This window comes from Brienomyrus brachyistius, chromosome 22, assembly GCF_023856365.1.
Source record: "Brienomyrus brachyistius isolate T26 chromosome 22, BBRACH_0.4, whole genome shotgun sequence".
NCBI lineage: Eukaryota > Metazoa > Chordata > Actinopteri > Osteoglossiformes > Mormyridae > Brienomyrus > Brienomyrus brachyistius.
This window is the reverse complement of record NC_064554.1, coordinates 14,049,762-14,121,850: the sequence shown is the minus strand read 5'-3', so window position 1 is coordinate 14,121,850 and position 72,089 is coordinate 14,049,762. Positions and strand designations below refer to the sequence as shown.

The following is a 72,089-nucleotide window of genomic DNA, read 5'->3' as shown; positions in this document are numbered from 1 at the left end:
CCAGGTCATCTGTCGCAGTGTTCCATCTCTCTCCTTGAGTTAAAATAATAAAAGGTTAAGTTATTCTTAAGTTAAAATGTCTTTATTATAACGACATGTCCTGACTGGACTGTTAAAAGTGCCCATGCATAGCAGTTTGTGTCTCTTTAGGGTATAATACTGTATGTGCAGCATGCGTGACTATGCCTGGGCACTTGTAGCAGGGTATGTCATTATAATGAAGACATTTTAACTTAAGGAGTACCTTGGTGTGGAGATTTTTTTCTCTCTTGTTTCATGTAATATTGTTCTGCCTTTAATCAATTCGGCATCAATTCGGTTTGATTCAGTTTATTTTTATATAGCGCCTTTCATAATAAAGTCATCCCAAGGCGCTTGACATAGGCGTGCTGCGATGCAGTCCTGAGTCATGTATATGGAATCATTCAAAAAACAGGGAAAAGGGAAGACAAATAAAGAAAGAAAGAAAGAAAGAAAGAAAGAAAGAAAGAAAGAAAGAAAGAAAGAAAGAAAGAAAACCATGGAGAATAAGAACCAAAAACTCGGAAACAGGGAGAGAACCCTAGAGAACATATAGAAGCATATAGAAATTGGATGTAAAAAGAGCTTGCAAAGGACGAAATGAGAAGAAAACTGAATCCAGGAGAGAAAAAAGGAAATAGTGATGTATGAATTCTGAATGCCACTGGAAAAATGCCAAGGAACAGAACGTGTGGAAGAGAACGTCAGTGACTCTGTTTGTCAAAAAGAATCTCAAGATATCCTGTAACTTCTGCAGCCCAGAACCAACTGGCTGCTGCGTAAGACATCCTGACATGGCTGGGTATTAAATCCAATGCGATAGACCACAGTAGACGGATCTTTTTCTTTGCAGATAAAGATGAAACTCAGTAGCATTTTGTTCGGTAAGGCAAGCCGTTTGCATGTCTACATTACCCACAGTGAGGGGGTTCGCTGCATTCGGCCTGCTGTGAACGCATTTCCTGGAGGAATATTCAGCGACAGCGGAAAGGCTGCAGAAAGACTGCAGAATGCAGAATGATTTATTTTTGCACATGCAATTAAACAGAAACACAATGTTGCTGTTGATCACGCGTTACATGTGACAGTATATGGTTATAAATGCAGTCAACCCTCCATATCCAGAGGTTCCCCCTCGGCAGATTCAACCAACCAAATATCAAAAATATCTGGGAAAAAAAGAAAACATCCACAAAGTTCTAAAAAGCGAACGCGTCGAACACTATGCTGAAAATGCAATTTTCAGTCATATTTCTGGGAATTTGCTTCATTTATGGCTTCACCAGCGCTTTCCTGCCCTAATCGTTCTGGTTCAGCGAATCGTGAGGCCGGGTGCCAAGGATTCTCTCTTTTCTCGTTAACCCACATCGCTTTATTCGGCTGATAACGAAGGACGCTGCTTAGAATTCGGTATATGATCCTGAGCCTATAGAGGCAGGCAGAATAAATGATTTTATTTTACATTATCAAGTCATTTATTTGACTGCTGCATTTTCTCTTATTTGCGTCGTATTAGGTTATTATAAGTAATCTGGAGATTACAGAAAGTATATGAAAGGATATGTGTAGGTAATATGGAAATAATACACCGTTTTCGTATCCGCTGGGGGTCCTTTATGACAAATGTTGTTTTTCAGCAACACAGTCCTGTCCTTTACTGGATACTGGGTCCTCCTGTGGACCAAACTCTATACAGCGTTGTGGATGAAATACTGGATTTGAATACTCCAGGTCTCTCACAAAACCCCAACATTCTAGTGAGCTGATGACTATAGAGTCTCCAAATGAAATTCCATGTTCTTATACCAGTGCAGCACGAAGGACTAGCGCCTCCTTTAGGCAGTTCCCCCACACTACGCCTTAGGCTCAAGTGCCCTACAGACATGGCTGAACTCCACAGCATAAACAGTTACTGATGATAGGCAGAAAAATGTATTATGGCCAGAAGGGCCACTTTTACTACTCATCCCAAAAGTCTACTGTCATGTTTCTATCACTTCAACCATCAGACTTTTACAGCTCTTTAAATAAAACCACACATCCGTCACAACACTAATGACGGTTATGTTGCTATGAATTTCATTTCGCTCGCTGTTCCATGTCAGTTTTGTGTCAGCAACTCCATTATAAAAATCCTTCGGGCTTGAGAGGATTAGATCCAAGGACGGTATTTGTTTGTCGTGCTAAAAATGTTTCTCTTTTCATATGATACACGTCGTTTTACTGCTACTCACCTGCGTTGATCTTTGAAACGTGCTTAATGTATCACGCGTGAGAAATCTGCTTAAAATCTGCATCACATCTGATTTAAAAAATAACACACCCTTCCTCAGATCTCCTTCTGTAACACTAATTCGAGTGAAGATCAGAGAGCTGAGGGCATTATGATTTGTGTGCCACCATATTCACTAGGTCTGGCTGAAGGGTTTATTTAAACCATGGGTTACCTTAATGATATTCTGCCTTGGAATCAGTCCATAATTAATCCCATGCCTCTTCCATCGATCTCTGGAAATGGAAAGTGGAGAATGAAAATTTTGATCAAATGAAGATGGAGCATGTGAATGTAACCTGGCACAAAAGTCAAAGTCAAGTGTATTTATATAGCACATTTTTAAATGCAAAGGACATTCATGAAATAGTGTTAAGTAAAATCACACAAATGTTTCAATTAAAAATGAAAAGTAAAGTAACATAAAACATAAAACAATGTTTAAGAACAGTGAAAAAAATGCCAGCTTTGGTGATTATGTGAAAGCAATATGATATATAGAAGAAAACAATTCTATGTGTAAACAAGGCAAAAATGTGATGGCTACACAAACGCTCAGGGTCAGATTTGTGTATTAAATAGGAGGAGGCACTGGATACGGTGTCCAGGTTTGTGTGTGATGTTTGGGTGGAATAATCCGAGGCTAAAACTGCTTTGATTCAGTCTTAGCCAACATTCCTAGCGATTATGCATTTTCTATATAGAAATGTACAACTTTAAGACTTTGCTGACGCAGCAGAATGATTGTGCTTTGAGGATTGACCGGCGAGGTTGAAGGGCATCTTTGGTAGCACATCACTCTTATTTAATTAATGCCTATTGACACGAAGACCCCGCAACCCTGACCTGGATACACGGTTGAAAAACGTGTAGATGAATGGATGGATATTGACATGAAGAAAGTTGTGGACCCTGATTTGAATGGAAAGAAATGATATATTACACATAATCAGGGAATAGGTTAAGAGTAGAAGGTCCTTTTAATTAAAGAATATAAGGAACAGTGGTTCGGCTTACTTTAAAACTCTGCAATTTTGCATTTTGTGATAAAGGTAGCTTTTAGCCAAAGGCTATGAGGGCAATAACTATGCATGGTGAATCAATTTTACTAACTATGTCCTCAATACCCCGCGACCCAGTAGGATAAGCGGTTTGGAAAATGGATGGATGGATGGATGTCCTCAATATCATATTATATCCAACGCTGATAAGGAAATCCACCAGAAAGCAGTTGTGGTAAAACTTCTGTGTGTACTGAGAAGTTCTTTTTGTCTCACCCTTTTACTTAGTTTAATTCTGCGGCGTAGCCAAAGCTGTAGACATTGGATAGGGCCACATATTTTGTTCTTTATTCAAGTCTGGCAGCACAGTTTAGGAAAACAGCACATTGACTAAATAGCCTACAGAACTGGAACTGCAGGTTGTGAACTCTGCCTTGACCCTACCCTGGCGCAACTAAACACCTTCATAGTGGGGAACTATTTACATTAAGCACAAGGAGCTGGGAGCAGGTGTTGCTTTGCATGATGGGAAATGCGAATCTGCAGCTCTGACACTGCAATACTATATGCATAATAAAAAGGAAGGCAAATATATCTATGTGTATAAGGCAAATATGTCTATGTGTATAAGGCAAATATGTCTATGCGTATAAGGCAAATATGTCTATGCGTATAAGGCAAATATGTCTATGCGTATAAGGCAAATATGTCTATGTGTATAACCATGACAAAAACGTTATTTCAGTGAGAGATTCCGAAAGGTGATTAAAGAAATACTCATTCTGCTACTCAAGCAATTAAATGATTTTTTATTGACTTATTAAGACTCTTTTTTATCCCATGTCCTTAAATGAGCAGATGCATTGTACTAAATTATAAATTAAATAACTAGATTTCAGTTAAAAAAATCTTAAGTGTAAGATTTAAATTGAAGATAAAACAGATTAAAGGTAAAATGTATAATTAGCCGCGGGGTTTGGCCTTACAGCAAAGATGTAAATTGCAGCGTTATTGTACATATTAGTGGAAAATGTGCTTCATGTTTAAACAGCCTTTATTGAAAGTTTGATGGGGTGCATTTAATCCTTTTTTTGATTCCTAGACGTACCGGCCATTTTACACATTATTCACAGTGGCGGCTCCCATCCATTCTCCATAACTGCTCGTTTGGTATAGAGCTGTGATCAGCCACAGGAAGCAGAGATCAGGACACTCACTCACAGGCATCTATCCATTATCTGTGCCCATTTGTCCTATTCGGGGTTGTGGGGGGAGCCAACCAGCACCAGCCTATTGCAGGGCACATCCTGGACTGTGTGGGGGGGGAAAACTGGACTAACTGAGGGAAAGCCCATGATGACATGGGGAGAAGATGCAAACTCCACATCTCAGAGGTGTGAGACGACAGGACTAACCACTGCGCCATCTACACTGACAGCCCGCATACATTCATAGATGCTCTTGTCTAAAGTGACACAGAAGTAAGGATCACGGAAACGGCTCTGTCAGCATCCCTGGAGCAGCAGAGGTTAGGGCCTGTACTCAAGAGCTCAATAGTGATGGGATTTGAATTCACAACCTTCCAGAGGTGGCCACAGATCTCTATCCCAACTTAAAGGGGCGGTGTGTTCTTCAAAACACATGCATTCAGACTGTGAAAAGGAAACTGCAACATCCAGATGTGCCCACAGAGAAGATGCAAAGTCACACACAGAGCCGGGGACGGGACTGGAAACTGGGAACCCAGGGGGTGTGAAGTAACAATTAAGCCATTGTATGGTCATAAATCAGCTTATTATGTTTACAAAATAAAATTCCACGGCTGATTACTTGGCTACTCGTCAACTCGTCATTTTCCTAGGAAGACGACAACATGGGCTGATGAGAAATTCTGCTCAGAGACCAGCCGGAGATCATTGGTGGCTTCAGTAAAACAGCCTTGGAAATGACATCCTTGGAAATGGTATAGAACACTTTATTTATCCGGGTCTTTTGGAACGCGTCTTCTCACATATCTTGCTTCTTCGAGAGACACACACACAGCTGACACTGATGCCTGGGATCCAAGCACGGGGTTAGACCATTTATCCACATGAGCCTTTCATGGGTTAAAGGTCCACTGAAAATGTGACTTGTACCAACAACCTTCCGATCATAGGCGGAGAGGCCTAACTCACTGAACCCCTCACTACCCTCTTCCGACTGACTATGACTTCCTCAGCAGGCATAGAACCATGCAGGGGGTATAGCTAGAGATTCTAGGCCCTGTGGCAAAATGTCACCTTGCGCCCCCTCCCCCCCCCTTCTACATTATATGATTTTACATATTCAAGGGCCCCTGTAAAGTGCTGGGCCCCCTGAATCTGGAACCATGTGGCACAGAGGGTGAAGGAAGGGATGTGACCTTTATTTGAGGGTAACGGGTTTTATACACAGAGGAAAAGGAAGAGAACGCAGGGTTGACTTGGGGACTCAGGGAACGAATACAAGATCTGGAACTTGTCATCTGACATCATCTCCCCCCAGATATCAACACCCCCCACCCAACATGGACTAAACAGAGGGATTTCTGCACGTTATTATTTCAATAAGTGCAAGTGTGATGGATCACATGAAGCTGCACGCGTTCCCTGCTAACGTTTGCAAGTTTCATATTTCCATGGTTATTTGCTATAGAGTTCTTCCATTTCATAAATACCCTGCAGCCTTCTGGATAATGGTCTGAAGATGACTCACACTAACTGCATAGAAAAATTTGAGTTATTGATTTCCTCCTTTTGTGTCTTTCCTTCAAACGTGTGAGTGCAGTGTTACTCCGCCAACAAAATCGCAAAAGCCTTTTAAAGAATTCCTGTCTCACGCCAGCTGTGTGTACCCAAGAAGATATTTAACAATGATTTATGAACAGATGAAATGAGTGAACCCTTTCCTTTTTTGTAAAAAAAATAAATAAATAAAGGTTTAGAGTTAAGGTTAGGGTTAATGTTATCTTACATGTAAAATCAGAATGTGCAGAACAAAGTTTTGGTTATTTTTAATTTAGTTATCAATTGAAAGTTGTGTAAGATGGAGTGATGTTGTGATAAATGATGCGATAAGCCATTAGTATTTTCCTCCTTTATGGATATGAATGTATTTAAAGATGCATACAGGCATGCCAGTTTCAGCACCTCGCCAGCGAACAGCTACCGGTAATAGCGGAGGACTCCGTGTGAGGAATGCCAAAAGCGCGAGGCTGTCGGACAATGAGCCAGCCTCCGGGAAGCTTTCCAGGGAGTTTAAAGACAGCGCACGCCCCCCAAATGGGGAGGGCGATGTTGTGGGAAGTGTGTGCTCCGCACGCTCTGGTATCGCAGATCCTCCTGAGGGACGGCCATCTGTAACTGCAGGCCGCCGTTTTCCTGTTCTTCTCGCCCACAGGAACCCAAAACCCCTTCTTTCGTTAGACCCCTAACCAGATCTTCTTTGGGAGTCTCCTTTGCTACTTTTACTTGCAGCTTCCTTATAATTTCTTTCCTTATTCTTTTTCAATCACTTTACCTGAGGCTTGACTTTGGCACCGTGTATAGCTGCATGGATGCAAGCATGCATTTCTGTAACCGCTTGTGCTATTCAGGGTCGCGGGGCCTGGATCCTATCCTGGAGGTTACAGGTGCAAGGCTGGGAACAACCCAGGATGGGGCACCAACCAATGCAGGGCACACTCATGCTCACACTCACGCTCACGCACACGCTCACGCTCACACTCACGCTCACACTCACACACACACTCACGCTCACGCTCACACTCATGCACACGCTCACGCACACGCTCACACTCATGCTCACACTCACACTCACGCACATCTATGGGCAATTTGGTAACTTCAGTTTAATCTCAGCATGTTTTTTCGATCATGGGGAGAAACCAGAGAGCCAGGAGGAAACCCCACCCACAATGACACAAGGAGAACATGCAAAATCCACTCACATGGGTCTGTGGCAGAGAGTTAACCACCATGTCAACCCCCCCCGGAATAGTTCAAGTTGCTAATTAAACAGAATAAAGACACTTTTCTAACCACCACAGGGGAGGTCTCCTTATCCCCAGATTCAGGGTAGGGCAAGCTTGGCGGCCACAGCGAAGGGCAGCCACCTTACGGCGGCACCCGGGGGCCCAGGGCTTAAGCGCCTTGCTCAAGGGCCCACAGACAAGGCCATGGTCAAACCAGCAGCCTTCAGATCACAACCACGAAGGCTTAACCCTCTGAGGATCCATTGTACTGAGTTCAACTTGTCTTGGTCTGGGTTTGTTCTGATCCATGACAATACATCCACCCACCTACTCATCTTTGCGTCTGATACATTGAAACATAGAGCAACCTTACACGCATACACTGTGTGTGTGTGCATATCCACACAAATACTATAATATTAAATAAATAATATTATGTGTCTGGTTTTTGTTGGTCAGGATGAAAACGAAATTCTGTAACAGATAAATCTAAATATATTTTTAGTGGGATGGCGTTTATTGTCTTTGCCCCGTGACAATATATCTCTAGTTAAAAATGAAAAAGGTCCCTTCTATTGTCAGGACAACTTCATCATTTATCTGCGTGACAACCGACTACAAATGTGCCTCGGATCACTAGGAGCTGCCCAAACTGGGCAAAGCTGAAGCCTCTGGGCCTGTCAGAAAGCCCCCGAAAAGGGCTGAGACACGGGTGGGCTGTCAGCCAAGGAAATGGATGGTGTAGCAAATACAATCAGATGTCGCCTGCGCCGGATCTGGCCAGTCTGCTCTTATCTTCTCCGTCCCTGTGGTCCATCCTGCTCTACGGCATGGTAAGCAGAGTTGGGTAATTTATGTCCAGAGAGTAACAATCCAGATCGAGATTTTGTTTCAACCACCAAACCCAAAATTAGCCCACTGATTGAACCCCACCTTACAGGCATGTCACATAAAGCAAAAAGCCAGCTGAACACCTGGGTTACCGAATAATGACATATAATAAGTTTGAGGTTTTAGATTTACGGTTAAGTGTTTTATGGTTATTATACCATGTATGTTGAAATTGCAGAGCAGCTGCCCCTTCAGATACAACAAGAAACAAACATTCAATCATTTACACAGAGGGTATAGAAAGTACTACAAATACTGTAAGTACTACTGAATAAAAAGTGTATAAATATGTGTACATAAAATGTATATTGCGCAGAAAGCAAATATTGCACTTGGCTGGAGTTATTACACAAGAGAATTATTGCACATCCAGAGAGGAGTTGGGAGGGGAAAAGAGAGAGAGGCTGAGAGAGAGAGAAAGAGAGAGAGAGAGATGCTTTGCAGCAGCAGAGAGGAACAGTGGTCAGCACTGTTGCGTCACCCTTCTCGGACCAGGGTTCAAGTCTCCGTCCCAGTCCTGTGGATGTGGAGTTTGCACATCCTGTGTCATAGAGGGGTTTCCTCCCAAATTATGAATGGTGTCAGTGTGGCCTGTGATGGGTTGGCGCCCCATCCTGGGTTGTTCCCTGCCTTGTGCCCTGCGATGGGTTGGGGCCCCATCCAGGGATGTTTCCTGCCTTGCACCCTGTGATGGGTTGGCGCCCCATCCTGGGATGTTTCCTGCCTTGCGCCCTGCGATGGGTTGGGGCCCCATCCTGGAATGTTTCCTGCCTTGCGCCCTGCAATGGGTTGGCGCCCCATCCTGGGTTGTCCCCTGCCTTGCGCCCTGCGATGGGTTGGGGCCCCATCCTCGGTTGTTCCCTGCCTTGCGCCCTGCGATGGGTTGGCGCCCCATCCTGGGATGTTTCCTGCCTTGCACCCTGTGATGGGTTGGCGCCCCATCCTGGGTTGTTCCCTGCCTTGCGCCCTGCGATGGGTTGGGGCCCCATCCTGGGATGTTTCCTGCCTTGCGCCCTGTGATGGGTTGGCGCCCCATCCTGGGTTGTTCCCTGCCTTGCGCCCTGTGATGGGTTGGCACCCCATCCTGGGTTGTTCCCTGCCTTGCGCCCTGCGATGGGTTGGGGCCCCATCCTGGGATGTTTCCTGCCTTGCGCCCTGTGATGGGTTGGCACGCCCTCCTGAGTAATTCCCTGCCTCGTGCCCATAAACACACAGCTAGGATCCATCTCTATTGAGGACAGATGGTCGAACTAAACTATGGGGCAGATTGGAGAGTCGCTGAACCCAAAGGAGGGTTGTAAAGCAAAGAATTCTGGACTTGGACTCCAGCTGTGGCACAGAAAACACGGCCCATGGGCAAATGGGCTATTGCTCTGTTTGGCAAATTCTGCTAAATGCATGTGTATTTCTCTGCAGGCATGCAAAGATAGAATCGCTATAGAAAGCTTAGAAATTGAGGTCTATGGCCAGACAGAAGAAGGGAAAGTTCCCATTTTTATGGCATCTTTGAGAACATTTATAGTCCTTGGAGTCAGTCTTAGTAATTAGAGATAATGAAAAGACCCCGTGCCCTGCTGCTGGATAAGTGTTGGGCAAATGCATGACCGGATGGCCGCTATAACAGTTAATTCTGAATGAAGCTGTGGGCAGCACCCCTGCCTTCCCATTCGAGATTAGCTCAGAGAAGCTATAAATTAGAGATATTGTATCACTATCTACAACCTATCATTGCAAGTAATACACATAGCACACATTTAATAAAACAGTCAATGTACTCACTGATGATGATGTCCAAAATAACAATTTGCGGGGTGTTGGGCGTACGAAGTGGCAGCACACAGGTCCCCTGCGTTACTCTGAAAATGGCTGGAATCCGGGTCGTTTACGTGTTGAATACGATGCTGTGGAATTTGTACAATTTTAAGCAGAAACTCTTCTTGATCCTTGATTGGTCAAAAATAACCTGTCCTTGCTACCCTCCCCACCTTAGACATCCTCTTAATCTCACTTTTACTGCCAAATCTCTTTTTTATATTAAAAAAAACTTGGCAAATGAGTATTTCACAGTTTAAACTCCAGTGTCTATTCAGTGTACCTTACTTTTAAAGCAAAGTAGTTCACAATCACAATTGACAACAACAACAATAATAATATTATATGTTTAATGGTGCTGTCTAACGATATACATTTAATTACATATAAATTTATAAATGATGGATTCCATAAATAGTCTAAAAAAGTATATGAAATTGATTAAGAGTTCATTTCATCTTAGTAAGAAGAACCAAAGCAATAACTTAACATCCTTGAACTCCTATTTGAGCCTGTGTGCCAGTGACAGTACTTCAGTGAATATGTCTCCCTTTCAGCCTCACGATCCTCTGGGGATTCTTTGCCATCTGATGATGATTCTTGATGCTCTTAACATCTTAATTTTATGACCCCTCATCACTATATTTTTGGTGAATACAGCACTACTTCCCTCGCCCCCAACCCACTCCACCTCTGACTCTCCTTCTTCAGAAACGTATTCCTAAGAGAGAGGGGGAGAAAGAGCTGAGGGAGCGCTAATCTTGCACATGCACAAAAATGGACGATCTCGGTCCAACCAAATGCACACATCCTTTGCATTTGAATGGCTGTGTGTGTGTGTGGATCTGTGTGTGTGAGACATAATGAGAGACTAAAATATTGAAACGCCGTTTGATGCTATGTTGACAATCTTTGAACTGTCACTATCTTTTGTCATTTATTATTTATCGTTACTGTTTATTACTGTCCATCTTCCTGTGTGTGTGTATGTGTGTGTTTGTATGTGTGCATTTATAGCACACAAAGGAGACAATAAGATAGAAAAGGAGAAAAAATGTCAAGAAAACTGTAAATTATCATGTTGTTTATCATGTTTTCCAGTAGTAATAAATATTTTTATATTCTAAAAATTCTACTCAGTTTCATAACTGCTGGGTTCAACATGACCAGAGGACCATCTATGTACCCTCATTGTGCTTTGTTCCTGTTTGGTCAGCAACTGTCACTGGCCATCCTGTTCCCTTTGTCCTCTAGCCCTTAATCCCTAGTGTGTTTCCCCGCTTCCCTGGCTGCTATGTATCTCAGTAGGCTAAGTGATTGAGCCTGATGCTATCATTCCTCCAGGCAGGGGTTCGGAGCTGGCATGAGACCTTCTTTACCTTTAATTACTGTTTTTATTTACTCTGCTTGTACCCTGTTTTATTTTGTGCTGCTTGTTCTTTTGTTCCTAGCCTTTCCTATTGTATTCAGTCATCAGTGTTGGCTATGTTTCCTAGTTTCTACGGCTGTGTGATTGTAATCCACCCCACCTGATCCTTATTGTCCTGTGTCCTTCCGATAGGTTAATTGTGTTATGGGTTCCACCTGCCCAGTGTCATGTCCTGTTAATTTGGTATTTAAGTGCCTGCTTTTGTTCTGTCCTTTGCTGGATCATTGTGGCTCCCAGCGTAGTTTTCTGTTTGTAGGTTCTAGTTGAGATAGTTATTCCCTATGAGTGTGTGCAGTTATGTTTCTCTTAACTTCCGTTTAAATCTGTTTTGTTCTAACCCCTCGTGGTTTCTATATTTTGCGGTTCTTCCCTTTTTGTTAAAGTCTTCTGTTGGATTTGGATTTTCACTCTTTAGCTTCTCCATGCCGTACCATAACATACTGTTACAATAAGAAATGTTCACGTTTGCCCAAAAGGACAACAGAACGGATGGAGCTGCCTGACCGGAGTGAATGCATGGTAAGTGCTGGTACATTACTTTGAAAATGAATTTGATAAGACTGATAAACCAACGAAGAATGTATACATCTGTATTATAACTGGATTTGTGATGGGATGACAGTACTGGTTGAACTACAACACTGGTTAATGGAAGTGGCCCCACTGTTTTCAGGTAATGTGGGACACATTTTTCAAGAATATAAAAATTCAAGACGGTCTCTTTACTTTTCAAAGCAATATTGTCATATTAACATGCTGTACATCCAATTCAAAGGCATTTATTACCCGGTTATTTGTGCAAAAAATAGCTCATTATATTGATACTGACTGACTGACATTAAAATCTCTGGGTTTGTCACGGTGATGTTGGAATCAAATTTCATGTGTGGACCATATAAAGACTAGTGCACCTTTTGCTGCATGTTAGAAGAGAGAGTTCATGTGTGCATATTGTGGTTTAACAGATACATCTGTCAGCAGAAGACTGGTGGCAGAAAGTAAGTCGAAGAAAAAGCTGTCCAAAAATAAAAAACCAGGAGTTCAGTGAATGTGTAGAAAAGGAGGAGGGAGGATGAATCTGAGCCTCTGACAACTGATTTTAACTGGTGTGCAGTGCTGGGCAATCGGTAGAATCGGTAGATTTGGAGGCTGGGTGTAGTGTACAAATACCAATGTGTGCCTGCATTGTGCTTTATAGACACTGTATGAAATTGACTCTGACACTGCAAAAGCACTCGTAGCGGAACACCTACACAACCAGGAACACCAACACGGGATAGTTATGCTTATTATTTTGATTGAGTACTTCTGGCATGATGCTGTAATCGCATTTTAACGCCCACCGACGAGCATTCTTATGCGAAGTTCATAACGTGGACTTTAATCACCCCATTCGCTCATTTCTGAATAAATTATGGAAACGTTAAATGAGTTCGTTTGGTGTTTACGATTAGGCGATTGGATGAGTGATGCTCTCGTTTCATATGCCCATAACATCTGAAGTCTTAAGACGACTTTACCCGAAAAGTGTGGACAATCAGCTGCGGCTGTCATGTTTAATAAGTAAATACGCGGGTGGCGACCACTGGGGGTGTCGATTAAAATATTTACGAGGCGAAATCAACGTTTATCTCAGAAGATCGTGTCTTTTGGGATCGAAACGATGAGCACAAGAAAGGGAAGCCAAACCTGCCTCCTCGCTTATGGCGAAACGAATGTGTGTAAAGCTTAGCTGAAGTGTCTGAGACTGCAGACAGGGCTGAATGTGCGCAGGACTTTACTTAAAGCACTAAAGCGACTCGCATGAAGGACACGGGTCTGTCAATGCCTGTCCTTGGAGTATAGATGTGCAGAAGTATTTTATTTATTTAAATTGTCCGGTCTTTTGTGACATTACGCGACGGGGACACTGACAGTGGCTGCTGCCTCCGAAGCCTGAGGGCTGCGCTGAGCGGATCATGCATAAGGCGTCATTTTCGCAAGCAAAGATCGAGAGAAATCGGTAAAGAAATACTTTAAAGTGGGTCAACATAAGCCGCGGGGCAAAGTACTTCTCCTTTTTCCACACTCCTTTGACAATTTTTTAAACTATTCCGGGGAGGGGGGCGATACAGGATCTACTGGTACATCTATATGCCCCGAACAACAAACCAGATTCTATCAGAAAGGCTTGGGACCGAACCGATGTAGTTTTTGCCGAACTTGGATGTATTTTGTTTATTGCTGCAAAGCAAAAGAGCACATGTACTGTAAGAAGGAAGGACTGTTTCCTTGCAGCATTAATTCGTGCCACTTGCGGATATGGTGTGTTACATATATGTACGTGTGTGCGTCTGGATATACTTCATTGCTCCTGGCAATTTAGAAAAGCCATGTAACGTTATCATGTGGGAAAAGTAACGCCTGTTTGAGCTATAATGACTTAAAGCTGGACGATATTCTCATCGATGACAGACGACGGACCTCGTACTTAAGGAAACGCTGCGATAGAAAGTTTAAAAAAAAGTCGTATATAATCTGCCTCGTGTCGAACGGACGAAACATCTTTTCAGTATAAATAAACCCCAACGGAAACAGCAGAAAGAGAAAAGAGGGCAACCGATTTGATATATATCTACAAATAAAGGTTTGGGAAAATGCACAGGATCAATCTGCAGGTGAGTACCGTATAATGAAAACTCTGTTCCACTGAAATGTGTTTCCAGTTGATCTGAGCGGTACAAATCATATTTTCCCCGTACAATGTATGTAAAAGTAAATTCTCATAAAACAGTCATTAATCAAGTAGTAATACATTGGGACTCAAAGATTGTACTTGGAAGTTTTAATGTTTTTTTTTCTCTTTTTTTTTGCGCTGCAGTTGATGCAAAAAAAAAAAACTGCCGGCTAATTAATTAATTAATACTTGGCCAGCGTGAGATTCATACTTTGCTATGTCTCAGTGCAAGACAAAATTTAAATGTTTTAGATTTTTGCAGCATTTATTTATTTATTTATTTTTTTTTGGGGGGGGGGGGGGGGGGGGTAACAGTTTCATCACATCATATAATGTTGGAGAAAAAAGAACGTTAAAGTCATGCATTAATTCACAGTGCTTCTTGACTTCAGTTTTTGTGTAGATTTTTCAGTCTTCTATATGATTAACACTCCGTCCTGTTTAGATCTTATTACTAAATTATTTATAACGGAAACTGAATATTAGTTAATGAACGATTACGTACATTTGAAATAATTATCAATAGGCAATATGACAACAATATTACAATTTTTGTTTGTTATTGGTCTATCTGTTGCTGGATTCCGAAGATATGTAGGTCTTATAATATTAATAGCGGGCGTATATTCCAATCAGTGATAATGTTATATTTGCGGAAAAAAATTAAACGAGACCGATAACTCGTGACGAATTAAACCAAGTGGGACTAATTAACCGTGAACATGTGAAGAGATGTGGAAACATTCAAAGTGCTTACATCGACTGAAAGATTTTCACGTGCGCCTGTAGACCTACTAATTAGCAGTTTGGCTAGTGGGTTTTTTCCCGCAATGGCTTTTTACGAACCATGCCGTACAACATCAATATAAGTTTTGATAAGACTTCCTTCAAATGTCAGTAACAAATCTATGTGCTAGTCAAATAATAACTATCCTCAAAGACACAAAATCAAGTAAATCGATGTTTCAAGCTGCAGCAAACCTTATGCACGTTATAATCATGGCTACACCTGTCGCCAGTTTGATGTTTCCATTTGTTTTTGGCGACACGCTATAAAATTCATTTCAATAATTTAGTTATGACTGTGGTGGGTTGACAGCCATCCCTGGCTTATCCCCTGCCTTGTACCCGTTGCTTCCGGGATAGGCTTCGCTTGCATGTGCTAATTGTGGAGTAGTTCTACTTACCCACTATTAGGGAAAACCACTAATCCATGCATGGATTAGAAGATGATCTTGCATGGAGCATTTTTACTTTTGAAGAGCAACTTTTAATACCTCTAAATGAGCTGGGATGTTAGCAGGTACTTTATAAGACCTCAGAGGTGCCGGACGTGACCTGATCCCACCCTCAGGGCCATGCAGGGCTATGACTGAAGAACCATTGAAGATACAGAAGAAGCAATTGTGTAGCAACAACAAATGAATGTGTACAATGATCATGTATACATTACTTGTATGATTAAATGGTTTATGTTATTATAAGTTAAATGGTTTTACCCATATAAGGTGTATATTACGGTCAGGTAAAACAACCAAAGACGTTCTACGTCAGGGGTCACCAACATGCTGCCCGCGGGCACCAGGACGCCCCCATGGACCACATGAGTTGCCCGCGGACCTGTTCTAAAAATAGCACAACTCACCAGTGAGCAGCGTCTAAAATTGAATTTTATCCTGTTGCTATTCTTCTTTAATCACATTTGCATGTATATAGATTTGAAAATAATATCTAAAAAAGCATTTAAAACATGTTTATCATACATGAAGTTTAGATAAGTTTAGGAGGGCGTTTCACACTGGTAGCCCTTCGTGTGGCTCAGGACCCGTGAAGTAGCTCTCAGTTTGGAAAAGGTTGGTGACCCCTGTTCTGCAGGAATATACTATGATGAAAAACCTGTTTCCTAATGATGCATTAAGCCTCTATAAGGGTCACGCATGTTGTGTCACCATGCACTAATGTTATGGCTTAAGGCTTCCGCTGCCATCCTTTGGCGTCGCAGTGGTGTAGCACATGTGGGGGCAGCCTCTTTACCAGCAGAGCTCCTCTTCGTGTCTCTGCTGCTACGTGGCCGTTAAAAAAAAAAAGAGAGCGAAATGGGGGGGGTCGCGTAATGCCATACCCAAAGAATACTGAATCAAACTGAAACTGAAATGACACAGGAAAACACAGCCAGTCCCCTGAAATGGGTAATGAGTTTCTGCTTCTTTAAAATACAATAGGGTTACAGTCTTATGCAATCAAAGGAGAATTTTATAAAAGTTGTGCTTGCCTTCTAAATTGCTGCAAGACTCCCAAGCCTTTTGAGATTTTCCAAGAGGGAATGTGCATAAACGGTAAAAAATACAGAACAGTATGCTGTTTCTTTTAAACAATTTGCTATAACTAGCAAGCTTTTGCCACGACTTAAACAGCAACCATTAAAACTGAGGCACATTGTAGCCATATGGCTGATTTAATATATTGTGAGTAACAATTTCCCTTTGAGAGAAACGTAATGCATACTAAAGAAACTGAGACATTTATAATGTTACTCTCACCAACCGGATCAATTTATGGTAATTAAAGGGCAAGTGAGAAATCATCAACGTGATCTGAGTTCGAGAGGGGTATACAGGAGATGGGACGCTCTTTCCACCCCTACATCTCACATTAATGGTACGATCTGCCATCTCATTGGTAGCTGGCTCCAGGTCGGCTTTCCCATGCGGCACATATGCAGCATTGGGGACATGGTGTCGGGGAGAGGCAGACCATAGCTAATTTATTGGGTTGCTCCCATGGAGACGAGCATCCTGCTCTTATATCCCATCTGTGCTTTGCTGTGTTACAGTCTCTGCGATGCCCCGATGCCCTGAGCTGTACTGCAGTCACTTAATGCTCAGTGTATCTGTTTCCAAGCGATTTAGTTATGTTCAGGCTTTACGTTTGCTTGGTTTAAATCGAAGCTTTTCAGCACTAATCTACCCTGTGACATAGGATATCGTCATGGTCAGGATATGAACTCTATTCTCCTGTGTTGTTTTGATTGGCTTTGGACAGTTCAGATGTTTTCCGCCCAAGATGATAGTTTCAAGTCTCAAAAATGATTCTTTACCTGCCGTATTTTTGGATCAGTTGGCTATGCAGTTAAACCAAATTCACTGGAGTCACTTATTTGATTCTGTGATGCTGAGAATGAACAGGACAGAATGTTTACACAGACTTCCTTCTAAGCCCCCCCCCCCCCCCAAATGAATACAATTAAAGGGAAAATTGAATGTGTTCTGCAGATATTAACAGTCCCACAGAGAGACGCAATTTCCTGTTACACTCCCAAGCAAAAGATTCATCCACCTTTATGTGCCATTTCAAAGACAAAAGGATACAGAATTGCTAGATATCAGAGCCGACCTCAAATTAACTGTTTCTCGACAGATTTTTTATTTTTTTTTTATTGGAGCGACATTTAGGAATGTTACAGAAAGTTTTGTGACTAACTAGTGTGTTTCTTGTGTATATTACTGCATATAATCCAACGTCCAATTACTCATCCTGGGGTGCGTTTCTCACTAGTTAGCTGCTTACATAATTATAACTATGCATCTAAAAGAGTCCAACTATGCAATTTGGCTACTGGGAGATTTTTGGGAAATGTAACCCTGATTGACTTCGATTGGGTGCCTTGAGATTATCCCAGTAAGTAAAGGGTGTAAGTAAGAGGTGCAAATGGGATGAAATGCCTCAGAACATTCACTGCATTTCATCATATATAATTTTTATATAATAATGTGAGAATGATGAGCAAATTACTACAACAAAAATAATGGTGGAAATTTGATACCATTTTCAGCAGCAGTTGGATTCTCCTTAAGTTATTTATTTCTAAGCAACTGTTTGCTCTATACAACCTTGACCGCTTAACAGCAAGCATTCACCAGCAAGGATAAAAGGCCTTCAATAGAAGTCAATCTATAGACTGCACACAGAAGAAGGTGCTTAGTTACATAACTGTGTTCAAAAGTACTGTCCTTCATCCCAGTTTGTTTTGCGGCCTTCTCGCCACAAGCGTAATTCCAACAATTTCCAAAATGCTGCGTCCATCACTGCCGGCAAACGTCAGCAATAGTTCAGCCTGGATGCTGAATTAAACTCACATTCTCATCACACTTAAGAATCTCAAATAAAACTCCAGACTGAACATGACATTCATCCTTTAATGTGACACCTTGAGAGCATCTTTAAAGGAGCGAAGAATAAACAGTCCGGCTCAACGATACAAAGGGATTACGCTTTGATTATGTAATAAGAGCGGGAAGCATCAGAGGCATGTCGTAATTCATTGCCGTCATCGTGGGTGAACAAGGATCAAAGAGTTTTTATAATGGTATTGACGAACCCAACCTGTGTCACGTCTACTTGTAATCAATACCATGCAGCAGTACCCTACGTGTTCCTCCGAAAAAACGGAGGTTGGAGAATGAATAGGTGTTTCATTTTTGGCACAGTGAGAAAAAATCTGTCGGTACCAGTTGAATACATTATTGTCATCGTTGTCACGGCTGTTTTCCATTATTTACATGTCCAAATCCAGGTCCTTCTTTTGAAATTGTGAGTTATCTCTGGCTAAGCGATATAAGCTTGGGTGACTAAATCATTTTATAGGATAAGCTCTCAGTCCCGAACTGGATGGAAAATTTAAATCAGACCTTTCACGAAGGGTATTTGGGGAATATCAGGCTTTGATGCATTAACTTACGTTGGTGTTGGTGTTGGAGAGGAGAGCAGTGCAGTCATTTGTTAGTTTAGTAGGGGAAATACGTAAAACACTATGTGAAGGAAAACAAGTAGAGGAAGATGATGGAACCCAAGTTTGTTACGTTGTACAAGTCTTGAGAAGGGATTTTGAATCAATTCCTGTTAGATTCCAGAAGAAAGTTCAGAATTAATTGAAGGATCTGCTCAGAATGCTCTAGATATGATTCACCATAGCCTAGATACGACTTGGCCATGTCTACCACTGTTTTATGTCTCTTGCAATGTTTTGTTGTGGTTGCCAACTCAGTTTTTTTCTTCGTGGAGTAAATCTGCGGAGCGTTCTGTCATTCAGTGAGGGCCGGTATCCACTTTACATTTTGATATAAACATCACTAATCCCAGCACATTTTACACTTACTCAGCCTTTGCCTCCAGTGATGTTAAGAGGACCACAGTCTTGTTGACATTTAGAACATGGTTATACACACAACGCATGCCTGCAGGCATGACAACCTGGTTAACACCCGCTTGCTCTTCACAGATTAAAGTTAGCAGTAAACATTCAGAACTATAAACACTGACAATAGTAATGGAAGGATTGTTTTTTGTGTGCTGTCTTCCCATTTGCTTCGCCTATTGACATGAAGGAACAGGACGTAGTACTCTATAGGAGTAGCATGTCCAGAAATACAGGGGGGGTATTTTCAGAATCTATCAGTATTCAAACACACTTATCCCAGGAGTAAAGATGCTTTTAACCTGTGAGGAAATCGTAGAGTATCGGTCTAAAGCCTGGACACACCTGCTGAAAATCATTTGCTTTTCACTGGGATAATGAACCCGGGCACATCTTGGGGTTATGCAGTGAATATTGTCCTGTGAACAAGGAAAGGGATGGAGTGCTGTGAGAGATGACTTCCCCCCCCCCCCCCCCCCCCCCAATCCTCCCGACACAAACCCTACAGAGCTGGTTTGGGATGAAGAGTATGAGCAAGGTCGCCAACTTGTGCTCAGAAGTTGTGGAAAGTCCTTCAGGACTGTTGGAGAAACAGCTGCCCCAAGGAATGCCAAGAGTCTACAATGCTGTCCTCAACGCAAAAGGGGGCTTTCTCGAAGAATGTACAGTTCGAGAAAATTTTGAGATGTTGGTTATTGGAATATTTGATATGTATTACTTCATTTCCTTCAGGCCTTTTATTATAACATGAGTAACGTGGCTAAAATGCACTAAAAGCAGTTGTGTCTAGATGTTTACCTGGTACTGAATATCCTTAACAACCTAAAACAGCCTTCAAGTCTCATCTTGTATTTCACATTACATAACTCTCAAGTCATAAGACCCTGGTCAGTTTTCACTATATTTAGTCTGTAAAGGGTTTTTTTCTGGAATATTCTGCATTTCTCTCAGATCATTTTTTTCTCTAGAAAGACGAAAAAGCAAGGAGCTCCTGTGCTTCATCCTTCACAGTCCAGACCAATAAAAAAAAAAAAAAAAACCGCAGACAAACGTTGATACGACCGTCTCAAATTAGGATTTTTGTTACGGAGTGAAAATGGCGCCTGGTCTGACTTGGGGAGAGTGATCTTTTTACACAAATTGTTTTTGTTTTTCTTTCAACCCTGCATGAGCATCACTTATCTCCCGCAGTTGTATACTCCTGTGTTTTTGGTGTCGTGTAGAGGATTAACACACTAGAACATTCGCTTTGGATAGCAGCCCTCCCCCAGCAGACAGCGATTACTTACCAGGTCTTCAGATCTGCTCTCATAGCACATCTGTCACAGAGTAATAAGGGCTTTAAAATCATGGTATTTACCCCAGTCCTATAAATGTCGCAGTGCATTAGGCTGGCACTAAGGTGACATTAACCAGTCCAGTTTTTTACCCACCCCTCACCCCCCCCCCCCCCCAAAGATCACCATGGGGATTGCTCCTCATAGAATAGCTGAAACATTCGATGATGCACAAGCGTACAAAAGAATTTGATATTTGTGGGGGGGGGGGGCACACAAAACATAATCATTTTAAATCCAAATTGTGGGGTTACGCATCTCCCCTATACCTCCTAGTCCACATGTCCCTGCAGTGTTGGTCTACCTAAATGAAACCAGTACGGGAGGTTTATTGGTTGATTTTCATACTGGTGGGTGGAATTGGGCCCATCGATAGACTCCTCTCTCGCCCTGTCTCCTAGTCCCTGGATGAAGAGAAAAACTGCAGAATATGTAGAGGGGTTTCCTCAGACATGGTTGTCGCTGTTTAAAGTCTTGTTTCGGTTGGCTTGCGAGTCTCCCCGCCGCCCAGCGGTCAGGTGATTACGGTGCGATTTGTCAGACCTTAATAGTGTCCTTGGGCAATGCTGGAAGTTGGGAAAACGGGTGTCTGTGTTCTGCTTGTTATTCACTTCCAGCAGATTATGAGAGGTGCTGGTATGCAAGAAAGATTTCCAGTACTCTGAAGAGAAATACAGAGGAACCAGACCTGGGTACTGGGCAGTAGCTACCCGCCCCCCCAATGCCCTTGGAGAACATTAATGACGATTCGAGAGATGTCCGTTTGAACTGACGTGCCGAACCGTTAGATAGTAGATTTATCTGCATAGATCTCTGCTTCCTCTTTAGAAACACAGTAACGATCATGGAATCACAGAACGAGGGATAAGCCCATTAAAGGAAGAAGCTCCTCTCCTCTTCCTCATTCCTCTTGGCGAAAGCCCAATCTTGAACATTCACAGGCATCGCAGGAAATTCAAATGTGACCAATAAAAGCTGTTGTATGCTGTTCTGCTGAAATGCACACTTGATTTTTGTCCAGGTTAAATATATTCTTATTTATATAAGACGACATGAGGCAAATTTTAAGTGATTTTCTGAATGATTTGGAAAAAAATTTGTCAGACTTCATGAAAACGGCCATTTATATTATGACTTATCTTTGATGTGTCTGCGCGAATACTGCAATAGTGGCTGTTTTGTGCTTGAGCTACGTGCACCAATATATCCATCCATCCATTTTCCAAACCGCTTATCCTACTGGGTCGCAGGGGGGGGTCCGGAGCCTATCCCGGAAGCAATGGGCACGAGGCAGGGAACAACCCAGGATGGGGGGCCAGCCCATCGCAGGGCACACTCACACACCATTCACTCACACATGCATCCATACCTACGGGTAATTTAGCAACTCCAATCAGCCTCAGCATGTTTTTTGGACTATGGGGGGAAACCGGAGTACCCGGAGGAAACCCCACGACGACATGGGGAGAACATGCAAACTCCACACACATGTAACCCAGGCGGAGACTCGAACCCGGGTCCCAGAGGTGTGAGACAACAGTGCTAACCACTGCACCACCATGCCGCCCCCTGCACCAATATATATATTATGTATATACAATATATAATCCTGGGTTGTTCCCTGCCTCGTGCCCATTGCTTCCGGGATAGGCTCCGGACCCCCCCAGACCCAGTAGGATAAGCGGTTTGGAAAATGGATTGATGGATGGATGCTAGGTAGTTTCCCAGAGTTTTGTATGTGTCTGATCCCAAAAATGGCTGTTCTGTGGACAAAGAATGATTTACTGGAAATAGAATTGCTTGGTCATTGTGGTATTAGACGTTGTTTCCCTTATTAGCAGTCTTTGTGGGAGAGAGTCACATCGAATCTTCTCTGGCACCCCCCCCCCCCCCCCCCCCAATTTAATCCACATATGTGTTGGCCACAAAAACCAAGGTCAGCTTTTTTCCCTCCCTGGAGGGTAGTCTCAATATTAAAAAAGGCCACCAAATGCAGAGAGGAGGGGCGGATTAACTCCCCGGGGGGGGTAGGGCTATGCTGAAATGGCTAGGGGGCCCCCCAAGTGAGCCACTCGATAAACGAGAGAGAATGAAAAACGATACGACGTCAATAACCCGCAGATTGCTGGCGGATTTTCCTTAATGTGCAGAGCTGAGATGAGTCTGCCACTGCGTTCAGTTTGGCTGCGGGGGGGTGGGGCCTGCACCCGCGCCCCTGTGATGCAGGCGTAAGGTGTAGCCAGAGCCGTAGTCAGCTATGAGATCGCCGCGGTTGAAACCATTTTTTAAAAACTAAATTAATTTGAAGTTAAATATTCGCCTGAATAAAAAATTAGGCTAACTAACATTTCACATAACGGATGGTATCAATAATGTGATTGACGAAACCCACCCCACGCCCCCGGGTCCTGGATCTCATTGTTTTTCAAAGCCCAGCTACGAGGGTGTGGCCTCTCTCTTGTTAGTGTATCTTAGGACAATCAGAATTATCTAATTATCAGCCAGCTTCTGCTCCCAAACGTTTATCCATGTTCAGTTACAGTCAGGCTGTAGATCAGTAGAAATAATGAAAGCAAGTGGGTAACGTTAGTTGACGTGATTTCTGTCCTGCACCTTGCATCTCGCAAGATCCGGCATTGAACGTTTTCTCTCCATTGGGGCCTGTGAACATATGGTCTCACTTTCTTGTGATGTAGTTACTGGATGGACACTAAGCTGTGAGGCAGTTAAAAGTTACACAAGTTGCCTCCCAAAGTTGCATTAGTCATGTTGGGCACCAACAGCCACTTCAAGCCTGGATTTTTATACTTTAAACCAAATCTATTAAGCCCACTAATTCTCCGCAGATGTACTAGTCAGGGTGACAGGGGGGCGTGATTGTAGGCCAGTGATTCTCACCTGGTGGGTTGCAAGACGATTTTCAGTTGGTCACAGAATGTGTGGATGTGTGGGCCCCGCCCCCCAGGTCAGCTGTCCCCGGGCTCTGAGTCACGGCGGGCCCAAAAGGGCCCTCCAAATTTTAAATAATCTAATGGAATCATTAGTCAAAAATTACATATTTCTGAAAACTTAATATAGTATTTATGAATCACATAAAAGCTTGGCACTGTTATCTTGCTGATTTTTCCTTGATACTGTGGTTGGAAACAATTCCAGTTTCCCTTCCCTATAATGCAAAAAATGGTTCAGTCTGATTAGTGAGAGATTTTTTGTTTCGCCGTGTGCAAATGGAACATGCGTTGTGTGTGAGTTTATCCATTCGGCGACCTGTTCGCAGTCGGGAAATGTGCGCGTCTGGCTGGGGGCTTAGAGATCATCGATGTCCTGAGGCACAAGCAAGACACCTAGGGGGGGGGTCTGGCACCGGGGGATATGAAGGGGATGCACTACAATGCAGGGCAAATAGACAAACAAGAGCAGAAATATGACCCCCCCCAATGCTAGAGGTGTGAGGCAACAGTGATCCCCACTGCACCACCTGTTACCTCTGATGTAGCAAAGTCTGCATTTACTGTAGCCTTCGCCAACTGACAAACACAATGAAACAAACTGCAATAAAGAGAAACAGAAAAAATGCCACTTAGCAGTGTCATTAAGATTTGAAACAGTAGACCATTCTTTCTCATCCCCCATCTACCAGCCCTCCTTTCTGTTGAGTCCCCAGGTGTCGCTCTGTCAACAATTAACCCAACAATTAACAAAAAAAAATAAAAAATCAAATAGCAGGCGACTCCCACTTTCTGGAACGAGAAATTTCGGGAAGGAACAAAGGCTCATAACGCAGAGCTGAATTAAAATGGCAAGTTTGTTTGAAGTACCTTCTGTTCCGAAAGAAATCATTGCATCGCCAATCATTACCAATTGTTCTGTGAATTTATTTCTATATACTGACGAATACTGGGGAACTCCTGGGATCATTTTCATATACCTGCAGGGGGGGGAATGGTTTCAAATGGAAAATTGTGGTTGAAATTCAAGTGAAGTCTTTTATTTCCTGTTTTGCTGTCTCCTGCTCTGCTGATAGCATGATGTTTCAGATCATAAACAAATAACTGACTTATATATATATAAACAGCTATGATTTGTTGTCGCATCAGCAACACTGTTGACGTCCTGTCATCTGTGCTGTCATGCTGGCGGTGGCTCTCAGGGTGTCTTACCTGTAGTGGAGTGTGTTTACCGTGACGAAGACAAAGAAGCAAAACAAAATGCAAACAGATACTGTCATTTAAAATAAAAACCACATGCAGTGGTTAGTTAGCATTGTTATTTATAGTTACTTAGTGAAACAAAACAACATTCGTCTTTCTCTTCTTTCATTTGGATCCACAACTGTTACTCAGTGTTTGTTTGTATGTTTGTTTGTTTTGCCTTGGCCAAATAATAAATAGAAAAGAAAATCACAAATGAATCTTCAGAGATGACAAAACCTTTTTTTTTTTTTGTAAGATGTAAGATGTCCTTGCTTGTCAAGTACGTTTGGGTGCATCACAGCACACTTATGAAGTTTAACATGATATGCGAAGAATTTTTGGGACTGTGTTTGTTTCTGTTCCTTGTTTTTGAATGACCCATTTTTCTTTATTTATATATATATTTTCCACCTGAAAATCATTCCAAAATGTGGGTTGCAATCTGAGTTTGGAACGATTTGCATGAGAACATTTGGGGAAGGCTTTAGGACTAACACCCTTGTCTATTTGTGGATTGTAAAGATTTTAGCGCAAATCCCACTGTCCCGGACAAACCTGAATACTTGCCCCTTGCTCAACCCTATTTTTGACCACCTGCATATCTTGGTTCTTTTTCTTTTGAATAAATAATTAGTTCCATATATGGCTTTTGATTTATTGGTTTTCCTTGAGGAGCATCTCTCATATTGTTTTTTATACAGTTCTGGAAAAAATTAAGAGACCACAGCACAATTTTCTGTTCTCATTTTATGGGTGTGAGTCTGTGAATAATATATATTTTTTGCAAACTGCAGCCTGGCTCTTCCCTGCTCCTCACTGAAGGGCCTCTTCCTTGTTTTATGGAACTTCAGTCCTGCTTCTAGGAGCCTGATATGAACTGTCCTAGCAGTGCACTTCACACCTGCACTTAATGCTTCCCATTCTTTATGAAGGTCACTTGACGTCATCCCCCAATTCATGAGTCACTGCAGGATAAGCTAACGGTCACCTCTGCCATTAGAAAGTTCCTCCCTCCCTCTACCTGGCTGGTTTCTGGTGGTTCCCAGTGTCTCCTGCTTCACCTTATTCTTCTGTTCTGCTGTCTTAGGAACTTTGAGCCTGGAAGCAGCCTGCTGTGCAGTGTAGCCTTCTGCCAGCAGAACCAGGATTAAACCAGGGTTTACAAATGCAATTAAAAAATACATAGTGGTCTCATAATTTTTTCCAGAGCTGTATATAATGTTATATCATTTTACAAAAAGACTACCCTTATAAAGGGTTTCTGAATGGTTTATAATAAGGCTATTAGGTTGTAGTATTGTGTAAATCATTATTAAAGGATTATAAACAAGTTATAAGTTTTTATTCATAAGTTACTACATTGGAAAAAGGAAGCCTTATTGTAAAGCGATACCTGTAATTTTTATGTAAATAAATTAATATAAGAAGTTCCCACCTCTGCCACCCAAACAGGTCGGAGGAGGACAGTATGTCAGAACAATGAATTGCTATATTGCTTATTTTTTGTCATATTGTTTTCAATCTTGATTTGCCCAGGTATTGTCGATCTTGGTGACCACAGTATTTGGAGCCGAAGCAGACATTACCTGTGAAGCTCTGCTCCTCTCCGGAAACAGCACAGGTAAGACAGCAGCATGCTTCTCGAACCTTAGTGTTAGTCTGGCTTCCCTGCGTGCTGCCGCTCAGAGGTAAGAACCAAACAGCAACTGCAAATGAAGTGGAACAACATCTCTGCATTTCTAAGGTTGACCTTTCATGCAATAAATGACTCTGATTATGTTTATTGTTCAGTCACGTTGGATTTTATGAAGGATGTTAAATATGTGAGCTTTTCTTTGGGGCGGGGGCATAAATCACAGCCTGGCATGTTGTGTAAAAGCTGGGGCTAGCCGTTATACTCCGACATCACAGCATGTTGACTTTGAGAGTAACTTTACATATCACTGACGGGAGTGTGGGAAATGAAAACTGATTAAGGACTCCCTCTTCGATCAAAGCAAAGGAAAGCAAAACATCTTATGTAGATAAGCCATTCCCACTGAGCGAACCAAAATAAATATGGTTTGGTCTCTGTGATCTGTGCTGCTGTATCTGTAACCAAACACGCTTCAGATTTGTAACAACTTGATTACTGTTATACTTAAAATCAAAGCCAAAACCTAAACATCTACTGGAGCCCATATTATTATTCTCTTCTTAACCTATTGAGCTGTTGACATACGTCCATGGAAATGTTTCATTTGGTTTGACAAATGCATTGAAGGAGTACATTGAGTTTTAATACCAATCTGGCCAGTATGAAATGAAATAATACAAACGATTAGCTTCAAATACCATAACATTTGAGGAATACAAGAACTGTGCGCCAACATGGAACGATGGAAGCGTACGAAGTATCTGAAGAAGCCAACAAAGAGCCTGCGTTGATCTCATGGAGTTCTATAAAGTTCACTCACCCTTCAGTCATTGGGGGCTGTATATAAGTACATATTTAAATGAGAACATCAGTAGTGAGATCTTGGTACTGAAACATCTATTTAGTTTAGCTTGAAGGTGTTTTTTTTTTTATTGGACAATCGTAGTTCCTTGAATTTATTTGTTATTCCGTTATTTTACATGTCATCTCAGCCGGTGTAGAATCTCAAAATATTTGAGTATAATTTCAATAATATTACACAGTCAGGGTGCATAGATAGTATAACATTCGGATGACTTGCCCGTAATTTAGACTAAATTGGCCTCGATTGGGTGGATATTTTTGGCTGTAACCCAGTGTTTTATCTTTAGGGTTAAGAAATTAAAATATACCTCGATCAGCTGATATACGATATTGAGCTTTGATTATGTGTAACATAAATTACATTTTATTTTTAAAAAGTAAAAAGTAAGAGTTTCAGTTTAAATTATGTAAAACAATTTACATAATTAAGAGTATTTAAATATGTATTAAAAAATGGCATCCAGTCATGACTTAACGTAGCATTGAAGAGCATTTGTGAGGTCAGGCACTGATGCTGGACATGAAAGCCTGGCTCACAATCTCCGTTCTAGTTCATCCCAAAGGTGTTCAGTGGGGTTGAGGTCAGGACTCTGTGTGGCCAGTCAAGTTCTTCCACACCAAACTCACCCAACCACGTCTTTATGGACCTTACTTTGTATACTGGGGCACAGTCATGCTGGAACATAAAGGACCTTCCTTCTCCAAACTGTTCCCATAAAGTTGGAAGCAAAGAATTGTACAAAATGTCTTGGTATGCTGAAGCGTTAAGAGTTCCTTACACTGGAACTAAGGGGATCAACCCCTGAAGAGCAACCCCATACCGTAATCCCTACTCCACCAAACTTTACAGTTGGCACAATGCCGTCATCAGGTAATGTTCTTCTGACATCCGCCAAACCCAGTCTCGTCCATCAGACTGGCAGACAGAGAAGTTCGTCACTGGTTCGTCACTGGTTCGTCACTCCACACAAAACATTTCCACTGCTGCAGAGTCCAGTGACCCTTTACACCACTGCATCCGAGGCATGGCATTGTGCTTGGTGATGTGAAGCTTGCATGCAGCTGCTCGGCCATGGAAGCCCATTCCATGAAGATCCCAGAGCACAGTTTTTCTGCTGGGCTTAATGCCAGTGGATGTTTGGATCTCTGCAGGTATTTAGTCAGCAAAGCTATGGCACAATGCACCTCAACACTCAACAACCCCATTCTGTTACTTTACATGGTCTGCCACTTAATGGCTGAGTTTCTGTTGTTCCTAAATGCTTCCACTTTGAACAATACCAGGCCAGTTGACTGTGGATTATCTTGCAAGGAAGAAATTTCACAAACTGAATGGCCATTCATGACTAATATCAGTCCTGGTCACGATGATACTAAGTAAACGGCTATTTTGCATGTGATAAGTCTGAAAATGTTGTCATACATGGTTTACCATCCATTCAAGAGTTCAGATTATTTAGATTAGTCAATGCTTTTATTTTTCCATGCAGTGGTTTGTGCAATAATGGCTCAATCATGTACACAGCTGTGAAATTTAATTGAGGCTTAAGAGGAATTATTATGTCCTGGTGAACGTTGATTAACAAGCATGGCAATGCATTCCCACTTTCACTTTCATTCATCATGCTACCAAACTGTCCCAATCAGTCCACCGTTCAAGGTTAAATTGAATTCATCTGTTTTGTTAAGTTTGGTCCCCCTCTTTTTCTTACAGCCCACCCACGCTATGATTTCTGGGTGCGCTATTGGGTAGATATATTCATCCATCCATCCATCCATCCATTTTCTCTGACTCCATGTCCTATTCCGGGTCACGGGGGTCCAGAGCCTGCGGATGCAAGGCAGGGAACAACCCAGGATGGGGCACCAGCCCATCACAGGGCACACTCGCACATCATTGGACATATGTACGCCCTACGATCTTCTTGGTTAGTAAAACTGTATCACACTACTGTCTCTAGTGACTGCTTTTTCCCTCAAGGTGAGATGTTGAGTCTTGAAGCTGTAGTTTTAATGAGGACGGTCATGCTGACTGAGAAGTAGGCCACCTTGGCGGCCATTGTGGGAATCCGGCTGCAGCCAGATTGAGTTTGAATTGAATATTGTAAGTGAATGAAGACACCTGGGGTGCATGGCAGACCTTAAGGTATCCTTAAGCTGCTAAGCCTTCGTGCTCCTGATCATGAGCGTACAATACCTAAGCAAGGGAAAGGGGGCCAGTTACACCGTAACCTGAATTAGCTGCCCCCTGCTATGTTAGGATGTCACATATGGGTTAAATGCAGAGGACACATTTCATTGTCGTGCGCTGTGGTCGATCACCGAATTCTAAAATTATCACGAATTGAAGGAGTAACGTGATCCTTCATACTGGCAGCGAGTAACTGACAGAATATGAAAATTAAATGTCCAAAATCTGCTTCTCCTGATCGGCTGGCCATACTTGAAGCCAATTTCTTCAGTCAGTTGCAGATGAATGACGCAGCCTAGATTGAACCTGTGCTATACAGTAGTGCGTTTGTTAACAAAGTGTAGTGTAAAATAATCACATCTTGGGTAGATGCATAGATGTATAACCATGTGGATACTTTCCGAAGACCTTTACCTTTCTGAAAAGCATGGTAATAGTCACATAAAACTTTCATTAATAATATTACAGAAAGTACCGTGTAACCCTTTGCCATTAACACTATCCAGTATCAGGTCTTGGCAGTAATTGGAAATGCAGTATCACTGTTAACACTGAGCTTTTCATGTCCTGAGCTTTTGCAGGGGCCAATTATCAGACATAGTCACAGGTCACAGTACATGCCACTGCTTACAACCTCCTAATCATCAATTAGTTTTCATTCATTTTGAAAACTAGCGGGATGTCGGAGAATCGCCACATAACTGTCAATAAACCCCTATAGTGAAGCATGGCAATGAGAGCATCATGCAAGACCTGGGGAGCATTGAAGAAAATCTAAGAAAGTTCATGAGAAAAGTAGATTCATTCTCCTAAAAGTAAAGGAGGGAGATTAAAGTTACATTTTCAGTAACACACAAAGCCACAGCTATTCTGGAGTGCTTTAATAAAAGAGAGTGAGTGACCTTCAGTGGCCCAAATGGCTTGAATTCCATTCCGCCGCTTTCCATTGTGAATGTTGAGCTCAACCCAAGAAACCTCAGGACAAGAATTAAAGGTTCACTTAAAGATGTTTCCTTTTTGAGGAGATGGTGATACCGAGTGACTGTGTGACATCAGTCTGTGGATGCCTCAGTAACGGTTTCCTTTGAAGCAAAGTGTATATTGTACTTCACCTTTAATGGCTTTTTTTCACAGAACGGAAGGGTTTGCAACATGGAGATAGAGCATAAAATACGTCAAAACAGGCTGTTTCATGCTCGGTAATAATCACATCGGTACATTGGAGATATTTGCTTAGGACCATCGTGCAACAAAATCAGTCAAGTTCTTATGTTCACAGCTTTTCTGTAATATTCTTTTGAACCTTGATCACACTTTTCTTTGCTTATCCAGTTTTCAGTCGCGCACAAGCTCATGTATAACTCTGTCAGTTTAACTGTCAACGCAAAACCTTGGCAGAAATGAATGAGACAATAATTTCTCACTAGAAATGTACTGAAAATATGTTTTAAATTCTGTGCCCAGATTCAGCACCTTTTCATTGTCACAGAGTTGTATCTACCCATTTAAAGGCCATGTGTCATCCAATTGTGTGGTTTCTCCATGTACAGTAAAATACCGTTATAGTGGACTCGTTAATAACGGAATATCGTCTATAACCGACGAGGTCCGCTGGTCCCAGCCGTGCGCCTTTACGAACATGCAGAAAAAGCATCGGGTATAGCGGACTCACATATAACGGAAAACAATTTGCTCTTCAGAGCCGCTTTTAGCTGCAGTTCTGTTCGCTATAACGGACATGCAGGCTCCGCCTACAAGGTGCGTGGCGTGCCGGTGATATCCAGCGGAGATACGTAGTCGGGATTATTAACAGTCACGCATCTGGTCAGGTAAAGTTGGATTACTACATGTACAATATAATAATCTATACCGCAAGTGTGTCTGCTGGGGTGTAGTATGAGTAAATGGTGTCCTGTAGTTCTGGACATACAGCTACTCTGGATATAATGGACTGTTTTGCCTGGTCCCTTGAAGTCCGTTATAACGGGATTGTACTGTATTGTTTTTCCCCCTATTCATCACCTTGACCACTGAGCTGAGTCTTTCATGGCTTGGGGTTAAACCCCAGGATTACTGCCAAAGCTGGAACCCATGAATGTAGATGGAGCCAATATTCATGCCATTCAATACATCAGTTTATGTCAAATCAAAGCCCTTTCATGAAACCCAGATCTGTATTTAATTATCAAACATCTGCTGCTCTCTAAATGATGTCATTAACTTCAGTGTTTGAAATTGTCACTTTGTCTGCCCTTATCTGGCAGCTTCAACTTTTAATTTAGCTTAATTCATGAGTAGATGGTGACAAAATAGTACACTAAGCAGTGCTGATTCTTTGGCTAATAGAGTTTGTTTCTGCGCTGCCGTGTCAAAAATTAAGCTTGTGAAAATCAGCGGTGGTCGAGCAGAAAAAATAAAACGCGGATGCAAGATTAAGGGTTTCATTGGCTAATTAAAAAGTAACTGACAACCCGGACAAACAGAAAGTCAAACCCAGCAATGCTTTTGGACACAAAATTCTCCTGTCTGTACAAAAAAAGCAAGTGTTCTTAACAGTAGTGGGGCCAAGGGGTGGGCAGAGTGGTCCTGGGTGCCCCCCCAATTTTCATTGGCCCTCATGAATGTCAATCATTCAACATGGTACATAGTTTTCCAATGTGAATCATTGTAGTAGCTCCCAGGATTTCATGAATTTACTCGGATCATAGTCAGAGTTAATTTTCTGTGCTTAGTAGAAAGAAGTCTAGTGATTATCTATTTCCCTCTTCAGACGTCCCTCCATTTTATTGTTGTTTCTCCGGACCCCACCTATGGCCCCCTCTTAGAATATTCTGGAGCTGCCACTGGTCTTCAGCTAGCTGAACAACCAGTCACAAGAATGTGATTACCCAGAATGCAACTGCAGCTGGTTAGATGCCAGATGTTTCGACTTGGCCATTTTGCCATAATGCCTGATGAAGAACGCAGAAAGATTTTTACTTTGAGTCTAAAAGGGGACCATCCATTAATTTTTACAGATGTATTTAAAAAACGGAATACATTTAGAATGTACATCTTGAAAATGTGGTCTTCGGCTCACATTTTTTTGTGAATATTTGTCTTGACACTAAAGCCAAGATATTTCCCAGATATTCAGTATCTATGAATTTTCTGCGTTGTTCCACTTGTCCCAGCAGTAGCGTGTTGACGTGTTTTTACTTGGGTAGCTGTATTTCCGGTTTACTGTTTACTATTCTTTCAGTACGCAGCCTCGTTTCATGGTTCGGTGCTTCCAGGAAACAGGCAGCATAAGGTGCTGAAACGCTCAGACGTTCGGCCTCAAAGTCAGACGGTGAAATCCGATGTGGAGATGGCGGATCACCTGAACGACGTGCCTTTGGGAAATTCGGGAAAACCCACACAATGTTGTGGTGGAGCCTTGAGAATACAGGCCTGAGACATCGCCCACACCACCCACTGTGATGCTATTATAACAGAAGGAGCATTTGAATACTGTTCGCTATGACAAATATCGACACTTTGGCGTGGGTGGCGGGGGAGGGGGGGGGCAGAAGGGAGCCTCAGGAAAGCAGGTTGGTATATTGATTTAGTGCATCATTTTCCGACCTGGTCTTTAGGGACCCCCAGATGGTTCCACATTTTTGCTTCCTCCCAGCTCCCTGCCAAACGGCCCACAAAAACGTGGGCAGCGGATTGGGAGACACTAATTTCCCATCGTTCCCATTCTCTCAATAATACGTATAATATTAATGGTCTTCTGCTTTGCCCCAAGCTGTCTGGAGCCCAGCATGACACCTATCTCACGACACATAATTGCCTCCTGTATGATTCGATTTCCCCTATTCATCAGAGTCCAATTTGTTTATTTTCTCCCCATTGGCTGAAATCTTTGATTTGGTTTAAATATCATGAAGCCCACGCTATAAATAAAAGGACGAAATGTCTTGGTCAGCAGCAATGTCGACTGCCGCATATTAGATAATTAGGCCCGCGAATTGACGAAGGTGCCCAATGGTATTCAGGGAAGTGTCTTTGGGTTTATATAATTATCTCCTTTGCCAGGGAAAGCTGGAGAGGTAGCAATTAAGGGGTGGGATGTTGAATATCTCTCCAGGAAACAAGATTACTGCCATGGCTTAATATGCACCAATACCCCTGGAATGTCGCACTGGGGTCTTGGTGAAGGATCGAGAATTAAGAACAGAATTTGCAGACACCAAGACAGTTTATCCAAGGGATTAAACGCAGTAAATCATCAGATTCTGTGTTACTTAAGAGAAATCCATGCACAGGGAGTGTCGCTGGTGTTTTATGATGAAAACGCACCGTCAGCGGAGCATTTCGCAGGGAACTGGGTTTTCGAATTCCTGGCCTTTATACCATTGGACAAGGGAGTTTGCCTAATGCTCTTATTAATTGATTTCGAGTTTATATAAAAGGGTCTACGTTGAGGTTTGGTGGTTCATATTCTAACATATATCCCAAATTTTGTACGTGTGGCTTACAGTATGGGTGCAAGTCTTCATGCATTCAAGACATGTCCGTGCTTTCAAAATAAGGGCGCAAGGAAATAACCCTGTAAATGTATTACAGATATAAAAAAACACAGCCAGTAATGGTATTAACTGATGGAGTGTCATAAGTGGAATTTATTGAAATGTCAAATATTCCTTGACTGATTCTCTTGTTCACAGAAAAATGGTTGTGACTGTGTGTCATTAACAATCACTGTGATCCATCCGGAATTAAATTAACTTTTTGGTTCTAGAATGTCCTTTGATTCTGTTGTTGTGGGAGGAACTTTGAATCAATTCCACAAATGCCTTATTGGTATTGCAGCCTGAATGCCATGAAACACTCTTGAAATCCTGCCTGTGGACATTGAAACTTTTTTCTTCTATTCCTGCATAACTCAGTGTAATGTTATGAGAACTTTTAAATATATACCTGAATATATACCAGAAAAGATGGTTGTATGGACCTGAAAATAAGGATCATGTGATAAATACATTCCAGGTGAATCCCACATGTTCTTGTACTTAAAGTAGTTTGAAGTAGTTTGTAGCAAAGAATTAAGCAATTGTACCTCTTGTTGTTTTAGTGCGCTCTTTAGCATCATGGAATCAGACGGCAACATCTGGCAACATCACAGGTGAGTATCAGAATGTGGTTTGCTCTAGCTACTGGATCATTTCGATTTATGGCTAGGATTAGGGTCTGCTTCCACAATACTCTGCAAATCACCTCCAGAATAATTTACTCTAAACTATAAAACTGTTCTGTAAAATGTATAAAAATAATGTTATGCATTTTTGCAATGAATACATTTGTAATATACACACTATATATGTCAGTGTTACATGTATGAAGATGGTTTTGAAGGGATATTAGCTTGCACATTAAGCATACTTATACTTATTTTAAATTTTAAGTAGAAGGAGTTTGGAGGAATGTTCTGTGAGCAATGTTGACAGGATGGGGATGATGGAAACCTGCCAGCCAGCACACAAGCACAACACCGTGCAAATCATTCTGTTATAATGACACAGTGAAGAGGACTGTATACCTGAGGGGTCTGGGTTGAGTCATTGGGAGCCAGCAGGGCAGAAGGAGAGAGAGGCAGGCATTACTAGGAAAGGCCGGTAGGGAGACCCACTGTATTTGTGTGTAGTTGTTGTCAGGTCACCTCTGGGCATCACTTGCACTTCTTTATTACTCTCAGTTCCTGTTTCCTTAAGATGTTCTGTGTTTTTGGTTCTTGAAACTCTAGGGTCCCTGTTCTACCATGGGAATTTTACTTACACAAAAATGTTCTGAGAGCAGAACGAAAAATGATTGGTTCAGAGAGAAAACCAATCAGATTGTAGAGGAGGCGGGACCAAGACATCTGATTGGTCGGTCCTGCCTCCTCTAGTTGCTTGGACCCACCTTCTCTACAATCTGAGTGTTCCCTCGTTCCCTCTACCGGACCTGTGAGACTTCACAACCACAAACCATTAATTGCTATTCAGATCAAGTACTTCTCAAATACATTTCAGTAAACCCTTTCAAAAAGATAAGCCACAGGACTTGCAGCATTGCAACATACTGAAATAAATTTAAGGTAATTATTACTACCATTTCTTTGCTGAAAAGTTTATTTTTCTCTTATCATTTCAGTAGTTTAATTCCTTCAAGCTCCATCCACATTTGTAATTTCATTCTATTTAAAAGGTTGTATTCAAAGCTTCTCATATTTTCTTTTTTCAACGCAAAAAAGCACAAGCTATTACTACACATTTTAATGGAATACTGTGGTCAGGATATAAACACATGAACTGGTACTGTATATATATATATATAAAATACTTAAATGTAATGCAAAGCTGTTTTTCATTGTCCTTCATTTAATACGTACTAGAAAAGCATACTACTAGAATGGCAAGTCATTAAATCATACTTCCTGTTTTGCATTTCTATTCCTGCAAAAATTTCTACATACCTGTTTTTTTATATTATGGTCTGTCATGCAGGTTTGTTTTGCAACACTTCAATAGACGGGATCGGCACCTGCTGGCCCAGGACCAGTGCAGGGGAGATGGTCTCGAGGCCTTGCCCGGAATACTTCTACGGAGTGCGGTACAACACCACCAGTAAGCGAGCATGCTCAAGCGCCGGCACTTCCATGCCATTTTGGAAGCCCTCTGTCTTTTTAACCGCTGTCAGAGGACAAGCCGGACATGTGGCATCCATCCATCCATCTGTCCCCGGAGGACACAGCCCGGCCACTAAACCTTGGCATGGTAGTTTATATGTCTGTCTCCAGTATGGTATCCTTCAGAATGAGCCCCCCCCTCCCCCATTATATTGCGTGACAGTCGGCTGTCGGCACCTGCTATCAGTCCCCCCCCCCCCCCCAGTCCATTACTGCTACAGGGCAGAACAGCCCAGTGAACTCCAGGTATCCTTAGTGATGAATTGCATCCTTAACTAAATGGGTATATGCACTCTTGGTTTCTAGGCAGTACAGAGCTGTCCCTCCCCTCCCCCTTGTAGCCAGTGGTTACAGTGAGCTGCATGGGAGAGACAGCCTGGCCTCTGGGGGGGGGGGTGTGTAACCCCCCCCTCCTTCTACCAAATCTATCATGAATCCTCCACTGAGTCATGGAACAACAGATTGGTTTTCACTTACAGTGCTGTATGAGTGCGTGGGCGCGTGTTTCTGTGGCTGCATGAGCATGCATGCGTACGTATTTATGGACACTAGATAAATCTTCACGTCTTTAATCTCTACAGGGTGATAGAAAAGAAAAATGGTAATGATCTAGCAGAATTGGGCTAAATAGAGTGATTTCAGATCAAGTGAGGAAGGGCATCCTGGTTTTTCCCCTCTGGGGTCCGCAGATAATTGAGAAAGCCCCTACACATTAATATCGTCAGATTCTATTTGCGATCTTTGCTCATAATTCTGTGTATAGAAGCTGTGTCTGGAGAGCATTAATATATATTATACTGTTTCTGGAACAGATTCGCAAATGCATGGTAGTTTGCCTGCATATGAGTGATTCAGTCACTATTCTGTCACAATCCTATCGCACAATGGACAGAATGCCAGTCCATCTTAGGGCACAGACACTATGGGAAGATTAGCAACATTACTTCACCTAACCACAGGCAGTTGGACGGCAGAGAGAAATCCACATGACATGGAGAGATCATGCAAACTGCGCACACATGGAGCAATGTTCAAACCGCCAACCCTAAGGGTGTGAGGTAATGGTGCTGACCACTTAGCTACTATGCCATTTCCTGGTGTGGAATTTATATTTCTCTATGATAAACCACTCAAATTCTGAAAATAACTCTGAAAAAATCAGCACAGATAACCACCCTACATGTACAACACTTGTAGCTACATACGCTGTGCTGATTACTCAAATTATTCCTCACCACCATCATTCAAAGCACTGACATCTGCAATTGTTTAGTCGCTGTAGCACAAATTAATTATCTTTTCGCATTTGGGCCAGAGTTCGGAGTCATAACAATTTGACACGCTGAGGATTTAATAAATGTAATTAATTTTGAATTGGATTTGATGTTATTGTCGTCCTTGTTATACACTGCACACCGAAGTGAATTTTCACGGCCGTGCACAAGAACATCACTTGTACTACAGTACAAGTAGTGCAACCTTAGAAAAAAAATTATTAAAAACACATCAGCAGTGTGTACCTGAAAAAGGTAAGTGAGCGTCCCTCTCGCAAAGTGTGACACGCAGCTGCACCATTAGAGTTTCGGCGAAATATGAATATGGTCTCTTTGTTGCGACCTTCACTCCTCCTTGTAATATCCGCACGTTTGCAGCGCATTCACACAACCTCGCCCTCAATCTACAAAGTCTACGGCAGAGTTGTGTGTCACCAACAACCCCTGGTTTAAATAAATCTGTATCAGCCTTTTAGTCTCGATTGTCAGGGAAACTAACGAGCGAGACCTTGGGGTTTTGTGAGGGGTCGATATTTTTAATAATTCACAAAAAACAACACACAGGACAAAACTGGGTGACAGAGTACATACATCAGGGACCCCTTTAGAACCAGGATGAGTTCTGCCACGTTTCTCCTGAAATCACTTCAGAGTGGAGCCACTAAGAATCACTTCGGATCTCCCTAAGGCCAGACCAACTGCAGCGTTACAAATCGGAGCACAGAGACATTCAAGTCTGAAAAATCTCCAGAAATCGTTGTTTATATGGTTACTGACAGGAGTAGGAGCTGGTGAGGCTGGGGATGCACAGCCAGGTCTGAATACTGCATCCCTTCTCTTTTTCATTTCTTAATAATTAATAACTCCTTTAACTTTCCAGCTTTATACTTGTCTATAAATATTCTAGTCCTTGGCTTTTTTCTTTAAATTACTGTGAACTGAAAGGGGACCTTGCAATTATATTAGTGACACTGATGAAATCGACTACTATTCTAGCTTATTTCTTCAGAAATCCCTATTTGGAACTGGATCTGTGTCATTTTTCACAATTCTTACCAACATATTCAGCTTGTGCATAATAAACTAGCCCAGGGGTCTCTAACTCCGGTCCTGGAGAGCTACTATCCAGCAGGTTTTCTATCCTACTCGGCTTCTGATGAACCACACCTGCTCCTGGTATAATATATATATGCTTGTTATATCATATTGAATTAAAATTAAATTAAATATCATGCAGATATAAATACCTGAAGAAAAGCTAGCAATTGATACAACCTGCCAGGGAATACGACCAGTAATCTAAAGAGACTAATCTACATATTTATGCATTTCTATGCTTACCCAGCTAACAGGGATCATTCCTAGAACTTTAGCCACCGTTCTGTGAAGGTCTTTGCAAAGTTGGCAGAGAACATTTTTACTGTAACGTTAACGGAATGTTATTTACTCATTTTACATTTTAGCAAAGGTTCTGTCAGCTCGATTAGTCCCTGAATATCCTTTAATGCAGTTAATGTTGAAAAATATTGTTTTATAATAATAGTATTATTTTATTAGGGTGCTGTATATGTGACCTACAAATATATTACCCTGCCTTCAACCCACGACCTTGGAGGAGTAAAGCCACATTGTTTCACGCTGTCCTACCGTGCCCTTTGCTCATTAATTCATTATTATTCTTGGTTGTAGTGGTAGTTATTGTAGTGGGATAACATTCTGGGAGCATCAGGAAAAGTGCACAATTTGAACGTTTTTCTAACTTTATTCATAACTTTTAGTAAACGTTCCTAGAATGAAAAATATTACTTGGGTCTTTTGTCTTTGTTATCTCTCGTGTTATGTTCTGTGTATAATAATATAACATTCATGTTTTCTTATCGCAACTTAGACACTCCCTTTAACCATAAAGTAGTTTTAACTGTGGTACAAGAGAGATTTCATTTCTAAATTGAAATGTTACATTTATATTGTCCTGTAATGCAATATGTTGTAGGTAGATACTCTTTACACATACTTGACTTTAATGTAGCACTACAGCAGTGGCATTAATGGTTATTAAGAGGCTGTTTTCTGTTTTAAACTGAAACTAGCGAATGTTTTCAGTTGGACACCCACTTCCAACCCTTAACTTGACAGACTGTGCGATAGCACTCAGCTCAGATAATAAATAACATGCTTAGCTGGTATGACAACTGCCTGGCTATTTCTGCACCAGTCCCCACTCAGGGATACCCATGGGCACTCTGAGGCACCACTAATGACAGACTACTGCAGAGATGTCCGTCAGGTGGTGTCAGCCCCTTGATCCATCCACCGTGCTGTCTAGCCGCGAGGGACGTGCATAGTTGACGATCTTTGACCATGTGGAAACACACTGGAGTGTCCATTAGGCCTCGGAGGAAATGTCAGTACCAATGTACCCACGGGGACTCGGAACAGTCAAGAAGATCCTGATTAATCACCAACAACTGGCAACGCTAATGAGGCCGCAGAAGGAAATTGAACCCTAAAGGGTCTTTGTAACTGCAGAGGAGCCTTCCCCCCTCCCCTGATAATACTTGCAATCAGTCAGAACTGGTCAAATCAGCCGCAAAATAATTAGTGCGGCGGAAACTGTCATTCCACTGCAGCTGCTGGCCAGTTAATTCATTGCACCCCTATGCGGTCTTGGTAATGCGTCATTAAGCTCAATAGCTGAAAAATAGATTTAATGAGTTTTCGTCGTCATTGTATATCGCATATAATTTGATATTTACTAAATGAAAACAACAGCACTGCAATAAATGTATGCTGCGTCGCTAAGCTAAGTCTAAAAGTTTCCTTTTAGCGCGAATGATCTATGAAAGAATTTATGAAAATGCTTCATTTTAAGTGACCACTGTTGGCCCCACCCAAAACTAACTTGGGGTGCAGCGGATCTAGTGTAGTATTAGTATCTAATGGACAGTGTTTACTTCACTTATACATTCTTAGTGGTTCTTTTTACACTAAGTTGTCATAGCATCAGTGTGGCATAGATTAACAACATCACTTGTGACTTAGCAATTATTTATATTCCCTTTCTTGTATTACACTGACTTATGCAACTGGCAGCAGGGCAGTGACAGGATTGGCGCAGCCTTCAATGAGCGCGTGCACAGATGAGTGTCCCTCACCCACATGCATGCAGGTGGCATGCGATCCTGCTCCAGCTGCCACCTCCAACAGCTCCCCTCGCCGTCTTCATTCAGCGCCACTCGGTAACGGAGTTGATTTCTAAGAGCCTCGTCACACCACCAACACGTCCTGGCACCTTAAGTGCCCCCTGGTTGGAATGTTCTAGAACAGTGTTGCCGCTGACGAGGTAACAGATTGGCTCTCAGTCCTGTGATGCAACCTAGACCCGCTACACGTCTGGGTCGGCTATGACGAGCCAGATGGTTTGATCACAATCATGGTTATGATTATGGGTTGGTGGTGAGCGAAGGGAGTCGTTATTCATAAGATCAAATATGTCCATGGCAAGACTCATCTGAGTCTGTGGCACAATTGTTGTTATTGTTTCTGGAAAAAAAAACATGTAGGGTACAGTTTTTAAATACCATGGTAAAAAAAAAATTGCATTTCCAACAAATTGTCCCATAGAATTCGGCATGGTGTTGACCCCTGGTCAAGAGAGACATCAAAAATGTGATCTTTGCTGGAACAAGAATGATAGTACAATATGATGCAATTAAGGAGAGTTGAATCACTCTCATACGCAGTGAGGTGTAATCGAAGGACAAATTAAATGATGCTAATTCAAGTTTTAATGGATTAATGGTACCCTGAGCTTAGTCTGAAGAGACAAGGCTTTGCCTAGAATTAGTAACATGATGACAGTAGTTGTACAGATGACTGGGGCGTTGCTGATGCATTCGGACCTTAAACCCGGTAAGCCCCCCCCCACCCACCCCCCCGGTGCTGACCCTGGACACAGAAGCTTATGTGGCACTTGAGTTGATTGGTAGATATCAAAAGCAGGGATTGCTGACCTCTCATTCCATGACGGCCATTGCTTGTCTTAGCTGAACGTGAAATATTAGCGACGCCGTGCATTAATAGCACAATAGCGCCTGGTTGAAAACGAAAGGATGATGTTTGACACGCCCATTTCTGTACCCTACCTTTGCCTTTCAGATACTTTACAAATGTGGTTACGAAGATACAGGCCTCCTTCCAGAGCAAAAATGTGTCGCGCCGTGTGTTACGCCTCATTTCTGCTTTATCTTTCACTTCTCATATGTCTCTGCTTACGCCCACCTCCGATCCCAGAAAGATTCACTTGATAAATGTGTTTTTTTATTTTTTGTTTTCTTTCTTGTGCTTAAATGTGTTTCTTTTTTTCTCTCTCATCACGTCTCTGTGACACAACCTGGTGGGAACTCAAATCCAGGGAGGAGCCTATTGAAAGACGAGATTATATACAGTCGCCAATCTGAAGCACGTACTGGCCTGGAAGCTCCCTGTACAAGATCAATTTACCTCCCCACAGGCCCTGAAAATTGTATCAGTGAACACACATATTAAAACTCATCCACCTTAAATCAAATGCTGAGGAAGCAGGGGATTCTGGGAAGGTTGCAGGGCTGTATTACATCTACCAAAGATTTTACAGATGTAGCAACTGGATTCCTGAAGAGAGTAAATGGCAAGGGGGTGTGGGGGGCTGCCAGGAAAGCTCAGTTAGTTAGCACTGTAGCCTCACACCCCCTGGGTTGTGGATTTTATTCCTGCCCCCCAGGCCTACCTCTGTTGTGTCCCAAATCACTCAGTGTGTGAGTGAATGTGTGACCGTTTGCCCTACAATGGAATGACTTCCCCGGATAATTTCTGTTGCTCTGATTCTTAAGGAATTAAATGCTGTTTGCAATTTCAAATCCTATGCAGAACAACCAGTTACCTTAAATTTCTCAATTAATGTTGTAAAATTGAATATCTAATCTAAGACACCAGTCCTTTCGGTAAATTACGACATCTTTCCGTTATCTGTGTCCGGCCGGTTGCAGTCAATATTTACCCTGTTGTTTCTTTCCCTTTTGCAGACAACGTGTACAGAGAGTGCCTCTCCAATGGGACATGGGCAATGAAAGGCAATTACTCACAGTGTCAAGCCATCCTGAATGAAGAGGTATGGTAGCTGTGTCAGGGAAGCCACACCATGCTTCTTTCCAGGCATTTTAGCATCATTGCTGTGGAGGACGGTACCGACAACAGTGTTCGGCTGGAATGATCCAAACACTGAAAATCATGCGTCAGAACTGCTGCCTTCCGTCTCGATCAGCGTTAGACATCTTACACTGTGTACTGATACCCAATTCCTTTATATCTACTATACGCTGATCAGGTTTCAACCCATCTGCCATTTATCTGTGGCAAATACTTTATCTAGACGCTGGTTGGCTGTGTGCAGATATGAACCTGTTGGCTCTTAAGCATCACTGCTCCTCCTCTCCCTTTTCCCAGACCCGTGCATTCATTAACAAATCTGCTAGCAGTAAAACAGAACTGGGCCGCCGTTGTCACAATGGACCGGCCGAATCGAGACGCCGCCACAATGGGAGATAGCCAGGCTGCACTATAGACATAATTAACTACATGATTTATTGAAGGGTATTAAGGTTCAGACGTATATTGTTTCTAATCCCTTAGCAGGAAAGCTAAGGAATAGGGTGTTTTCAGTTAGGTGCTACATCATAATAATATAATAGTAAAATTCCCGATGAACTGACGTATTTCATTGTCACCAGAGGTCTTGGTCAGTGCATCCAGGTCATTGTGGTTTTCATCAGTCCGCATCTTCAGTGTCCCCTTAAGGCATCTCCTAGTGGAAGCTGGGCAGAGTTTTTGCAGAGCTTACAGAAAGACTCATTAGAGACTCCCTGGCCGAAACTCAAGAGCCTTGTGAAAGCTACACTGAGTCACTGAGTGGAAAATTTGCCTTGTGCCATCATCTTATCAGAAAGTACCATGCATCCCTGTGTGACTTTATTATGGGCATCCAAGCTCTGGTCCAAATACTTCTGAGTAAAGCGTGAGAGCTGAAGTTCTGCTCTTGGAGTCCCTATGGATGGACCTCTAGCTCAATCGGCACAGAGGAAATCCAGCTGTGAAGAGTTAGAGAACATCTATACTGTAAATTCTTAATAAATAATGTTTGCTGGGTAGGGGGACATCTGCTCAGTAAATAAAGTGTGCTAACTCATCCGGCCTACGCAATGCAATATGTGCTGAAGCCCTGGGCGGGAGTCTTGTGAAGGAGGATGAGATTGCAGTGAGTCATCACAACATTCGATACATTCATAAATGCATCAGTATTTAAACATGTGACCTTCAGCTGCAGAAGTGGATTGAGGATGGATGGATGGATGCAGGGCTGGACGGTCTATCTAGCATATGAAGCATTTTCCCAGTAGGCCAATGAGTTTGAGGGCCAGCAAAATTCATTGTGGGACTCCCCCTCTCCCACCCACCAATTTTATCATAGGTATATAGGTATGTATGTGTGATGGGTGTGTATGGGCCAAAGCGGATGGATAGATGGATGGATGGATAAAAAACGGTTTTGAAATGAATATTCCACTCAAATATAATTCATGTAAATGCAGTTGTTTAGCCCTCTCTGGGGTGATGATGATAATGTCATGTTCGCTGTATAGGACAGACGGCTGATGAGGGACAAGATGAAAAGTCTGAGGGATGATGAGGGAAAAGGGTGCAAGGGCGTAACGTAAAACATGACTCACAGAAGCTTCCAGCCTGCTGAAATAAATATCATTAAGTGTCTATTAATAGTTAATTGATCATATAGCATTTTTCACCACATTAGACTTCAATTTCAAACTATAATCACCTGTAATCACATCAGTCAACACAACATTCCGTTTGGCATGTCATCTCTCGAGGAGCAAATTCGTATTAGGATCGAGAAATCGAACAAAACCACAAATCAGAGCAAAGACTAGAAGCCGCGGAATCCGATGAATATGTGTGTGCTGCTCTGAAACAGTTTTTGGGATTCACGCTAGAGTGACGCTGTCTGGCTGGGACTCCTAGTGGCCATGTGACTGCCGGAGGTTGCCCGGAGCCCCTTGTGGTTTTACGGGCCGGCTGCAGTCAGCCTGTTCTTGCTACCATCTGCTTCTGACAGTGGAAGCGACATGCAAATAAGTAACAACACCCTGGTGCAGCATAGCGTGTAAACAGGCCAACGTCTCATACGAGACCTTTGACTCTTAGATAAAACATGAGGAGTCATGTGCATGGTTACAAAAAATCCACCAGCCCTTTGTACTTTTAAGTTTAAATTGGAGTATTGTTGGCTGCGCGTATTCTGAAGGATTCCAGGTCCAGTCACGGAATAAAGAACATGCTCGCTAATGATGCATAGCTAGTCGTTCAAGTTTTGCATTTGGAAATAGATCAACAACTCGTTCAAGAGGATAGTGACTCCTTGGCGGCTGTTAAATGTAAATGCGAGGGGGGAGTCCTGCCATCGCATGCGCCGATGTCACCCCATTGCATGTCACGGAATGATTAATACAGCTGGGAATTAATGTCACCTTTAATGTATGGAGAAGACAAGATTTTTGTGTGGAGGGTGCTACAAGCCTGCGTACCTTCATGTAGGACGTAGTGAACTACGTTATGCAAAGGAAAAGCTGATATTTATAATCTTACCCCAGAACACGTCAGCTAATGTGAGTCTTTAAAAGCAATTCAGTATAGAGGCTCCTTGTGTTACTTTTTACGTTTTATGAATTACAATTCTGGTCTCTGTTGCACTCCAGGCATAAAAATTAGCTTTTTATGGGAATGATAGGAATTTTAAAGAATTTTTACATCAGTGCCTGTTTTCAGTTTTTTTTTTTTTTATTGATAATCAGCAGCCAGGTAAGATGTATGGGTGGCATTAATCTTTACATTGGTAATGTGGGAAGCCCCAATAATTATAATTTTTTTTTCCTTCAGAAATGTGGATATAAAAGCTCACAAATCCATCATTTCCATGTATAGAAGTGTACATTTCTGTAGCTGATCTCCATCTTTGCATACAAAATGCAAAAGGCTCCAAGTGCAGACGGCGAGGTTAATTTTATAAATCCTAACTGTAATCCAAACTCACCTGTTGAAACATGGAGGAAAAACAGCGAGCTGATGAATCAGGCAAGAGCCGTGTACCACAACGGACCAGTAATGTCACACGGACTCTGAAATACTGTGAAATACAAGACCTTGCAAAGAGGTGACTGAAAAGACCCCTAATTCCCCAAGCCTAGCAGCAGTGTATACAGAGGCAAGGTCACTGGGACATAGGCCCTAGCTGAAAGCCGATTGGCTCCCCGAATACCTCCCCCTCTCCTGTCAGTCATTGATTCGGTACATATCATTGGCTGGCCTCTCTGCATAGCCCCTCTTATGCCCCCTACCTTAAAAAAATCCTATAATCGCCCCTGCAACCAGGTAAATGAGTTTGTGAGCTGCAGGTGAGTTAATAATCGGTTATGGCTGAGCGTGGCTGAGGTGGGAAGGGAAGCGTGGCTGAATACAGGTGTGACAGTACTCTGTTTACCCTCACAAGCCTCAGAATCACTAAGAGCTGACAGCTTCCTAGACTCTCACTGATATCATTTTTTAGTTGATTGCCTCTGCTTACAAAAAGCCTGCTGAATTTCTGCCATTGAACGAGTTGAAATTCCTTGTCGGGAAACCTTGCGCTTGTGTCAGTTGCTCCCTTAATCTTGATCGACCGGCAGCCGCACGGGAGGGTGTGTCTCTGTGCAATGTGTGCTGGTGCTGCCAGACGTGGAAAAGCACCTCACATCCCCCTCAAGCGACCCACACAAGGCAGGTGTGATCACCTGGAGGATAGAGACCAACAGGCATATCTGCTACGGCTGTGCACTAACAGCCATAAAAAGAATGATTTACTACTGCCATTTTTGTCGTGAATAATGTATTTATGGGTATTGGTATGATATAGAACTTTTCACTATTATAGTAAATATTATGTAGTATGTAGTATATAGTATGTAGTATATAGTATATAGTATATATACTATATAGTGCCTTTCACTATTTAATGACAATAACAGTTATCCGTGGTTTACCCTGGTCCATAAGAAAAATTTGTAAAAAGTGTAGCAGTATGTTTTTTTCATTTTTCCTTCATCCTTTGAGTGCTATAAAAAGCACAAGTTGATCATTGTTTCATTGCTCTGTTACATTACATTACATTATCTAGAATTACATTATATAGAAGTAGCCTAAAACATCAGAATCCCTTTCACAAGAGAGAGTACAGTACTGTATTGTATAATAATGTACAATGCACTTTATAATTACTGTATTTAATGCCAGTAATGTGTTATTGTGTGTCATCTACCAATTACCACATGTAAGTACATGAAACTCTCACAAAATATCTCGTCTGCGGACGGTTGACTGTTATCCGCAGTTTCGGCTACGTGCGGTTTGTCTCGGGACATTTCACCCGCGGATATAGGAGAGCTACTGTATAGGAAATTATAATCATTTTTAACTTTGTTGTTACTCTCTGGAAATACTTCAACTCTAGGCAGAAATTGTGTAAGTTACATTGATGTATGATACCTATACATGCATCTGCTTTTCACTACAGAGCATTAAATAAGTAAAACAAATGGTGGAGTTTCAGGGCCATAATAGGGAAACTGAATTTCAATGTATTATAATTTTTTTTGAATACTAATATCCCAAAAATTGGAAAGTCTGCTGCCTTCAAATTCTTATCAGATGCACGAATAATATGAGCCTGTTTTAGTTAATATGCTCCAATTTCCCTACGATGCAGGTAAAATGCTAACATTTTTTCATGCTAAAATTGACGATATAAAGCTTGTGTCACGGTTAAAGATCAGCTCGCTCTGTTTTTCCTCCGGAGTCCGGTCTGCGCCGATCACACTGTGTCACATTTGCTTAATTCACATGAACATCACAATAACCTTAGGCACATTATAAATATGGTAAAAGATAAACATAAATTGCTTGTCCCGAGAGTCAGAATGAACGAGAAAACGAGAGTGTGGAAAGGAACCCCCCCCCCCGGAGACCAGCTTTATGTCACTGCATTATAATTGAGTTGCGCTTTTTTTAGGGGTGTCGCGAGGTAACGGTTACAGCAGTTGAACCTTAAATTCTAAACAGGGACATATTATACAGAACTGAGACTCTTTGTGTCTCCTGGGAATCAGATTTCTGGGTCTCAGGCTTCGGCCGCCCAGTTAAAGCTCCGGAGTGATTCTACGGCAAATATATCGCCTGAAGGGCTTTAACACTACAGTGGTAGGATCTGGTGCAGTAATAGCCGATGTAAAGTAAAATTAATAGTAGAAGCATGAGCAAATAGCATAATTAATATAGGAATTAGCCATTTGCCATTTGTCTGCTAAAGGAAGGCACAGTACTTGCATTTTCCTACAAAAGCCCAAAATATAATCAGCAAGAGTTGTTCAATAATAATAGTGCACAAGAAAAGATACAGAAATGCTTATGGCCTATAAATATGGCAAAATACTGTAGATCATATGCAAAAAAAAGCATCTTTAGATGCACAAATCAATATGCTTCAAACTATTCAGCAGGACATTAAGACCCACATGACGGGGAGTGTAACATGCAATTCTCAGATATGCAAAAAGATTATAGATTCTTGTATAATAACTGAAAATCATGTAAAAAGCCAGTCAAACACCCATTTTGTGTAATGTTCTAAACATGCCGATGTTTTCGAAGTTACAAAGAGGATATCCAGGATATTTTGGCTAAATTGTTGGTTGTTTTGTTCTCCTGTATGATGAATAATTTGGAAATAGACAAGTTTTCTGTTTGTATTAATGTTTTTTGAGAGGGATTCAAATAAGGTGATTTTGTAGCTTTCGTATAATTCTGTTGTGCATTTCTGTGCTCCTTAGTGGTACGTTGTGAGCCGCAAATGGCACAAGCTAGTGTGGGCTGGTAAATATCGGATACAGCTATTAATGTTGCTTAATAACATCCATATGCGAGTAACCTGATCGCTTGCAGGACACAGTACCTTTTATTGCTTTGAGAATTGCAACTCACTGTTGCACAACTGCACGAATTGAACCTGGAGATTTATTCTCTGCTGGACATAATTAATGCATTTTTTTTTATAGTCAGATTTATGACCGGCTTGTGCAGGGCTGTAAATTCAGTGCTAAGCGTCCAGATGACAGTGTTCTTCATTATTCCTGGACCATCTTTATTTATTCCAGCCTCACTGTTCTGGAAACCTCCCGTAACCCACATGTGGCTTATTGGGCATATCGGCCTTGTTCAGGTCCCTCACCCGGCATCCGTCTCCAATCCGAGCCCCCCCCCCCCCCCCCCTGCAGAATATAATTCGGGGGAGCAATAAGACCACAAGCACTGATCCGACGGGCTAAGTCTGTTTTAACAGTTTTAACATATATATATATATATATATATGGTAGCAAAATATACTGAAGGACAGATATCAAATAAATGAAATGATGAAGTGTAAATATACTTACATGTTGCGTTTTTGCATTACCGCTCTCAGATATATTTAGTGTAAGTCCAGTTTTTAGCTAATATTTATTTAGTATTTAGCTAAAATAAATGCATGGCTAATGTAAATAAAGCAAAGGGGCATGATCATTAGTAAGGCTGCACCAAAGTGCACAAATATAATGTGTTTCTGCTGAGCAAACCAGCCTGTAGTAGCTTGAAGCTTCTGTGATAATTGGTGCTACCTTCCGTTGCCCCTACTCCTCCTTGCCCGTAACACAGAAAGGGCAGAGAGCAAGACAGTTGAGTTAAAATTTGCGTGTGGTCAATCTGTCAGTCTGTTGGATTATTATCCCCAGACGTAGAGCCACTTCTGGTCTGTGAGAGAGCTTGAGTGAGCCCCCATCTGTGAAATGCAAAGGCAGTGGAAGTCCTTAAAGACGAGGGTTTTGTTGAAGGGGGCTTCTCGAGGTGGCAAGGTTAGAACAGAGGGAGAATATACAAGCCCCACACACGTAGAGCCAGGGCAGGGGCCGTGAGGGCAATCACCCAGCATATTGCTGCACTTTCCTGCATCCATACTTACACAATACATTCAAAAGGTTGGAATTTGTGGCTAGAATTTGTCTTAGTTATATAAGCTGGGCTTTATGTTAAGCGTGTGTATTTGCCTAAACCCATAAGGAACCTTCTATAATGGGCCGGGTTGGAGGTTCGAATTCCATCCCTGCTCGGTGTCTGTGTGCGGCGTCCGTATGTTCTTCCCACACCAAGCAGGTTTACACTTTACCTCTCAGTCCAAAGACATGCAGCTAAGGTAATCTCTCTAAGGTAATCTCTCTAAGGTAATCTCTCTAAGGTAATCTCTCTAAGGTAATCTCTCTAAGGTAATCTCTCTAAGGTAATCTCTTAACTGCCCGTAGTATATAACTGTGTGTGCCCTGTGATAAACTTGTAACCCATCCAGGGCGTATCCTCTGCTCCAGACCCCAGACCATTACATCTGTTGACCTCTTAACATACTTATTTATTTTCATGGTCATTCAATTTTACAGTATCTGTGATTTTTTATTTTTATTTTGTTGGCTGTGGTAATAAATATTCTTTATTGCTTTGCTTTTTATAAAAATTTTTCCATCCATCTTCCAACTACTTGTCTTGATCACAGTCAGGCCTGGAGCTCATGCCAGAGGGTTAGGGTACATCCTGGATGGTTTGCCAGTTGCTCACAGGGCCAATATACACACATTTTGGAGCGAGCCAGGTCTTAAGCATCAGAGCGCTTTCTCTGAGGTCTTAAGCTCAAGTGGACCATTTGAGATATTTTTTGAGCCAGTGAGAGAAACTAAACTAAAATATGATGCAGTGCTGATGCAGTGCGGGTTCAGCCTGGCGTACCGTACTAGCAGTGAAACTCGCCGGGTTGCCAGCCCTGATTAGCAGAATGATGGTACTCCGTTTTGTCCCTCGGTGGAAAACAAAAGATCGATGTGTTGGCGGATTTAACGATGAATTAAAAACAGTTTGTGGGCCGTATAGAAATGTCTCACAGGGCAGTGGTTTGAGACCCCTGCTCTAGGGGCAATTTAGAGATGCAAATTAATCTAGCTACACGTTGTTGGACTGTGGGAGGTAATCCACGTGATGGGGGGGGAGGGGGGGTGCATGTAAACTCTGCACACTAAACAGAGGTGGGATTACATGATAGGAATCTCCAAATATAGAGGTATGAGGCAATAGTGCAACCTACTTTTAACTCTTATTATTTATTATAATTGGGTCTTTTTTTGGAATTCAACATCCGTCTTCATAACACTCTTTTTATTGCATCGAGAAACGAGAGACCACACAATTCAGTCGAATGGTTCTATAAGTATATGTGTTACTCTGTGCAGCATTTTTCATGTTAATTTTATTGTGTGAAAAAAATATATTTTTTTCAGAAACTGCTTATACGGTGCTGATCAATCAGTTGTGTGTCCTTTTCTTTTCAGTCATTCCATTTTTTGTTTCGGTAAACTTAAAAGTAATAGAGACAAGTCACACAGGAGAAGACACATCAATAATTTATTTGTGCTTCCAGTTCAATGATTTAAAAGGAACTAAACAAATTATACACCATAAAAATCCTATTTATTTTGTAAAAATTTCACTCGTGCTGTGAAATTTTATCGGCTTGGTATCTTACGGTTTTCATAACTTGTTGTGGTAGATTTTCTGTTGTGTGCAGGGCTGCTTTAACGTATGGGTTCACCCAGGCTGCGGCCCAGGGGCCTCTGCCAAAAAGGGGCCTCAACTAACCTTCTTTATTAAAATTTAACCCCACCCCCACCCTGCTGATCAGCAGCTTTCACCGTTGCAACCCCAGAGTTGGAGGTTAGGAGGTAGGATGACGTCTGACAACTTAGATAACCCTGGGGCCTCTCACCGTGTTAATGTATCTCTGTCTGTGCGAGTAATTCCGACTATCTGCTTCCTCCTGTGTTCATCCCCCAGAGAAAGAGTAAGCTGCACTACCACATAGCGGTGATCATCAACTACCTGGGCCACTGCATCTCCCTCGCAGCCCTTCTGCTGGCCTTCGTCCTCTTCATGCGCCTGAGGTAGGGCCTGCTTTTAGGTGAAGGTATCATGAGCGTGTGTCCTACTCAGCCAGTGTGCCTGTGGTGTTGACGGGGGGGGGGGGGGGGGGGGGGGCATTTGCAAGAGTTCATGCATGCCGTGATTTCCTCACATGAGGAGGTAGGCAGGAACCCAGAGTGCCGCTGGAGAAAACAGGCCTTGTATTGCTAATGCGCTACAGTGCCGACACTGCCATTGTGTTTTGGTGCTTCTAAGGAAGTAAGAGTCCTGCTCTGAACTTTAGCTTAGCATTAGAATGATATTAAACCAAACTCTCAGCTGAGAGAGTGCATGACATCATCTACCGGTTCATGGAAAAGTGCTTGGCACGTACTTGGCACGCCTTTCAGCCTCTCATGATGACTGCTTTTCCGAAGCTGATGCTCCCACAACGGGCATCCAAGATCCCTGAGGTATTTAGGAATTCTGTTCCTACTGGGAAAGAACGGCAGGTGGACTGAACATTGCCACACATCTCCAGTTGTTCACATCAGCTGGGATCCTACACTGCATTTGGTGTGCAAATTTTAGATGAAAATGCTGACTGGGTGTGAACACACCCCTCAGGACAGAAGTGTCAGGCAGCAGTGAACTGTACAGCAAACTTTACAGGATTAAATGATATGGAACAGGTCGTGATTCTTGACACTTTTTACATGAACAAATAAAAGTATGAATGTCTTTCGGAAGTTTGCATTTTTCATAATGTCCCTCTGCAGAGCAGTGATTAGTCGGTGTTATAAATCATCTTTGACATAATACAATTCAGTTTAATAGCGCACCATAAAACAAGGACCTAAATCGTTGGAATAGATTTCTTTCAATTAACGTTTAAGTTATTGATGTGTTAATGAAGAAAGAGCAAAAGCTGGTGCTAATATATGGGAATGTATTTTCCATTTTTGTTTGCACCATGAAGCAACGTGGGTCAATGTAAACAGGATGTTGCTAACATTTCAACTTGGTGTTGTTCTTCCTGCTACCTAAATGAGATATTACAAAATGTTCGTCATTGTCTTCAGATGTTTAATCCATTTATAACATTTTTGTGTTTCGCGTACGTTTGTGTACTTCTACTGCACAACATATACATTGTATAGCAGAATGCAAAGGAACTGTGGCTAAAGCTACAACCGTGGCTAACGCTACAACCGTGGCTAAAGCTAGCCAAACCAAACGTAAGAAAAGGCTGCTCCGTAATTAATTAGCAACCATGTTTTTTCTTTTGATCATTTGTCAGGTTCTTTTGTTTGTTTTTCAGTCCGACAGCTGCAGCTCAAGGCCAGAGAATTTTTAGCTTTATGTCGGGCCATAGATGAAAGAAGTCGTCTGCCAGGCTAATGTAAATATACACAAGAACATGACAGGGTGGCATGATTACGAGGTGTTGTAGGGGAAGGATGTCACTGAATGTAGAGCACCTATGAAAGCAAGTCGCAAGTGGGTGGAAGACTTTGCTAAAGAAGGAGGAATAGACATGATTTCATCGCCTGACATCAAATAATGTCTGACACATCAATAATTTCTCTGACTCTAATTGGAGTGAAAAAATCCCAGTAGGCTGCCACACTGGCACATATATGTACTGCAAAAAATATTGTAACTCTCACTTTATTTTCACCTAATGCTTCCTGCAGTTGGACTGCTCCTTATAGTTGTCATATAGAACGCTGATGCATTGTCAGTACTTCGAGCAATGAAGAAAACATTCACGTAAATCACATGCATAATCAATCTTCTCACGAAATACATTTTGCTCCGTAGCAAAAAATGATAGATGGCATATGAAAAGGGGCACTGTCTTCATTTTATTCCAAATAGCAGCTCCCTAAATGTTCCTTTTTTGTCTTCATTCATTGCTGACATTTTGGACTAATTCCTGTTCACTTGCACCTATAAAGAATGATACAGGGGATTGGCACAGGTTAGGCTTTTGAAAGCATTTTGATTGCCTTTGGGAGAAAGGAAAATCTCTGCATTTCTATTCTGGTGCCCTTTGACGTTGCAGTGGAATACGGAGGCAGCAGCCCCTGTGCCACATGGACCCAGCGTGAGGCTATGGCTAGCGGACAGAACGTCCCCTGCCGGGGAAAAGGCCGAGGGCTGATATGCGTACGAGCCGGAGCGTGCTGGCGGGCGACTGCAGCCTGCTGACTATACCCCTGGTACATCACAGTGGGATACCCTTGATACCTGCAGCGTGCTGGCAAGCTGGCTGTCACTGCATAGATCAAGATATTTCCTTTGTAAAGGCAGGTTGGGGGGGGCTCCTGCTTCAGGGGTGTGACCGGGACTTAGATTTCAATGATGGCAGGACGCTCTGAAATGCTGACAGGAACTTCCCCGCTGCAGAAGCTTTCAGCATCTGCTAAACAGCAAGGCTTTTAGCTGAAGAGGTGCATCTGACTGCCACCTGGCATTTACGGGTGAAGGCAAAGCCCCATGGCACGTGGCAGAAACCGGTGGGGAGGGCAACGCAAGAACAGATGGCATCCTCCTTTGGAAGGGGATGGAAGTGTAATGCCTTACACAACTAACGGCAAATGCTGGAGACCCATGGAGGGCGTTTAGCTAGCAGAGGACACGCGCGGCTTTATCAATGGCGGCTTCGCGTAGCAGCGAATCACGACGCGGCGTTGGGCGTCGGCGGCACGGCGGCCCGTCCGCGATGCGAGTCATCGTGTGCATGTTTACCCGCCCCCCCCACCCCGTAGCGTAGCTACCAGAAGGCGGCTGGCTGACGTGTGGCGGCTGGCTGACGTGTGGTTCCGGCTCCGGCAGACTGCATTCCCAGATTGTTGCCGCCACTGTGTCGCCCTCACAAAGCGCCTTGTTGCTCCGGGTTCATTATTTTATGCAAATGTGCTTCATATCATCGGCGTTTGTGAGTCATGAAAACCTCCCATGCGTCACTCATAGAATCTCAAGTTTGGGAATCACATTTCATCCAGAAGTAATGACAAATATATATATATTTTTTTTATTATTATTTTTTATTTTTTTTTACCTGGAAAACTATTTGGTAATTATATAGGTAATTCAAATTCCAGAATCGCCTGTATTGTAAGTATTCCTGACACAGGACTTGAAAGCGATACATTTTAAAGGTCAGTGTAATTGTAGGCCTCGTATGTGGAGGTATTTACAACGGAAAAAAATAAAAAGCTAAGCAACCGCCTGCTAATGATACCTTCACCTAAAAGCAGGCAAATTGCTTGTCACATTAATATTTATAGTTCTTATTCAGAATGCACGGTTGCGTGTGGGAGGGTTTTATGACTGGGATGTTAGCTTCCATCAGTTGTGTTTGGGTCCTGGCCTCGGCACCAGCCTGCTGCACTGTGGACCGCAGGTATGATACCAAGGAAGGTGAATCTCACAAGTCATGGAAGAGCTTCAGTGAACCATGACGTCCTGTGACGAGACAGTTGGTTCAAAATGCGAATGGCTCTCGATTTTAGCTAAGTAATGATCTTACTCTAGGTGTCGCATACCCGCCTCTGATCGTTTCCTTTGCGGCCTACTGAGAGGAGCGCTGCAGAACAAACCTGGAGATCAGAGTGACTCTTGGCTCAAAAACAGGCTTAAATACAGCCAGTGTGAACGTAACCTTCCCACAGTGACATTCAGTGGCCATTTTGACAGATTTACTGTATCAGAGTTTGTTTGCACCTTCCTAGTGACGTCATGCCCAGCAAACCCATGCACTGCTATTACCAGTTTGCCATAACAACTGGTGACATTCAAACCTGGAAGAAACACAGTCAGTGGGGGTGAAAATGCCCTTTCATTGTATTGGCCAATTTGTTTACTGGAATTATGTAATTTATATATATATATATATATATATATATATATATATATATATATATATATATATATATATATATATATATACATCACAAAGAATAGAAAAATTATTTTGAATTAAAAAAAAAAACCATTGAAACATAAGACTTTGTATTTGATTTATTAAAACCTAATGAAAATCCACTATGCATTCCAGCTGCAAATGTTATGCATTATGACATACTTGTATGCTACTCTGCTATGTACAAGACATTAGTAATGCTGCTTTGCGGCATTCTAGATCAGTCACAACACATTTGCATAATCAGTCATACTTAGCAAGCTCGCAAAGATATTATCTATCTATTGTCCAATATGTTTACTCATGCTGCCCCCAGCTATGCTCTAAGGGTCAATGATCTGCTTTCACCATGTTTAGCACCAAAAGTATATTAGTCAGTCGACAGTGTGGCCAGGAGGGACCTGCTTGCTCCGGTGCCGACATGCACATTTCTGAAACATTGTGGGTTCATTTCCTAGCTGTAAATAAGCTTTTAATAACTGTCCACCCTCAGTTCAATAAGCCAGGCATCTCTGACAGGACTAAGCGACAAGGTGGACGTCCTCTAACCATTGTCTTTTTATCTCTTGAAATCATAACGCATCTAGAAATAGAAGCTCCTATTGTTTTCATTGGGACGAATGACAAAATAATGTATGAAAAATGGCCGTCATTGTTTTTGTCTGTATAATGCTAAGCGCCACATGTTCTATTCTGTGAATATCACCACTGCTAGAGGTGACTTTCTTCAGCAATAGGTCTGTTTCTAACCTTAAACCTTTATGCCTTGCTATCTTCATCTGCTTTCTGATACAATTTGTAGCGTGATAAACTATAAAATTGAAAAAAGCACTTGCGTGGATCAAAGGTCACACGCAAGAACGTTTGTTTTAGTTGCATAGTATGAGCGTTCAAAAGTGCAATAGCTGCAATCTTCTCCTGTGTCCCCCAAGCTCCCCATGCCTTTGTATTGGATTATTAGTTGGCAGAGGGATGGATGGATGGATGGATGGATATAATAGTGGAAAATATTGTTGTAAATTAAATGCATTTAGTGTCAAATGTATTACAAGTATATTGTTTTTAGTTGGCCACACCGCAGGCAGACCAGTGACATTTATATCAAAGATAGCAAAAGTTCATCCACTCGAAATGAGATATTTAAAAGTGCAGCTTCTAATGGGTCGGTGGCCAGTGATATGCAGGTCAGTCTGGGTCAAACCAAGTTCCATATCTCAAGGTACTTAGGGTAATTATGCTTGTTTGAAGTGTCAGAATTAATCATAACAATCTGTGCTGCAGCATTAATGCTAATTGCTATTAAGATTTGACACACTCCACGGTCTGAAGTGTATGTGGAGGTACACAACCCTGTGCAGGGTAAAGGTTTTGAATATGGATGGACATACTGTATCAGTGTGAAGGAATAGGGTAAGATTAAAATTATAAAAAAAAAACAATATGCTGAGACACCTGTATTTTAAGAGGCACGCAAAACCATTTGCTCTATAGCACCCAGAAAAACAACAAAATAATGTACTTTTTGTATAATAAATCACATGACAGGCTGAACCAGGAACACATTGACCGGTCATTAACCTCACTAACATTGATCACACAAGTCATGCTGTATAATATCCATCATTGAATTGCTTTTTTTTCAATCTGCTTATCTTCTTCGTTAATGATATACTGTACTTTGCTCCCCATTTGCTTATTGCAACCTAAATATAATATTTATATATCTTTGTGCTAATATATTCCAACTTAGAAATGTACAAATAAAATATAATGTGCACTGTGGAGAAATTCATAATCAGTCTGTCCAGTAGGTGGACACATTAGCTCAACGAAACTTATAACTCATTTAGATGAGCACTGTACAGGAACATAACTGGATATCAAAGAATATAAAGTCATTAAGTGGTTTCACATTTTCATGCATTTATCTTTGGGTTTTACAACAGTATAAATATATAGATATAGTAGAATTTGTTTCAATTATGTTATAAATTACAAAGTTAAGTCACCAAAAGCAAGTCCATTGTTTATGACATTACATAGGCTGGTTCTCCAGCACCAAAAAGAAGTCCATTGTTTATGACATTACATAGGCTGGTTCTCCAGCACCAAAAAGAAGTCCATTGTTTATGACATTACATAGGCTGGTTCTCCAGCACCAAAAAGAAGTCCATTGTTTATGACATTACATGGGCTGGTTCTCCAGCACCAAAAACCACTCATGGAGATATTAGACTTGCTACAGTTTGTCTGCCTGACAGGTATATTGCAGATGCTGTCATGTACCCGCTTAAGAGAGCCTAATCATATCTAGACAAGTGGAGCAGAAACATAAAGACGCTCTTTGACTTCTCATGTTTGACACCATCCAGTCTTCCCTTTTAGGGAAGAACTTAAAAGCGACGCAGTCTGGGAATGTCATGGCTGCCTGCACCACAGATTACATAACTGACTGGCCACGCTTCATCCACATCAGTAATTGCAAGTTGATTAATCATTCAGTAAATCTTTATTTATCCAGCACTGCTTTAGAACACCACAGGATTTGGAAGTGCTTTCAGACATTTTAAAAGCAGAAAAAGAAAGATATTAAAATAAACACAAAAAAATAAGATGCCAACAGAACTTTGAGACTTTAACCACCCATGTTCTCCATAGGGGACTCTAGCCCCTACCTCACTGGGGACTCTAGACCCCACCTCACTGGGGACTCTTGCCCCTACCTCACTGGGGATTCTTGTCCCCACCTCACTAGGAGCTCTAGTCCCCACCTCACTGGGGACTCTAGACCCCACCTCACTGGGGACTCTAGACCCCACCTCACTGGGGACTCTTGCCCCTACCTCACTGGGGACTCTTGCCCCTACCTCACTGGGGACTCTTGCCCCTGCAGTTTTAGACAGTTTTACCAGTCATAGCTGGCATCATGTTTTTTACCACTAGGGTAACGCCAAGGTAAAGGAGGCTGGTAGATGAAGCCAACTTTTGAAGGAAGTTTCCTCTGTATTGGGACTCCGTGGAATAAGTGGTGGATGGAAGAATGCAGTCTAAGCTGTACACTATCTTGAATAACAAGGCCCGTCCTCTCAGAGCTGCTACGGTTGAGGAGCATCTTCAGCCCCTGGCTCATCTCCCAAGGTGCCCTGAGTGATTGGGCACCCAGAACCTGAAATATCTTTCACATGAATAAATAGGAATGTTCCATAACAACCGCACTGAGAGCACTTAAACTAGAAGTGGACATGTTTTTGTAGAATAAGAGTCATGAGTCTCGCTATGCCCTGTTGCGTCTTTCTCTCTCTGTGGACAGGAGCATCCGCTGCCTAAGGAACATCATTCATTGGAACCTCATCAGCGCCTTCATCTTACGCAACGCGACCTGGTTCATCGTCCAACTCACCATGAACCCAAAGGTCCACGAGAGCAACGTGGTGAGTGTGTCACTCCGGCCCAGATGTGCACAGTGACAATGAAACAAACACTGGAACAAATTTGTTACTTAAATACTGGAAGGTGCAGAGTAAGATTTAAAAGACAATTCAGCAGTAGGGTTCCAAGAATCCCTTCTCCCTTTATCTGGAAATATGACCTACTGTCAACAGCTGCTTAGAAATTATGGCATTTCCAAATGGAATATGGGGAATATGCTAAGACTTCTAACCTCTTTTCTACCCTGTTAACTAAACCAGGTTTTAAATCTCTGAAAGAAATGACCGAATAGCAGACAGTCATTGACAAGTCTGTAACTATGGCAAAAAAAATAAAAATAAAAAATGAAAACATAGGCTGTAGATTCAGAAAATGGAAATGCCATCATTTCTGATACTAGCAGTATGTGAAGTGCTGAGACGAGGGACTTCTGTCCCCCTGAGATATTATTTCATACTTTCTCAGCCCTTTAGCTGGACAGAGCACCTGGCCCATTAAAATACATACTCAGAAGCCTGATATATAACTCAGCGAATGACTTTGACTCATTCAAACATGTTGATATAATTCAGAGCTTTGAAAAATAAATGCATTCAAACACCTGTCTATGCAAAGTAAATGGGAGGGAGAAAACCAGTACGCATAACAGATCTCCATACAAAACCAGTATGCATAACAGATCTCCATACAAAACCAGTACGCATAACAGATCTCCATACAAAACCTATGAACCACAAACTACATTTTAGTTTTCTGATTATATAATTGTATGACTGGCCATACTACAAGTATAAAGTGATATGAGTTAACTAGTTTTAATTTTTTTTTTTTTGCTAATACTCATATCTTCAACCAATAAACATTGTTTTAGCATTTGATCAATAATACTTTTTTTTTTTTTTAAAGAAAGCTAAAGTCCAGTGACAATAACGAGCTGGAAACCTACATATTCAAAAGAAGACATTATACATTAATTAAGTAAGACAGATACATTGGAAAAAGTAGCCTTAATAATGCCTGCATAAGCCGCTGAACTGAACAGAAATCTTTACAAAGCTCTCAGACACTTTTCAATAATACAATCTTGTTCGGTGACTTTTGTGTCCATAAAATCCATGATGTTTCTTGGATGACTGGTACTGAAACACACCATGGAGTCTGCAGAGCAGAACTATCTAAACGGGTAAAGCGGAGGTTTACGGTAGCTTTTTACCAGACTAACTTAAAGGGCATCTTTTTCATTGATGTTTGTGAAACGTGTTAAAAAGCAGTTTGGTTTACTGAAGCCACTAGCCACATAATTGCAATTATAACTAAGGACACCTTGGCACACACGTTTATCCATTTTGGGAAGATATAATCGTGACATGATATTATCAAAGGCAATGAAAACAAAAATGTTTCTGATAGCACGCTGATAAAATTCATCATCTGATCTTTCTCAATAGAGATTGGCGTTCTCTCTTTTATAAATTCATAGAATTACACTGGGAGGATTAAATGGGGACTGTTTGTTTATAACAGCTATGAAAATGTGCTTTGATTTTCAGTAAACAATGGCAAATTATACGGTTGGGCCACAATTGATTGGCTGATGCTGTCGCTACCTCCAGCTGCCAACAGCAAATCATGTCAGCTGATGCCGCATGTAGTTTAAGGTCAGGTTAGCCGGAAAGGCTTGTTTCTGGACGTGGGCAAATTAACTGGAGCTGGGAGTATGGTATGGATGTCGAGTATTGTCTCTCAGGGACACCTAAAGGATGTTTATTGTGGTCATAGATTTTCCTCAAGTCAACATCAGCCTTGGGTTCTGATGTCAACCTCTCATGCTTCCATTTTTAGCTATAATTGAATGCAGTGGAATATCCCTGACGCCTTGTGTACAATGATCTGCCAATTACATCTCAAGCGCAAAAGAAAACCTTAAAGGAGAAGCTTATTACAGGGCTGCTCAGAACACGGTCCTCAAGCACTGCTGATTTCCCAGGCTTCCTTCACCTGTGAGCCGGGTGTGTTGTCTCCAGCCAATCAGAATCAGTAATAATTAAACTAACTGCCTAGGAGGACTGAAAACAAGGCCTGGGTTTGGAATCAAGGTCCAGATTTGAATAGCCCTTATTAAATAAGCTCTCCTACTGCACAGCAGTACCAGATAAGCCTTTTAAACCTCGCCTTTTCGCCCCTTTTTAAGATCTGGTGTCGGCTGGTTACGGCGGCGTATAATTATTTCCACGTCACCAACTTCTTCTGGATGTTTGGCGAGGGCTGCTACCTTCACACGGCCATAGTGCTCACCTACTCTACAGATAAGCTGCGCAAGTGGATGTTCATATGTATCGGCTGGTGTGAGTATGAGGCTGAACGCTGCCCCTAGTGGTAGTGCAGCGTTTTCTTGCTGATGCGATCTCATACTAGTCGGAAATGGTGATTGGCTGTCCGTGAAAACGGTTGCATGCACTTAAACGAACATTTTATCCATACATGACCGACGCACAATATACGTGAAAGGTGTTCGTGTTAATATTGTTATGGATTATCATTGTAGAGTAATGATATTTCCATGATTCAGATTTTTGTTTCAGGTTCAGATATATAGTATGTGTACATTTTCTTCAGGCTAACTTTTGGTTAGGAAAATAACGACTCCTTTTGTTGCTTTCAGGCATCCCCTTTCCAATTATCTTTGCCTGGGCCATCGGCAAGCTGTATTATGATAATGAGAAGTGAGTCTTTCTGTCCTTTTGATTCCTTTGATTATCTCCTGTCCCCTCGGTACCTGACATGGCTGAGCCTCTCTGTTCTAAATTGCTTCCTTTTCACTGTGAAACTGAGAAATTGGCAGGTTTGACAGCCATTAGTTTCATTTCTGTGCACAATCAAATTTCTACTCTAGTCATTAAAAGGTTATTTAATCCCGGGTGATTTTTTTTTGCACGTGAGGTTTCTGAATCACCTTTATTTCACCTTCACAGACAGCACAAACATTTTTAATTGGTTTAGTGGTTGATTGGTGTTACATAAATGATAGTATATACAGTTATACATATGTAACGTCACTTATGTAACACCAATCTATATTCATATATCTACACCTGCAATCCTGCACTGGAGAAGTGGTTGGAAGATAAATTACTGTGCAAAAGTCTTAGACAGTCAAAGAAAATGATGTTTAATGTTGGTGTAATCTTCATGTTAGTGATGAACCATGATATTATGTTTGCCAAAATGTGCTAACTTAGCCTTTTTAAAACCTCTCCCAGAGTCACCCCAGGATTTGCTGCAACCATCCAACACACCCATGTATTTTTGAGGTGTACACTAACCCACCTTATTTGGCTAATAAATGCCTCATCGAGTTATTTAACTAATTAATTAAATTAATGAATCAAACTGGTGGTGAAATTTAATGAATACGTGGAATGACTGAGGCCAGGTTTGGAGACCAAAGATGAATAGCCTTAAACCTTTTCTGACTAAGTCTATTGCACAGTACTGTTTTACACTATATGGACAAAAGTACAGGGACACAGCCCTTAATCACTGAATTCAGGTGTTTCATTCAGACCCAATGCGACAGGTATTCAATGGCACCCAGCCATTGATCATTTACAATCATTTGTGAAAGAACGGGCCGTTCTGGAGCAGTGGAAACACTCTGTGGTGTGACGAATCACGCTTCTCTGTCTGGTGGTCTGAGTCTCTGTCTGGTGGTCTGAGTCTCGGTCTGGTGGTCTGGGTTTGGCAGATGCCTGGAGAATGTTACCTACCTGACTGTATTGTGGAGGGGGGATAATGATATGGGGGGGGGGGGTTCAGGGGCTGGGCTAGTGAAGGGAACTCTTAATGCTTCAGCATACCCGGACATTCTGGACAATTTTGCTTCCAACTTTGTGGGAACAGTTTGGAGATGGTCCTCTTCTGTCTTACATGACTGTGCCTCATTGCACAAAGCAAGGTCCATAAAGACGTGGTTGAGTGAGTTTGGTGTAGAAGAACTTGACTGGCCCACACAGAGTCCTGACCTCAGCCCCACTGAACACCTTTGGCATGAACTAGAACGGAGATTGTGAGCCAGGCCTTCACGTCCAACATCAGTGCCTGACCTCACAAATGCTCTACTGGATGAATGGGCAGAAATCCCCACAGACACTCTCCATAATCTTTCCATAAAGCCTTCCCAGAAGAGCGGCCGCTGTTATAGCTGGAAGGGGGGGGCCAGCTCCATACTGATGTCTGAGGATTTAGAATGTGATGACATAAATGTTCCTGTGGATGTAATGGCCAGGTGTCCCAGTTATTTTGTCCATATAGTACGTGTCATGTATGCTTTTTATATTATTTTATTTAAAGTATCTAATAATGGGTCTACTGTTAGAACCCCTCAAGTTCTCCTTACTTCTCATTGCTAGTATCAGCACTAGTTTCAGTATCTGAGTCATAAAAAAGACTCTTCTGTCTGCCGACACCATAATCGCAAATCACGATGAGGAACCCGCTCTCCAAAATGCACGACAGCACGCAGTAAAAAGCATGTAGAAGAGCACCATCGCAGGTGGGCACCACGGGCCTGTCTCACTCTTGGAATATCCATTACCCTTTTCCCAGCATTGCTTTATTTGGTGCTACTGAATATTTAAATAAAGCAAAAGCCTTGCCCAGCCTGTATTACATGCAACATCGCATGCTGTCACTGTGTAAATTAGGTCCCTTTAACCCCAATAGTTTTTCCGCCCCTGATAAATGCGGTGAATTTCCGTTTCTTCATGTAATTTCAGGTGCTGGTTTGGAAAGAGGGCAGGCGTTTACACAGACTACATTTACCAAGGTCCAATGATCTTGGTATTGCTGGTGAGATCTTGTGTTTTGTGTATAAAGTGTTTTGTGTTAAATGTATAAAGTATGTATGCCAAGTATATAAAACCCTGTATTTAATGTACATGTCATATATGATCCATCATCAACAGTGCAGTGACACCATCTCTCAAAATTCTTCTAAAATTCGAAATAGTCAGTAATCAAAACGTGATTATTCACATTCAACTCTTTAAAGCTCCGACTGCAGCCAAATGCAATATCGTTGATAACTCAATAATTGTGTCGTTAAAGAATCCGCATTGTAATCAGTTAGGACATTGGCTCTCATTACCGCCACATGCCCCTAATGAGATGATCATTTGCTCTCATGAACACAAATAGCTCAAGCCTTGATTGGTAAGTAGCAACAAACAACAAACAATCATGCATTGTTCAATAATAATAACATAATTGCCAACTTATACTCATTACAGTCTTATCATTCAATCGACTAGCCAATGAGCAATACTAATGTTCTCACTGACATTTCTCTTCTATGTTTATGTAATAGAGGAGCAGGACAGTGTTGATACTATCACACTGTCACAATTGTAATAAAATGAGTTGATTAAGGTGACACCAAAGAATTTATCTCAAGCAATTGAACCTGCGAAATTCTTCGTTTTCACTCATTGTCACAAAATGATGGTCAGGAATAATCCACGGAGTGGCTTGGAAACCAAAAGTTTACTGAAACTGAACTTGAATGACACTGGAAACAAAATGGACCACGAGTAGACCTGGGGAGCAGGGGAACATACTAGGAGAACAAGGAGAAAGAAGGGTGTCAAACTTACAGAACACAACAAAAAAAGAACGGGATGGCCAGTGACACCTGCTGGCCAAATGGGGAGATGACAGACAAGAAAGGGACAGACCCTGACCCTCGTCTCTGTAGGTTCGGGACGGGGGACATTCCTCTGAGGATACAAATGTGCACATTTTGGACAGAGAAGAGGTGGTTTGAGAGAGGAGTAAAGGAGGCCATCTGCATCCAGGTGATAGGAGCATCAGTGAACAGAGGTGGAGGCTTAAGACACCAATAATCAACCACCTATAACCGTCTTGAGATCCCTCTCCAGGCGATTTAAATGTGAGGGGCAGCCACCTGTGAAGGCTTCACACTTCGGCTCAGGTGTAACCAAGGTTTCACACCCCAAGTGACCAGCAGGGCGTGTCAGTGACCACTTTCAAGGTGACAACCCCACTACAGGATAAATACCTGGAACTCCCCATCAGACTTTTAGAACTGAAGAACCCTGACACTCGTATTCTGTCTGTCCACTGTGTGTGGTGTTTGTGGACATTCAATGAAATCCATTGTTCACTTTCCCAATATATGCACGTCTCTATGTCTGACTTTGTTCCTCGTGTCTCGCTTCCCCAGATCAACTTCATTTTCCTTTTCAACATTGTGAGGATCCTCATGACCAAGCTCAGAGCTTCCACCACATCCGAGACGATACAGTACAGGTGATGCAGAAAAAGCCAACAACCATAATGCATTGTGAGAGATAATGCTAATATGCGAAATATCGACTCCACCAGCCACGAAACATATCATTGTTTAAGATACCCCTTACCATTCAGTGTTTGAAAAAGTGTGGTGTCGTTTTAGCAGGACAAGCAGTTTAGCAGCTCTTCACACCTTTGATGCCAGCAGTAAATTAGGAGCAAACCGTTGATGTGTATGTTTGTGTCTCCATAGGAAAGCTGTGAAAGCCACGTTGGTCCTCCTGCCTCTCCTTGGCATTACTTACATGTTGTTCTTCGTAAATCCTGGAGAGGATGAAATTTCGCAGATTGTATTTATATACTTCAACTCATTTCTGGAATCTTTTCAGGTAAGTTACTTCACAGTAGCCCCGATTTTCACTTCATAAAAGTACTAGGCTATACCACAATGAATGGTTTAATTGCATTTTATATACTGTACACATGGGGTAAATTGTGGAGGGTTGTAACCCCCCCCAAATAATCAGCCCCCGGGACCCCCTTAAATGGGTGAAAACTTCAACCCCGCAATGCTTAACCCAAAGTTATGCTCTTGTAAATACATGTACAGAAAATGCATTTCAACCAAAATCCAGTATTCAAGCTAACCAGTGCAGAATGATGGTTTCCAAAAAATTAAACTCCACATTATATTTCAAATAGTGGTTGATGCACGAACGTATGGCACAATGAAGAACTGGCATCCCATTCCGGGTGTACTCTAGCCTTGTGCACTATGCTGCCTGGGGTGGACTCTAGGATGGATGACTTGATGGATGGATGACATTGTAGGAAAACTTTGTTTACTATATTTCACTGAGGATGTTCCTTATCATTACTGACAGCTAACACAATGTCATGGAAGAAGATCAGACATAAGGAGCGAAACAAAGATTGTATTAGAATTCCATAAAAAGCATCACATTGAAGATCATGATTAATGGTTACAGTTTCTCCGTTGCTGTGTGTTTTGTTTTTAATGATTCCGTCTTCGACATCATTATCTTCTCTTTTTTGCCTCCCTCTCCCAACTTCAGGGCTTCTTTGTATCAGTCTTCTACTGCTTCTTAAACAGTGAGGTAAGCATTGCGATGTCTCACTCCAAATCTACTCCCTTTTAGAGCGTAATGAGGTTTTTATGTGTCTGTCTGTCTGTCTGTCTCTCTCTCTCATTCTCTCACAAAAATCTACTGACCGTAATTGTAAACACACCCTTTGTGCTCGGCCCTTTGTGCTAAAAAAAAAAAAAAAAAAAACTTCTGAATTGCGATGTAGGAAAATTATATAAGCTGGCTAATAATTTATGCTTCTTTTATTGTGAAAATCATTTGTGTCAGGGCAGTGTGCCCAAGAAGAGATGAGTATTATCTCCTCTGAGATATAAATAGGAAACGGTTTTATCTTAATCACAGTAAGGGTCACTCTTTTTAAAATGAATGACACGGCTGTGGATTTTCCAAAGCACCTTGTACACATCTTCCACATTATATTATAAAAGGGTCAAATAACCAGTGTTCTTCTTTAAATCTGATTTTCCTACAAACACCAGCAGTATATTTCTCCAGTTATACAGGAGCATTTAAATCAACGCAGCTGGAATGTTGTGCGGTTCTCTTACTGATGTACGCCAGATTTTTGAATAATTTCAAAAAAACAAATGCAGTCATAGATTAATATTCAGGTTAAAAAGGTTATGCTATGTGTTAGAAATCTTTGTCAGGTTTGTCTATCAATAATTTTATAAATATAAGCATAACTACTGAATTCTGTTTGTACCATAAAATAAGGATATTTATTTATGCATTATGTCCTTGTTTTTTTGACAGATTGTTTGTTTGCCTCTACAATTTATAATTCCACTAATGGTAATTAATACTGCAGTGATCATCTGCCAATAAACTATTATGTCTATTGTAATAAAGTCTATTATGTGTCCAGACTTACACTTCCAGTCAAAGGTTTTTCTCCCTTAACATTTACTAAAAATACGCTCAGTATTATTTCTAACAGATACATTTACAGTATGTTCACCATCTGAGTACCTTTATTAGCAAGCAAATGTCATATCTTTGATTAATCAAAGTGACCTCCTTTAGCAGTGATAACAGCAGAGAAAAATTTGAGGCATTCTTTCTATAAGGGACATTAAATACTGCTCTGTGTCATGGGACGAAACGGTAAACTAGTTCATTTAAAAGGACAGCTTAGAATGTGACTCTGCCATCACCACACTGTCAGTTAATATGGTGTCAGACATGCACTGTTACATTCTCTTTCCCTGTTTTCAAGGAAACTTTTTTTATTTGACTTGTATTTTCATTTGTAGTTGGTCACTGAAGTTTCCAGTAGTAAACAAGAATAAAAAATCTGCAGTTTGTGAAATAAGCAGAAGAGTAGTAAACACCTGTGGTGTGCGAGAACGTTTGGCTGGTGGTGTAAGTCCAGGAAGGGAAATGCGGGCAGGACATGGGAGAGGCTAATTCAAAGGGTCTATTGCATATGAATCCATCAAAACAGTGGCTAGAGGCTGCAAACACAAATGCTGCTGAACTACAGCTTGAACTATACAGCATATTCTTGGCAGAGGTCTCTGCAAGACTTAGCAGTGGGGATTTGTACAACTCCAGCCGTCGTCAGTGCTTCGCCCACGTTACGTACGTTTATGGAATTTTAAACAAATAAAAATTAATAACGAACATTAAAATGGTGAAATGGGTATGTTGGCAGTAAATTTGTTTTCTCACATCCCAAGGGTTAGGGGTTTGAATGCCTCCTGTAATATGTGTGTTTAGTTTAATGCTTTTCCTGTGTCATGTGGGCTCTCCTTACAAGCGACCAGACTGAATGGCATCTCTAAATTGGCTGCAGTGTATGACTGCGTCTATTATGGACTGGCAATCCCATCCAGGGTGTCCCCCAACTTTGTGCCTGGGCTGCTTGGGATAGGATCCAGGCTCCGTGTGACTTTGCCTAGGGTTAGGGTTTATAGTCTTGTAAACAGAGAGTAGAGAAAGGGCCCATTATTGCCCTTATTTATTGTGAACATTTCTGCAGACCAGTGTTTTCTAATCCGGTCCTTAGGGACCCTGGACGGCCCGTGTTTTTGCTCCTTCTCAGCTCCCTAAAGGGCAAAAATGTGGACTGTCTGGGGGGTCCCCAAGGAATGGATTTGAAAACACTGTTGTAAACCAACACAGATGTCGGTGTCAAAGATTCTCTTGGTGGTACATGCCTGTATAAACGCCATGGGCTGGTTGTCTTAGCTCGTACCTTCATTTTAGAAGTACCGAAATGTCCTTTCCATATAGATTAGGTACTTAGAATTTTATCAAAAAAGCTTATTGGAAAATTGTCACTAGTTGGAAATCTGTGAATCTTTTGGCAGGAGAGCTGCTTGGAGAATGTTCCGCCAGCAGCTGGCTTCCTAACCATGACTTTTTTTCTACTTAAGATTAGCAGCCCCACTTGGGAGTAGGAACATCAGTCACAGAAGAGCATTGCTGAAAAGCTTTATACTTCAGAGTGTAATTTGGTCTTAGCTAGCTAGGCACAAACTAAAACCATACTGTAGGCTTAAAAGTACTTTTCTTCATATGTACTATTCAGGCAATTATGCATCTTATTGGCTCGTTTAATAATAACTGTGTCTTCAACCCCAAAATGATGCTTTCATGATGCTATTTAGTCAGTCTGAATGGCTATGTTTTGCGCAGTTTATAATAAGAAACAGATGCCTGTATCAGAATTGCTGTAGATATATATGGCTTGTAGCTTGAATGCTGTAGCTGCTGTGTGTGTGGGATGTTTACATGTGGTTCCTGACTTTGTCTGGGTTTCTAGGTTGTACATTTTCAAAGGCATTCTATATCCATTCTACTTAAGCATCCCTGTTTCAAGATCTATATTATTTGTCATATATATGTGTGTGTGTCTGTATATATATATACATGCAATAAAATATTCCACCTTTTCCTGTCCTGCCTGGGGTCCCAAGAGTACAAGGCCAGCCAGGGTATTAATTATTGCTGGTTCTGGCAGGAGTTTTCTGGGAATGGCTTTGAGTTGGAGGTGAACGCTCAGGAGCCTCTGGCCCTGCTCCCGTGTGATTTCCTCACCGGCTGGCTCCTCCATGGGGGGCTTCAACCCCCCGAATCGGCGACGGGCACTCAGCCTTCCTCTGCCCCCCTTTCCCGTCTCTCTCTCCGCAGGTCCGGTCGGCCGTCCGGAAGCGCTGGCACCGCTGGCAGGACAAGCACTCCATTCGGGCCCGAGTGGCCCGCGCCATGTCCATCCCCACGTCGCCCACCCGGGTCAGCTTTCACAGCATCAAGCAGTCCTCAGCGGTGTAAGAGACGCCCATTAACACCCCAGCCCACCTCAGCCCGCTAAGCAGGGACTACAGCTATGGTACAAACAGGGTATACTCACCAAATAGCATTGTCTGCCCCCTCCCTAACCCTTTTCATCCAATAAAACAATATTCCCGTGTGATTCGGAGAGTCTTAGTAAAATGTTTCGTACTATCCACGATAACACAGCAACGAGAGGCAAGAGAAACAAAATCTATGCAAGAAGAATATTAAAAATGCAAAGTAAAGATAAAGCATCACCTTCACAGCAGATATTCATAGCTGGAGATCTTACTAATACGTGTTCAGTCACATTCAGTCAATTGTTTCATCCGCGCATCGTGTATAAATAATGTGATCAGTGTTGGCAGTTATCAAGCCTTTTGTCAAATACACTTGAAACACTTGAAAAAAATCTGTTGTCTATAACTGAAATATAGTGTTTCTGATATAAGTTGCTTTATGTCTTGATCTAAATGGGCCCCTCACTGTATTAATCATATTAATGATTCAAACTCTGCATGAGAGATGCCATTGGAGGCACGTAGAAATTCTGTATCCAAACATACCAGAGAGGATTAGTTACCTGACATTTTTATCTAACCAAAATAAATAAATGGATGGATCTGTGTAATCAAAACCCACACAATTTCTTTTGTGTGTGCTGTATGACAGTGTTTCCCAATCTGCTCCTCAGGGATCCGCAGATGGTCCACGTTTTTGATCCATCCCAGGTCCCTGCCTGACAGCCCACAATTTAGGGAGCTGGGAGGCAGCAAAAATGTGGACCATCTGCGGGTCCCCGAGGACCTGATTGGGAAACACTGCTGCAAATGACTGTAGAAATAGCTAAGAACTAGAAGAAGTGTTCAGTCCTTAAAAAAACCGAAGATAATGGCAGTAGTTGTGCGCAGACCCGTAATTGTGGTGTTACACTGTTACTGTTCTCTGACTGAGCCTGGGATTTTATTTTGTATTGAAATGGCATTTAAAAAATCATGATAGAACATTTCTTATATAATAATTACAGACGCTCCTCTACTTACGATCCTTCAGCCTACTGTAAATGGCAACTTTCAGACATACGAACGAAGAGGATTGTAAGTCCAAATTGTGTTCATTGGGCTCCCGTTTCCTGTCCGCAACATCATTTTCTGCACGGCAATTCCGCCTACTATGACTTCTGCCCGCTACTCCCGCCGCGCAGCAGCTTAGCGTGCGAACTCCCAGCATCCTAGGTCTTTGTACTTGCGTATACCCTTAAAATGATGAATAATGACTTACGAACATTTCAAGTTGCGAACGGCTGTTCGGAACGTATCTCATTCGTAAGTAGAGGAGCGTCTGTATATGGACCTTTTTATATTTTTATTTTTCAACATCATGTTGTCATGGCTTCAAATACATTCAGTTTCCACTAAGGAAAATGTCCACTGTATATATATATATATATATATATATATATATATATATATATATATGTAAGTTAAGTTTTGAGGGCTTGTGCCTGTAGCCTCTGGGATAACCTCTGGGATAGCCTCCGAGAAAACCTCCAGACCCCCCACAACCCTGAATAGGATAAGCGGACTACTCTTGGAAGATGGATGGATGGATGGATGGATGGATGGATGGATGGAAGTTTTCAGGGCAGAAATATGGAGAAGGACAAAGTGAAAAGGTGATTTCCAGTTACGTTTTGACAATTTATTTTGACTTAATAGAGATGTGAATATAAATAGTTTTATTTGCCGTGTTTTTCTCATTCTAATCCTTCTAAACTAATAATCCTTCCAATAAACTGCTGGGATGAAAGACTGGCAGAGTGGAATCCTGTCGCAGCTGTTGTCTTTGGTTCTCGTGGAGCGCAGGTTGACAGTGTGCAGATCTAAACCCAGTTAAAAATAGACTCCGGTGAGGTGTCTATTTTGCTTTCTTGACAATGCCATTATGGAGCCAGCAGCAGCAGCAGCAAAAACTGAAAATGACTTTAACTGCTTCAACAACCCTAAAAAAAACAGGTAATGGTGTGGGAGGAGATGAAAAATAATTAGCTCCTTTATTTCACTAGTGTCCGGTTTTACAATAAGAGATAATCATGCATACTTAGACATTATTGAACTATTTATTTTTAATGGAATTAATTAAACTTGCCAGATGGCCAATATGAGGACAAATTATGATAATCCGTGTTACTGCCTGTTCGTTTATTTATTTATTTATTTATCTATTGGATTGCTGGATTTTTGTATCGCTTATTCAAGAAAACGAATCATTTTTGAACTGTGTGGTTTGATCATACCTTTCAGCTGAACACATTTAGATGTTAATGAGGAAATATTGTTCGGGACTGTGGAAAGAGGCATTGAGACAGCGCCTGTCTGGATGACAGTATGTCAAAGCA

General features: G+C 41.9%; 1 protein-coding gene across 2 annotated transcripts; it reads left to right on the top strand.

The window, feature by feature from the left end:
* The first annotated feature begins 12,884 nt into the window (after positions 1-12,884).
* On the top strand, positions 12,885-71,130 carry LOC125718371 (corticotropin-releasing factor receptor 1-like). 2 transcript variants are annotated; one of them, XR_007384821.1, is made up of 14 exons: positions 12,885-14,077; positions 26,397-26,481; positions 34,653-34,703; positions 36,064-36,183; positions 42,583-42,668; positions 51,566-51,672; positions 58,873-58,993; positions 61,183-61,336; positions 61,654-61,714; positions 63,767-63,839; positions 65,233-65,318; positions 65,559-65,689; positions 66,377-66,418; positions 69,548-69,640. XR_007384821.1 is itself a non-coding variant. In XM_048992193.1 (14 exons), exons 1-14 carry the CDS (start codon positions 14,057-14,059, stop codon positions 69,686-69,688), a joined length of 1,284 nt encoding a protein of 427 aa, XP_048848150.1. In that variant the 5' UTR covers positions 12,885-14,056; the 3' UTR covers positions 69,689-71,130. The 2 variants fall into 2 exon arrangements, 1 of the variants encoding a protein (XP_048848150.1); XM_048992193.1 differs by having other exon boundaries at positions 65,554-65,689; positions 69,548-71,130.
* The last annotated feature ends 959 nt before the right edge of the window (positions 71,131-72,089 follow it).

What these genes read in the sequence shown, in the direction of transcription:
- LOC125718371 (XM_048992193.1), top strand. Translation starts at nt 14,057, where the DNA reads ATGCACAGGATCAATCTGCAG. An exon ending in AGGTCCACGAGAGCAACGTG is followed by an intron (nt 58,994 to 61,182) that starts GTGAGTGTGTCA and finishes CCCCTTTTTAAG; the next exon opens with ATCTGGTGTCGGCTGGTTAC. An exon ending in ACTGCTTCTTAAACAGTGAG is followed by an intron (nt 66,419 to 69,547) that starts GTAAGCATTGCG and finishes CTCTCTCCGCAG; the next exon opens with GTCCGGTCGGCCGTCCGGAA.